The 71164-nt window shown below is 45.1% G+C and overlaps 5 protein-coding genes across 5 annotated transcripts; all 5 read left to right on the top strand.

Moving 5' to 3' along the window:
* The first annotated feature begins 4692 nt into the window (after window positions 1-4692).
* Window positions 4693-8377, top strand: LOC307227609 (uncharacterized protein). Its single transcript, XM_079996987.1, has 4 exons — window positions 4693-4914; window positions 5079-5277; window positions 5386-5557; window positions 6643-8377. Exons 1-4 carry the CDS (start codon window positions 4707-4709, stop codon window positions 7288-7290), a joined length of 1227 nt encoding a protein of 408 aa, XP_079853113.1. The 5' UTR covers window positions 4693-4706; the 3' UTR covers window positions 7291-8377.
* Window positions 8378-23214: 14837 nt separating this feature from the next.
* On the top strand, window positions 23215-25152 carry LOC307247710 (uncharacterized protein; the record flags this gene model as incomplete). Its single annotated transcript, XM_080023833.1, has 2 exons — window positions 23215-23842; window positions 24451-25152. The coding sequence occupies 2 exons, from the start codon at window positions 23215-23217 to the stop codon at window positions 24798-24800; spliced, it is 978 nt and encodes a 325-aa protein (XP_079879959.1). The 3' UTR covers window positions 24801-25152.
* A 459-nt stretch (window positions 25153-25611) lies between these two features.
* Window positions 25612-30138, top strand: lipt1 (lipoyltransferase 1). The gene is made up of 4 exons (XM_080020612.1): window positions 25612-26286; window positions 27782-28023; window positions 28785-29006; window positions 29475-30138. Exons 1-4 carry the CDS (start codon window positions 25928-25930, stop codon window positions 29885-29887), a joined length of 1236 nt encoding a protein of 411 aa, XP_079876738.1. The 5' UTR covers window positions 25612-25927; the 3' UTR covers window positions 29888-30138.
* A 6133-nt stretch (window positions 30139-36271) lies between these two features.
* eif5b (eukaryotic translation initiation factor 5B) lies at window positions 36272-57552 on the top strand. Its single transcript, XM_080021241.1, has 26 exons — window positions 36272-36348; window positions 38422-38535; window positions 39378-39441; window positions 39558-39719; window positions 41013-41412; window positions 42748-42878; window positions 43885-43962; window positions 44414-44564; window positions 44797-44889; window positions 44991-45071; window positions 45583-45642; window positions 45766-46073; window positions 46159-46266; window positions 46583-46693; window positions 47338-47405; window positions 48190-48331; window positions 48698-48829; window positions 48932-49114; window positions 50024-50185; window positions 50301-50432; window positions 51750-51881; window positions 52066-52142; window positions 54018-54182; window positions 55803-55941; window positions 56095-56256; window positions 56620-57552. Exons 1-26 carry the CDS (start codon window positions 36314-36316, stop codon window positions 56725-56727), a joined length of 3498 nt encoding a protein of 1165 aa, XP_079877367.1. The 5' UTR covers window positions 36272-36313; the 3' UTR covers window positions 56728-57552.
* Window positions 57553-60108: 2556 nt separating this feature from the next.
* Window positions 60109-67432, top strand: LOC307247709 (uncharacterized protein; the record flags this gene model as incomplete). The annotated part of the gene is made up of 2 exons (XM_080023832.1): window positions 60109-60417; window positions 67294-67432. The coding sequence occupies 2 exons, from the start codon at window positions 60109-60111 to the stop codon at window positions 67405-67407; spliced, it is 423 nt and encodes a 140-aa protein (XP_079879958.1). The 3' UTR covers window positions 67408-67432.
* Window positions 67433-71164: the final 3732 nt, after the last annotated feature.

Below are 71164 nucleotides of genomic sequence, written 5' to 3'. Positions count from 1 at the left end.
AATTCAATGATTTAGACACGAGCTGCTCCCTGTGGATGATGCAGTGGAAATTCCAAAACTCTGGAAATGTTTGGTCAGCTTTGCACAGCCCCACAAGCCCGTTCACAGATCCGATCATGGCTGGCGCTCTATCCGTGGCTATTGCAGTTAGTTTCTGTATGGGCAGATTTGCTTTTGTAAATGCAGCCATCATTGTTTCTTTCACATCTATGCCACGGGTTCTGTCTTTTAATGGCACAATATCAAGGAGTTCTTCTTTGATCATACAATCGTTTGACACAGACCGTACAAATATTGCCAACTGAGGCTTGTCTTGTATGTCACATCTAATGCGACACTAAAATACTCACATGCTTGAAGGTCAGAGTGCAACTGTGATTCAATAGCCATGTTAATGTCCGATATTCTGTGTTCAACAGTGCTGTGGGACAGTTGGATGTCTGATACACTTCGTTTTAGTTTGTGGTCTTCAGGAGACAAGATTTCAACAGCGTCACTGAGGCATTTTTTAACGAAGTCCCCTTCATTGTATGGCTTTTTAGCTTGTGCAATGTTCCAAGCCAGTTGATATGATGCAAGCGTTACGGTCTCTGAGTGCTTCGTAAATTTTTGGAAAAACTGTATCCGCTTTTCTGCCTGACTTTTCAAAGTGACCAACTTGTGCTTGCGGGGTTCAGTCCCTTTTGGAAATTCCTGGTCGATGTTAGCATGGAGTGAGCTGAAGTGGCGCTGAAGAGTTGAAGTTTTGAAATGCGCTAATGACGCCTGACATATAAGGCAGAATGGCTTGCCATTACGTTCAACAAAAAAATATAAACTCTCCCACTCTGTCAAAAACGTCCTGTGTTCATCTTCATATTTTCGTTTTGCTGTGCTTTTTCTCCCCGCCATTATGAGAGCGAACTTGACACATTGTTTACTACTGAAATGATCTCGCAGATTTCTACCGCTCGCGACCGTAGAAATCTGCGAGCTGCAGCCAGTGTTGCCAGATTCCAATCTGGCAACACTGGCTGCAGCTCGCGTGTCGCTCGCGAGTCGCGACACACACACACACACACACGCACGCACGCACGCACGCACGCACGCACACACACACACACACACACACACACGCACACACACACACGCACACACACACACACACACACACACACACACACACACACACACACACACACACACACACACAACCCTCCAGCCTTCACAGTTCTCCATCGGGGATGTCGGATACGCATCGCAATTCACCGGCCGATCCATCTTATATGTTGACTACTAACCATGTCAATAGTGTTGAAAATAAACTTCCAAAGCTTTTGGAATCTTATTTGTTGTTTTATCAGTCCTAATGCCGCGTTAGACGCGTTCCAGTCGCGTGGAATGCGTCTATACGTTGACTTTGTATGGAGGCGCGCCGCCCCGGCGCTTTTGATGTAAACGCGGCGTTAGGACTAATAAAACAGGCGTTAATGGGACATGACTGCTGTCCGCTTTGAGGAAATGAGGAAGTGATCGGCGGTGGAAAACGAGTGATACATCATAGCGATTTTATAATCATGATAGGGAATGAATGGCTGCGCTTTTTTTTTTTTTCCTGCGTTTTTGACGCTTGTCATGTGAAAGCCCCTTAAGAGCCGCATGAAACCAGCCAAAGAGCCGCATGAGGCTCGCGAACCGCGGGTTGGCCATGCCTGGTTTAGACCAAAGATCTAAACTAAAAGATGAACGTGAAAACCCGTCAAACTCGATTTAAAGGGGCACGCAGCATAGCGATCTCAAGCCCCCAGCGAAAGTTAGAATGTGATTGTCTGTTGTGTCAACTCTTGCGTTTTGTTTCGTCAGACAGGGCCACGACCCGCCAGCGCCGTTCGGGCGGGAACTCACGCCACACCGAAATGGAGTAGCGACGAGAAGCTATTTCTGAAGATTCGGCTCTTTATGATTCGTTCGGTCAAAGAAAGATTCGTTCCATTTTCAGACTCTTCGCTCGTTTGATTCAGCCGGTGTAACTTGCGCATACGTGTCTCGCGCCTCGGGGGCCCTCGCGTCTTTTGGTCCCGGACTGGAGCCCCCGCTCTGAGACGGGGTTCCGGCTGCAGCTACAGAGTCGACGAACGACTCCCGAGTCACCTCAAATTTGCGTTCGTTACAAACGAATCGTTCGCGAGTCTTCGTCAGTCTGCCTCCACTAATACGGAGAGAGGATCGAAGTGAAAGCAGGAGGCTGATAAACAGGTAAAGAATGGACCGATTAATACACGACCGACGAATAAATAACTGATAAATAACAACTACTACTACTTCTAAACAACAATATGAGCAATCAGCATCGGATTGTGTTAAAAAAAAAAATTAAAAAAAAAAAAAACAGTAAAAAAAGGGACGTGAAACCACTTTGGTAAAACCACGGCACCACTTTCTAACCAGTTTACATACCAAGTTAAATTACTAGATGGCTCAATTATGTCATATGTATAATAATGTTGTCACCGAGAATAACAAGGGATTACGAACAAAAAAGTGCATCGTTCTTGTGATGATGGTCCGACGGGGATCCAGTGTGGACGCATTGTTCAAGATTCAAGATTTTTATTTGTCACATACATATACATACTTCCATACATATATGCAGTGAAATGTAATAAAATGAAATGTGTTCCTTATACTCATGACTGCTGTTAAGAATACTTTCCTCTCATGTAATATCGTCTAATCTCACCCGAGCGGCCATTTGAACCGACACTGATCAGGAAACTCACCTCGCTCCAAGCAGCGGTTCGATCCAAGGTCACCGTGGAAAACGAAAGATGTTTCTAGAACGTAAACGTGCCAAACAGAGATCTGCTGTTTGCTGCCCGTGTGGAGAAGTTTTTTGTTTTTTTTTCCTCTGAGCGCTGGACTGCAGCTGCCACGCCAGGGACTCGTGAAATCTACACGAGAGGATCGTGATGCTTTAATTATTAAAGGAAGGTTTGGTGAACTGGAGTCGCACAGACCGTATTCAACAGCTTCTCAGCGGTGGTAAAAAAAAACAAAACACAGCAAAGTATCTTAACTTGTAAGATTACAGAGAAATCTTTTGGGTATTTTTGTATATTTGGCTATTTCAATTGCAATTTATTTTAATGTGTTTATTTTTCCCATGACAAATTCCTTGTATATGATATGGTGGAAAGTCGCCCTCACTACTTTAATACATGAATTTCTTTACTTTATTGAGCCCGAGGGAAGGCGTCGGACGCACATGGGAGTCAAGCAGACTTATCTGAGCGCGGTGAATGATTGGTCAAATGGTTGGACTGAAAAGACAATGCCCAGCAGGGCTCGTAACGCAAACCCTGGTAATAACACTACCAGTTACCCCCTCTCAACGCACTCCCGTCTCTTTGACCATCTAGTACATCAGCATCAAAACAGCATAATTCAAAAGTTCAAAATAGACATTTGCCTTTAAAGAAAATATTATACTGAATTTGGTTTTATTTTACTGCTTGTTTGTTTTATGGGAGACATTTCTAGTTTTCACACTTTGAGTTATGTACTGTATGTATGTATATGTATATATATATATATATATATATATATATATATATATAAAATATATTAGTTCATGAAAATCGTCGTTGTCATTAGGTTTTTGATAATAATATTGATAATAATGATATGGTTATCTTTTCAGGTTGAAGCGCTCAATAATCTACGGACTAATCATGTTGAAGGGGAAAGCCGGGCCAGCCAATCAGAAGGCAGCGCGGCCTAAACGCAACAAGTCTGAGGAGGCCAAATATTTTGCGTTTGTAAAGAGGAATAAGACTCGGCTGGAAGACATACTTTATGATGGGCTTGAATTGATCCTCTCTAAGATGCTTGAGAAGGATATCATCACATTTAGACAATACACAGAGAAGGTACGTCTGTCTGTCTGTCTGTCTGTCTGTCTGTCTGTCTGTCTGTCTGTCTGTCTGTCTGTCTGTCTGTCTGTCTGTGGGAGTGTTTAGAGGGCAGAGTGAGATTCTGTTGTTATGTATGTTTCTCTCGCAAGTTTTTGAAACCAATACATGGATGGATGAATAGGTTGTCGATGGATAGATAGATGGATGAATGGATAGGTCATAGATGGATGGATTGGTGGAGGGACCTACGGGTGGGTGTGAGGTGTGCGGTGTGGTCGATGGATGGGGAGTGGTTTGGTGGTAGATGGATAGATAGATAGATGGATGGATGGATGGGGGATAGATTGGGGATGATGGATAAGTTATAGATGGATGGATGTATAGGTGCTCCATACATGGGTGGATGGATAGGTTATAGATGAGTAGATGGATGGATGGGGAAGGGATAGGGGACTGATGGGTGGGTATATGGATGGATGGAGTTATGAGCTAGATAGATAGACAGATAGAGAGATAGATAGATAGATACAGTAGATAGATAGATAGATAGGTAGATAGATATATAGATAGATAGATAGATAGATTGATACATAGATAGATAGATAGATAGATAGATAGATAGATAGATAGATAGATAGATAGATAGATAGATAGATAGATAGATAGATAGATGGATAGGTGGGTGGATAGGTTAAGATGGTGGATAGAATGATGTTTGGGGAAGGGATAGGTAACAGATGGGTGGATTTATGATGGATGGTTGTATGTACTGGTGTTGTCTTCCAGAAAAGGGGAGGCCGCGTTGTGGACCTGATGGACCTCCTGCTGACCAAAGGAGCGCAGACGTGTCAGGACTTTGTCAATCTGGTCTACCAGGATCCTGAAATTGTCAATACCTTTCCCCAACTGAGCCAACTCCAGGACCAGCTGAACGCACAATCCCCTCTGCCGCCTAGAGCCCAGAACTGCTCAGATGGGCATGGCGGGCTACGCAACACTCCAAATAGCTCACCTGCATCTGGTAAGAAGCATAACAATGACATATTATCTGAGATGAGAAAGATCATGCTATTTTACAAGTAATTATTTATGTTTTCATTTTATTATCATATATGATTGATGATTGATATAGGGAAAATTGTGATAATAAGTTTTTAATTTATGCCCCCTCGCCTCCCCCTATAGGTGTTGGTGGTTTCACGCCTGGTTCTGAGCCTCCACAGCAGCCACTGTGTGGGTACGTGCACAAAGTAACAAAGCAGAAAGAAAGCAAGGGAAGAAGACAGTACTTTAGTGCTCAACTCCAGTGCAGAGAGCAGACCTGGACTGTGATGGTCTTTGATCTCGCAAAGAGAGAAGTCTTCATTTCCGCTGAACAAGACAAGTATGTACACATACACGTACATGTGCACAATCACACACACACACACACACACACACACACACACACACACACAAGAAAAATACAAACTGTGTATGTGTCTGGTACCAGGCGTGCGGTGCAGTTGGACAGAGTCAAGTTTGTCGATGGCCAAAATATCTGGTTTAAAGACCTCTCCAGTATCAGCTTCGTGCAGGAAGGAAGCCTCCCGTTCAGCTACGATGTCAGTCTTGACGTCCAGACGCTCCCCCTGGAACAGCTGCTGAACTCTCACCCTGACGAGGCAAGTGTCAGCCAGCCAGCCTCTACCCAGAATGCAACAGTGCCAGTAAACTGGTTATACTGAGTAGCTAGCCGGCCTAGTCAGTAAACCAGTTATTGTATGTTAACTGCATATCACTCTCGTTATATTGCGTATCAGTGCTGTTATATTGTATATCAGTGCTGTAATATTGCACATCAGTGCTGTTATACTTCATATCAGTGCTGTTATACTGTATATCACTCCAGTTATATTGCATATAAGTGCTGTTATATTGTATATCAGTGCCATTATATTGCATATCAGTGCTGTTATACTTCATATCAGTGCTGTTATACTTCATATCAGTGCTGTTATACTGTATATCAGTGCTGTTATATTGTATATCAGTGCTGTTATACTGTATATCAGTTCTGTTAAACTGTATATCAGTGCTGTTATACTTCATATCAGTGCTGTTATACTTCATATCAGTGCTGTTATACTGTATATCAGTTCTGTTAAACTGTATATCAGTGCTGTTATACTTCATATCAGTGCTGTTATACTGTTTATCAATGCTGTTATATTTCATATCAGTGCTGTTATTCTGTATGTCAGTGCTGTTATATTGCATATCAGTTCTCTTATACTGTATATTAGTGCTGTTATACCTCATATCAGTGCTGTTATATTGCAAATCAGTTCTGTTATACTGTATATTAGTGCTGTCATACTTCATATCAGTGCTGTTATACTGTATACTGAAGGTATTTTGTTGGACCTTGATTCCCATATTGCTCAATCGCCCTTAAGTGGCATTGGACCATCATGAAATACAAACTGGCTATATCATGTGAGGATGATGACAAGGTATGAGCTAATTTTTTGATATATTTTAGGTTGTTTTGTTGTTGTGAAATCACACTTTACGTGACAATGTTAAATCTGGTAAACCTCAACTAGTTAAACTACTCAATTTCTAAGTGAGCACGGTTCTATCAATTTGAGGTTTGTGTGTATGTGTGTGTGTGTGTGTGTGTGTGTGTGTGTGTGTGTGTGTGTGTGTGTGTGTGTGTGTGTGTGTGTGTGTGTGTGTGTGTGTGTGTTTGTGCGTGCTTCTTCAGGTCAATGTGCACATTGCGGCCATGCAGATGATCCAGGTGGGTCACCTCCCGACCAAAGCAGGTGAGTATCTGCAGCGGGTGGAGTGGAAGGTGGCCGACCGCACCGCAGCAGCCCTCCTGACACTCTGGGAGAAACCTCTGCTGTCTGGTGGGGAGTGGTATGACGTCACCAATGTTAAGGTGGACTTCTACATGGGCAAGCTGAGATTGCAGACCACCAGGGAGACCGAGGTCACTGTGGTGAAGAGCACACACATTCCCTATGCCCTGCCCTCCGACTCTGCAATCCCTGAAAACGTGGTCCTGAAGATAAGCTGTGTGCAGCTGGACGTGAAACACTGCTGTCCGAGGCGCCACCTGCAAGACGGAGCATGCCGCGGGAAATTCATTACATGTAAGAAGCAAAATTGCAAAATGAAATTTTCCTGTATGGATTTGAAAAGAGTTGTGAGTGGAAGGCTGCACGTCCGCGATTCAGAGCGGGTCCTGGACCTCCAGGACTATCACATCAGAGAGCTGCTGGGAAACAAGATTGTGGATGATAGCCAGAGCACCAAGAACGCTCTGGAAACAGCGTTGCTCAAAATCCAGACTGTTAGTGTCTGTTTCTACAAAGAGAACATCCTGTCTATGACTGCGAGTACATAAAGTCACCTCTGGCTTTGAAAAGCTCAAAGGAAAGGGCGTTTAAGTCGGAATTTCAGGGCAGAGTTGTTATCATTAGGTTTAGTGTATATTGGCAGGTCATTTTTCATTGGGTGTAGCACTGGGTATAGCTTAACTGTTTGGTTTATTTTGTATATTTTGTCTTACATCATTTCAGTACGTAGGTATATGCATGCTCATATGTACTGTGTGACAAAAGAAAGTCTTGAATCTTGCACGATGCCAGCGACGGGGTGCCCACGATTGGCGCGCCACAACCGTGTGTTTTTATTTCACGTCTCCTTATGGAACGACACAAGTGTGTATGGGATGAAACGGTGCGTAATGGGGACCCTTTCTCCATGACTCTCTCCCCGAACATCCCCTCTCCATGGGCTAAGCGCAGAAAATAATCTTAACGAGTCTACGGGTCCCACCCTGTTCCTCCTTGCCCCGTCCCCAATCTGTTTTTAGTTGTTTTATTTGGAGGAACAGGGCACTGCTCTCCGTGTTGCTCTCCGCAACGGGGGGCTCGGAGAGCCGTGTTTGCATCGGTGTCTGGATGCGGACGATTCTCACATATAAAACATATTTATGATTCCCCTTACTTATAATTCCTCATTTAAATGTTATCCCTGTGCATTAGGTAGTCTTCTATCTGTTTTATTGTGTTATTGTAATGCACACCGACTGATGCAAAAAAACCCTTGATGAATCTTAAGTCGACTGACTGGTTTTCCACTGATGATTTGACTCGTCCATTTCCAGGGTGCTTCCCTATTATTTTTTGTTCACGTTTTCTAATTGAACAAAACAAAAAAAGGCTTGTGCACCCTGTGCCACATCACACATGACAACCCCCCCCACCCCTTCATATACCCGCCGGATCGGCAACGTCTCTGTGTTCTGGAATCTCCTGATTTACAAATGAAGCACTGTGTACAAATGTATAAACATTTTAACTCAAAGCCATTCAAAGACTTTCTTTTTGAATTTGTGTCTTGGTTGTCCCATTGTTTCTTTTTTAAATGCAAAATAAGGTTTGGTTCAGACGAAGGGATGAATCTGATTTCTATGTAAGAAATGTATTTACTCTGGTGACTTTTTTTTTGCTTAATTTTCTTTCTTCCTTACTGTTAACTGTATTATGTGCAGGACGTTAAATAAACATTCACCCCTGAGAACCAAAAATGCCTTTTGAGACTGCCTTCCAACTACCTTCATTGACCCTTTGTCACACTACGTGATAGACTTGTCAACAGGCCTTCACCCAAGTGGTACCCAAGACACCATACTTCCCTCTGTCCGACTACACACTTCTTACGTTTGTTTGGGCAATTGATACAACGGAGAGTGCTCCTTCACCCCCGAGGTCGTCTCCACATGGCGGTGTATGAGGGACGGGAGGCCTGGCAGGGAGGATTAAATGTCAAACGTCAGCAGGAGTTCCCGGAGTGCCGCCCAGTCAAGCTTGCAGTCTCTCGCCATCTCCCAGAACTGCTGTGCCTGCTCATCCTGCTTCTGGATGTCCCCAGCAGGGACAGGATCCGATGTTCTGCCTCGCGCTACTCCTTAGTCCCTGTTCAGGGGCCAGTTGGGGCTGGGGGGCCACTTCTCAGGGTGGTGAGGAGGAGCCAGAGAGCGAACCGTGTGGCGTGCGTTTATTTATTTAGCTTCTTTAATCCTGAACACAGGGCTCGCCTGCCCAACAATAAAATGTAGTGGTAAAAGTATTTAATCGGGCACAGGAGGAATGTTACAATCTCGCGCTCCTGATGCTGCAGCAGGGCTCCTGGTCGGCTCTCGAGCCCTGTACGCCTATCCCCTACTGCAGGACAGAAACAGTTAAGCAACCTTCCTGCCCCAAATCGGAACAATCAGCGCCGCTTGGGTGGTATTTCGGCCGATTCGGGACAACTGTGCTGCCACCTGCAGCCGCGGCTTGACCACGCCATCACTTTTTCTTTCATTTTCATAAATGACCCTACATTTCCACGCAATTTCTGGAACAGTAACACATATTATTAAAACCTTAAAATGTACTTAGTAGTTTGTTCATTACTTTGATCAAATGTAATGATTTTAAATGATCTGTGATTTAAACCAGAGAGGCCAATTTAAGGTACTGGTGCCTTAAGTGTTTAGACACACGCATATAAATATTGTGTGTGTGTGTGTGTGTGTGTGTGTGTGTGTGTGTGTGTGTGTGTGTGTGTGTGTGTGTGTGTGTGTGTGTGTGTAAGTGTGAGTGGTGAAGCCTTGAGGTCTTTCATTTAAATGTTTGTTATTCGGTTGTTGGTTAAAAAGTATTGTAGTTCAAGAGTTACTGTATTTTAAAAACTGCGTGCGGCTCTCCACTGCTAATGCTACTTATTCCTATAGAAGGTTTAGCAGGTTGTGACTGATATAGAGTGGTTTGGTACTACTGACAATATGTACATTTTAAAAAGTGAAGATATTTGCTTTGAAATGGAATGGAGTTAAAGTCGAAAGTCTCCAAAACCGAATATAGAGTACTTACCACCAACATATAATTTTCACCTCTGCACAGGTAAATACTGCACCTCCTCTATCTGACGCAGGGACACGGAGGAACTAAAATCCAACAGCCTAAAGCCAGGGAAGAGTTGTTCAGTGGATGTGGCCTGCAAGGTGCGCAGGTATCTCAGTTTGTCAGAGGAAAGTAGAAGGACAGAGTGGCAGCAGACAAGTCCATATACACTTCTACTCTGTTAGAACCAGGGGACTGACCGACATCTAAGGCCGTTCTACTGGTACTGTAGAAACTAGTGTAATGATCACCAGAAAATTCCAGACTCCAGATTCCAAATTCAGTAAATGTTATTCCCTCCAAGGCAACACTCATCACTCTCTTTCCTTTCCTTTTGAATTCTCTGTATGGCGCTCACATAGAATCCCCTGCCTCACAGTCGCAGCGCCCAGTCAGAACTTCTCTACACAACACCTGTCTCCAGTCATCAAATCTCTCTGGGTGATCAGGATATGGCTGCTACTCTTCAACCATCATTTCTTTCCTGTTGTTCTCAGACAGACAGAGATTTCGATGTGCTGTGTTTGGGTCCAGTGTGAGTTTACAGGCATCTGATGGGAGAACACAATACAGCAAGTTTGTTTAATTTATTGCAGATTTATCAACAGACAGCGTGATGAAGACACATAATGTCCACTATCATCTTCACTACAGCTGTGTAGCTGGACTTTCTATCTAAATAGATGAATCATACTAAACAGAGACTTACACTTCCTCCGATCTGGTTTCAGCCTCCACACTCCACCGTGCTCCACACTTGCTGTGACTGGCTGTGAACCGTTCCCAATCCTGGACATTGGTAATAACCGCGCTGAATGCAGCAAAGAACACTGGAGGGGGAGCTGAATGATCTGAGTATTCAATGATTGGTTTCTCCTCACACACAGTGACGTTACATCCAGTTTGTGTTTTCATGTCTACATCCACCATTGTTCAAAGACTCACTTTGTGTGAGACAAGCTTAAATGAACAGAATTAACTTGGATGAACAGAGCAGCAAGAAACAATCGGAGAAATGCAAACAAATCAAAATCACCCATTGGGGAAGAATGCATGGACATGAGCACAGGTCCTTACATCTAAGGAAATTATAACTGTTGCAAATGCATCACATAGACTTGGGATTCCCAACCATTTGAAGTAAAAAAAAAAACAAATGCCGCCTACCCCCTTATTCGCTTGTTAATGGGGGGACTATAGCCCTGTTTATAAATCTGCTGGCTCCCGGTTTAGCCCCCCAACCATTTTACAATTTTATTTTAATAATAGAGAAATATATGAAGGCAATGGCTTGTTCGCTCTTCACCCTGGCTGCTGCAGTGTGTGCAGGCTGTGACGTACAGTATATATACAGTGTGTTTGTGGAACAGTGGAACAGCTATGCTATTCTGATTCCATTGAAGTCAGAACTCTGAAAAATTCTACCTCATGCCTGAAAAAGTGTGAAGGAATGGCCATTTAAATTGGAATTTCAGAGATGATTGCTCGCGCCTGAGTTTACCAAGGTGACAGACCTTTGCATAGATGATTTTTATTTCAAAACATTGTGGTGAACCAAGAGGGTGTGGTCAAGCAGCCACTGCAGACAGGTGGTGCATGCTCCCATCACGGGGCCGCCCAGCTGCTGGGCATCATCGAATCAAGGGAGGAGCTTCCCTGATTCGTCCGGTCCCAGATCAGGAAGTTCCTCAGGCTCTGTTTTCCCCGCAGTAGAGAGATGAGTGTGTGACGGAGGTGCTGCTCTGAGTGAAACCCGCACCGACAGGACTATGCACTGGGTTTATGTATATATATGTATTAATCAGGGATGTGCGGTCAGGGGAGGCAGGGCCTCACCTGTCATCGTGAAAAGAAAAAACAAATGATGTAATGTCACCAATGTCACCAATCACCAATGTAATGTTTGTAGACACTTTTATTATATGTCCTCACTTTCCATAAAATAGTTTATGTATTTCATGTATGTGTATAACATATTTAGTCTGGCTTATCTGACATAAAACCGCACTGAAAAAGCATGGGGTGAGGCAGCCAGTACCTCTGCCTCACTGAAGAGTCCTGAGCAGTACAGTTCCCAAATTAGGCAGTGATGTTGCCTGTCAGGGTGCTCTCCACTACTCCAGAGTAGAGGCCTTGAGGATCCTCACCGAGACCCTGAATTTCTTCAGCTGCCTGAGGTGGTAAAGAAGCTGCCTCGCCTTTCTCACCAGAGTGTCTGTATGTATAGTGGATGTTAAGTCCTCTGTGATGTGGACTCCTAGGTACTTCAAACTGCTCACCCTGTCGACAGAAGTCCCATTAATCATCAACGGCCCGTGCGTCTTCAGTTGTATTCTCTCGTTAAGTCCACAATCAGCTCCTTAGTTTTGCTGATGTTCAGGTGGAGGCTTTTGTCCTGGCACCAGAGTTACAGGTCAGCCACCTCCTCACGGTAGGCTTTCTCGTCGTCGTCGGTGATCAGGCCCACGACCACGGTGTCGTCAGCAAACTTGATGATGGTGTTGGAGCTTTACCTGGCCACCCAGTCGTGTGTACAGGGAGTACAGTAGGGGGCTGAGGAGGCAGTCCTGGGGGATCTTGTGTTCAGGGTGAGGGTGCGGGTGAGGTGTCCTGGAATGTGTGGCGTCCCAAGACAGTACCCATTGTATAAGATAATTATTAACAGACGGTGCCAGGGGTCTCGAGAGAGAGAGAGAGCCCATTGACAGGGGTCCCGGTGATAAGGGAAGTGAAAATGTGAACGGTGACCTATGTAGGGGAATCAGATGGTCAACGTTGTCTCTGGTTAAGCATAAAAGCACCTGCCCGAGTTTCATTCGACAGAGAATCCATCCGGCTCGGTTCTCTCCTGGACGTCCTAGACAAGTCTGGTCTGATGCTGTTCTTTTGTAATAAACCTATTATTTTACTCAAGTCAGCGTCAGCGGTCACTCCTTCTTCATCAACACATCAAATTCATCAAGAAACTACATGGGACATGTGTCTCCCAACCCTAACAAACTGGAGCCTGGTTGTGGGATCTAGGCACACAGTGGAGGGTCCAGTCCTAGCTCCCGCAGCTTGAGAGCCAGTACGGTGGCAACTATTGTGTTGAAAGCTGAACTGTAGTCAATGAACAGCAATCTCACATAGCCCCTCTTCCGGCCATCCAGGTGTGTAAGCGTGGTGTGCAATACCTGGGAGACCGTGTCGTTTGTGGATCCGTCTGGTAAGCGAACTGCAGTGGGTCAATGGTGCGGGGGAGGGAGGCACAGATATAGTCCTTAATCAGCCTCTCGAAGCACGTCATTACCACCAGGGCCATCGGACGGTAGTCATTCAAGCAGGCTGGAGAAGTGTTCTTCGGCACAGGGATGATGGTGGGAGGCGTTGAATATCAAAGTGAGCACAGGGGCTAGCAGGTAAGCACAGGTCTTCAGCACGCGCCGTGATATGCCATCTGGGCCTGCAACTTTCCTGGTGTTCACACACATCAGAGCCCTTCTGACATCATCCTCAGACACTGAGAGTGCACGCTCCTCTCCAGCGGTGTAACTCAAATTAGCTGGCGAGCTAGCGGTGTTGTTGCCAGCCTCAAACCACACATAAAGAAGTTCAGTTAGTTGGCTAGGGAGGCGTCCACACCTGGAATGGATGGCATAAGATGGTTAACTGTTCCAGGTTTGGCGAGCAGGAGCTGGTGAGAGTCTTGATGTTGTTGGGGTTACACTAGCTGCTGTTGATCATGAGTTAGACACCTCCACCCTTGGATTCCCTAACTCCCCCGATCTGTCAGCACAGAACACGGAGAAGGCCTTGGCTGGATGTATAGCGTGGTGTGGCACCAGCGGGGTCAGTCAGTCTCCGTCAGGCAGAGGACGCAAGAGTTTCTTGTATCCCGTTGGAATGTAAATCCTTGCCCGAAGGTCATCCATCTTATTTTCCAGGACCTGGACATTGGCACGAAGGATGCTGGGCAGAGGTGGACAGTAAGGTTGCCTCGCTTACCGCGGTACTTCCTCCATCGGCGCACCCATAGAACAGCAACTGCATTGTTGTTGCTATTATCTTTGTTGAAAGGGTTGGCGTGTAGAATCTCCGGCGGCCCCTCTGTATCAGCGGATAAAATGCCCCAAAGTTGTTCTTTCAGGGATTTTTTTTATATCCACGAGTGCATCGCGGTTGTAGGAAATCAATGCTGAAGAGTTTTTGATGGACTTGGCGTAGTAAAATGAAAAAAAACCCCAATAACTAAAATGTGCGTAATCTCCACAGAGCTTTTGCACAGGCGACCATAGGGGGCAGCGCCAAGCAGCTAATGACAGAACCTCCCTCCCTCGGGATGAAGCAGTGTCTCCTTATGTGGCTTGAGTCGAGAGACGTGGAAGGTGGGATGGGTGCGGAGAGACTGCGGAAGACGCAGGCGAACAGGTGCTGGGTTGATGATCTTGGCTATGGGGAATGTTCTACAAAGCGTGGGGTGAGCTTTCTGGACTCGGAGGGGTACGTTCCCTATAGAGAGCCAGACCTTCTGTTCCATAGTGTAGGGGACAGCCGAGAAAACAGAGGGGGCTGATTGCCCCGGGGACACTGGAATGGAGAGAGGCCGGTAGCAGAGCTGGGCAATGTGTTATGGGCATATACTGCCCATAACAGTTGTCTGGACCATGAGGTAGGATTCCATAAACCCAAGCAGCCCATCTCCTGGTTCATCCTCTCGATCTGGCCATTAGACTGGGAATGGAAACCCGACAAGGCTGACTGTGGCCCCCAGAATGCTGATAAACCCAGTCTAGAAATGAGAAGTGTATTGAGGCCCCCTATCAGATACAATGTTTCTGGGGAGGCCGTGGACTCTGGCCGTGAATCTCTCTGGCTGTGGGCAGTTTAGGCTGGGGAATAAAGTGAGCAGCCTTGGAGAACCTACCTACCACAGTGAGGATAGTAGTGTTACCTTCCGATGCGGCGAGCAGTGAAGTCCAGAGAGACGTGGGACCACGGCTGTTGGGGAATGGGCAGAGGCTGGAGGAGACCAGCTGGGGCTTGATGGGAGTTCTTGTTCTGTGAGCATGTGGGACATGTGGCCACAAACTCCCGGGTGTCCCCGACATCAATATTTATCACTGCTTAACAGATATGGAGAAATCTCCTTGTCATTGGCTAACCAGGGACCTTACTATTTTTGGTAGTTATTTTATCTAAAGCACAAGGTATCTCCAAATTAATTTATCCATGTCACCACCTATGTCTCTTCAAATAATATTAAAAAAGATAACTTAGTTATTTTCCAATTCTTACGGAAATATAAAACCAATTAAATAAAAAGATTGCAGCAAAGAGTATAATAGACCGTATGTGACAAATAATCTCTTGAACTTGAACTTGAACTTTAATAAGGGTGGTTTCAAAGCTTTAGAATTAAAATCAATGCTTGATACTTTTAAAGTTAAATAGTATAAAGCATATTTGCCACAGCCAAATTCTGTGGTTTCATATACTGGGGTCCTTGTTGAAAAAGGTCGGAGGGCTTGAGTTTCTTTTAAAATGCGATTTTGAGGAAAGCAAGAGCAACAGACAGATTCTCCAGTATTGGAAAACGATGTCTAATATTTAGGAAAATAAATATTTCAGAGTGATTGGTATGAGAATCATTTTTTATGACTTAAGTCCTTGTTTATTTAAATATTTCTATGTATAGTTTTGTATAAATCCCCAATATTTATTTGTTTCATTTATTTTGACAACATTGATATTGTATTATGTTATATGTAGATATTTTTTGCGAGTTTTTGTATGTTCCCTAACGTGTGTTCCCAAAAAAATTACGACAAAGATAAAAAAATAAACGTGTAGACATATACACATTTGTATTCTAATGATTGTATATTTATGTGCAATCGAATCTGCGTAGTTGCAAATGATGTCGTTTGTGGATGCCCCCCTTTTCCAACTGTACATAGTATCACAAATTGCACGCATTCATACACACACGTTTTACATATTTTTGTGATTTATTATTACTTTTCTTTCACTTTTATTCTTCCGAGTTTTGCACAGCCCTTGGATTTTGCCCTTTCGTCATTGCACTACACTGCACTTGTGTGATGAGTACAAATCTTGAATCATAACAACCTTTTAAACATATATCATACCATCAAACCAGCATCAAAATATCACGGAAGGAATGTTATGCCTGTATGTCTGTATGTCCTTCAGTTATCTCGACGACCCTTCACCCGATCTACTTCACACTTGGTGGGTGTATCGCTGGGGACGCGAGGACGTGCAGTGTCGAATTCGGTGGAATTTGGGCCCGCGACGCGTGTTACATTAATAACCTTTGAATAAAGAGCGAGCAGCGGGGGGCGGGGCTTCAGGGCTCCGCGGGCACCGAGACGCTTACGTCCGCAGCGCATCCAAAAGCGCGAATCGCCGCGATTTGGGCTGTGAGTCTTTTCACCCCCCCCCGTGAGAATACGGTGCGTTTCCCCGGTGCGCGGCTTGGATCGGCGCGCCCCCCGTTGCAACCGGCAGTTTCGTTTTCCGTCGCGGAAAGAAGCGGACGCTCGGGTGCTGTGACGTCATGCCCAAGCACAGCCGCGCCAGGCGGGAGCGGATGCGCGAGGCAAAGCGCCGTGCGCGCGCAGCCGAGTCGGAGGAGGCGCGGGGCGCACGGCTGGCCAGCAACGCGGCGCGCATCGCCACCCGGAGGGCGGCGGGGACCCCTGCGCAGCGAGCGGGGAACCGGCCCCTTCCGAACAGGCATGTTTTCAGCGGGCACCGCACTAGGTGTAAATGGGGGGGAAGAATCCACGTGACGCTTACTTAGTCCTCCATGCCTGTAGGGGGCCAGGAGAGGTCCACGCTTGCTCTATTTTGGTGGGAATTGAGCGGTAGAGGAGGAAGCTGCGACGCGCGGAGAATCCTCTGTGACGCTTTTTTGATTTAGTGCAGTTGATTTCGGATTGCAACCATTTCCCCCGGGAAATCAAAAAAAAACAAAAAACACTTGCAACGCTTGACGGCGTTGGAGTTGTGTACGGTGGGAAGGGTGCAAAGGGGTTCCGCGCGTGCGCGGGATATAGAGGATTTATTCATCACAGTTCCTGTCAACGGGAGACATTTACAGATTGTTTCAGCAGATTTGTTTGGCCTGGTGAATAATAAACCTTTTTGTTCACATACTGGTCAACTATCATATTTCTATATTTGCATAGGTTGTTGTAGTACCTACAGATAACACAAGGGAGCGCACTTTTAGGATTCGGCATTAGAGATATTTTTATTTATTGACAGTCATTAATTATGTTACATGCATAATGCAAGAACAAATGATAAAATGGCGAACGCCAAAGGCTGCAAAAACGTGAATAATGCAACCTTAGTCAGCAAAAAATATATAAGCAAAATACATATTTCTGAATGTGTGCACAACATAGTGTGCAATGTTTGTGGGGGGGGGGGGGGGGGGTAAATGCTTTTTTTTGTACACTGATGTATATGTGCAATATGTGCACAGGTTGTATATTGAATATGCCGATGTTATTATAAGTGTTTATATTTATTAAGTAACCCGTTGGATTATTATTCCTGAGTGACATGAGGTCACAGTTTGTAATCTTTACCGTTGTCAGTGTAGTCACTACCCTTCCATGACACAAGGGGGCGCAGAGGGATTCAGTGGCACCTATTTCCAGAGCGAGTTGCCGGAAACGAACAAAACAAAAACAAAGCACAACAACAATGGCGGCAGTGAAGAACGCACGAATGCGACAGCGAGAGGAGTTGGCGGTGTCTTTACTGTATTTAAAAATGAAAAAAAGGAAAAACAAAAAGAGATGGACGTGGTATGTTCGTCCTCTAAATCAGTCAATCGACGAGTCTCCGTGTGGAAGCGTTGGAAGTGTCCGCGGTTGGAGTGAAACGGGTCCTTAAAGAGCAGCTACCGTTTTTTTTTTTGTTTTTTTTATTATGAATTTACAATCTCTGACTTATTGAGGAGCTGGTTTTGGGGGGGGGGGACAGGCAGAAATACAGGAATGAATGTGGGTGATTTAGGTGCATATGGGCCGGTGGACGGGGGCGGGAGGAGGGTACGTGACTGCCCCAGCGCAGTAGCAGGGTGGTGTTGGTCGGAGTCGCCAGGTCAGTCACCCCTTTCCCACTTGCACTGAAAGCGGTAAATCTACCGGACATGTTCCGTATTGGCGTCATATACTACCTCGCGTCATTTCACTCGTCTGAAATGGAAAATGTGGGCCTATTTAAAAACAAAACATAATTTTGGACAATCATTACACACTAATCGCGAAACTCTTTTTTTATTGTGGTCTTATCGTCTTATCTTGGTCGTATCTTTGATATTACAATCCAAATCATATTCATAATGTTAATTATTATTGTAAGATATATCATTTTATCTGCTAGATTTGTCACTTGCCCCATCTATTCCAAGATTCAAGATGTTTATTTGTCACATACATATACAGTACATACCTGCATACATATATGTAGTGAAATGACATTGCAACGCACCCGGAAATTATGCACAATAAGTACTAACTAGAACAATAGCTAAGTAATTAACTAACTAAACTAACTGATTCCTTAAACGTAATTCAATACGTAAATAGAATAAAATAAGAGTAAAAATGGGTGAAATACAAAGTAGGATTACAAAATAGAAATAATGGGAATAGAGTATTGTAGTATATTTAGATATGTGTAGTAAAGTGGCATGTGAATAATGTGTGGTTTCCCTGTCCCAGCTTTGGAGACGTAAAATTCACGTGTGTCCTTCAGCTGCACACATGGCTGTAGAGATACTGCTGCTCCCTCAACGTACCATTTGTGGACAACTTTGCCACCTTCTTAAACCGTCCAAATGTCTTCAGACATGATGGAGTACATCCAAACTTTCACGAATGACGTCGCCTCGCCATGAACATGGATCTTACGTTAAAATCCTCTGTTCAGTACAGATGTTAGGTGAGTCCGATCCACTCCACTGACATTAATGACTGTCACTCTGCTTTACAGATTCCTCTAATTATAAACCATAGACCCAAATCACGTAACTTCCCTGTAACATACAGGGATCTAAACAATTTACCAGTTCAGACTCCAACTATCAGTCCCCCGCAAAGCCACGCACCTATAACAATAAAAATGGCTTTAGGTCAGGTCAGGTCACTAACTAATAAGTAATTTTTAGTTAATGACATAAGTAACCATAACCTGGATTTTACTCTACTGAGTGAGACCTCGTTTTGTATATGACCTCGTCATTGAGACAGCACCTCCTAATTTCAAATTCATCCAAACCACTAGAGCTGACAAGAAAGGCGGTGGAATAGCTGCTGTCTTCTCTGATATCTATAGCAGCAAGGAAATCCCCCTCGGAGATTCACGTCTTTTGAACACCTTGATATATCTATAAACTGCAGCGCTCCGATTTTAATCATCACTGTCTGTCAGCCACCAAAATCCAAATGTGGCTTTCTTGATGAATTCTCTGAGCTACTGTCCAAGGTCTCCACTGATTATGATGGTATAATTATCTCAGGTGATTTTAATATCCATGTTGAAAATCAAAGAGACCCAGATGCTCAACACTTCATTAGCCTATTAGCGGCATTTCACCTCACTCAGCACGTTTCTGGACCCACCTACAATAAGGGGCATACTCTGGACTTGTTCATATCAAAAATACTTCACTGTACCCTGTGTCATGGATGTTGCCATATCAGATCACTGTTGCATATTCTTTGACGTGTCTGCTCTTCTTGTACGATAGAGGGCTACCTGAACAATGTATCATGAACAATAATACCATTGAAACCTTTGAGAGAATTGTAAATTAGTTACCGCTGTTCATGGCATCATCAACTGAGGTTCCTGTGAACAACTTCAAATCAAAAATACCAAATATCATTGATAACATTGAACCTGTTAAAACTAAAATCATAGAAAAAAAAATGCACTCTGGAGAAATTGAGTGGTTGTTAGGCATCTTAAGAGAGAGTGTCGCCAGACAGAACGAAAATGGAAAAGCACAAAACTTCAGGTTCATCATGAAATTCACAAGGATAGACTCAATCAGTACAACATATAAATGAAACAGTTCAGACAGTCTTCTCAAAAATCTTCATTAATGAATCATTAATGAAAATATCAACAATAACAAAGTGCTCTAAAGTGCTCCACTGTTGATCGACTTATTAATCCACCACCTACAACCCCGTCAGAGATGCTCTCCACTGAAAGATGTGAAGAATTTGCCACATTCTTCAGTAACAAAATTATAACTGTCAGAAAGAATACTAGTGCCTCAATATTCAGGAATGAACCTATCCTACAGTTCTTCAGTAATATTACTGCTGCCATGTCTCACTTTGTCCCTTTAAACATAAAAACTGGACGATATTGTTGGTATATTATTGTTGGTCAGCTCAGGTCCTTCACCTGCTGCCTGGACCCCCTCCCTACCACATTTTTTAAAACAGTTTTTAACTGCCTAGCACATGAGGTATTAGAAGTTCTAAACGGCTCTCCTTAATCAGGTATATTTCCTGCAGCATTTAAAACAGCTGTCATTACACTACTCCTGAAGAAGAACAATCTTAATGCAACAGTTATTGCCAACTATAGGCCCATTTCCAACCTGCGATTCCTCAGAAAAATATTTGAAAAAACAGTTAACCTTCAGCTTAATAACTATCTAACATCAAACAGCCTTTTAGACGCTTATCAATCTGGATTTTGACCTCACCATAGTAAAGAAACAGCACTTATTAAAGTTGTGAACGATCTGCATATAAAGACTGATTCTAAAAAAAGCAATCTGTTCTTCTGCACCTGGATCTCAGTGCAGCCTTTGACACTGTTGACATATATTTTTTTAAAGAAATGACAAAAATGTGTCGAACAAAGTGGATATTATTTGTGGAGTGCCCCAAGGTTCGATTCTTAGCCAATTATTGTTTAACCTCTGTACTCCCACCGGAACATATTATAAAGAAACACAAAATAAATCACCATAATTATGCAGATGATTCACAGCTGTACATACAGTATCCCTATCTCCTGATGACCTACTCCCTCACTCAGTGTATTAATGATGTTAATGCATGGATGTCATAGAACTTTTTACAACTGAACAGAGACAGAAAATTGCAGCTCATCTCAGCTCTGTCTCTGGAAAGCAAGAATAAAGCCAGAAATCTGGGTGTAATCATAGACGGCGATCAAAATTTTAAGAGCCATATCAATCAGACAAATAAATCCATACAAATTATTCCATGCATTCATAACGAGTAGATTGGACTACTGTAATGGCCTATTCACCAGCCTCCCGAAATCAGCTGTGCAGCGGCTACAGTTAATCCAAAATGCGGCTGCACGCGTTCACTGGGACAAAAAAGTTTCAACATATCACACCTGTTCTTAGATCACTACATTGGCTCCTTGTCAAAACTAGAAATGATTTTAAGATTCTGTTACTTGTACATAAAGCTGTAAATGACCTTGCGCCTCAAGTTCAAGTGTACAGAAAGTAAATGCTCCTTATACACGAACCAGCGTGTATTTTATTTTATTTTATTGCTAAATCATTTTCCCACACATTAATTGACTGGGGAAGCCAACCTGCAAGTTGCTCTTTTACAATCCTCTGGTCCTGGTCCTGAACCACCTGTTGTCCAGGTCCTGCAGGGAGACCTCAGAGGAGCAGCTTCCTCGTCTTTTTCACCAGGGTGTTTGTGTGTAACATCCATGTCACCTCAGTGTTTTTCGGGCACAGACACCCATTGTAGAACCCTCCAAGCGTGTAGGCGGTACGGACTGGGCCAGGAAGAGGTCCAACGTTGAGGTGAACACTGGGGCTAGCCAGTTGGCATTGGTCTTAAGTACACATCCGGGATGCTGTGTATACCGGCCTTTCTGGTGTTCATCCGCCCCTCCTTGCCTAGGGAGCGTCTGTGCCCCCTACTCAGGGGGAGCCTTTACACCCTACCTAGTAAGCGTTACTTTATTAGCAAGGATTTTCACCAAGTAGTAAGATATAAAACTTGGTGAGAGTCCTTGCTCTATACCCAGGCACCATCCTTGCTCCCTACTTATTGAGTGCTGTTTAGCCCTATCTACTGAGCGTCTTTGCTTCCCACTTAATAAGCATCCTTGCACCCTACCTAGTGTGACCTAAAAAACAGTTCTTCCCTCAGGTTCAATGATTGGTTAGATGATTGTATTTTATTAAGAAACAAAGAATTGTTTAAAACAAGAGTACATCCATAAAACAGCTCATATATTCCCACAGCCTAGTGGGAATCAGACATGAGTAAACCTCCCGTCCTGTGTCCTGCGAGACCTGTTTACAGCTCTGGTAGTTAGCGATAGCTCTTGGCCCTTGTAGCCCGGACAAGCAGTACAGAGAGCTTATATCTGGACTATATATATCATCATTAGAAATACTAGGGTATAAGTTATAGAAATATATAATGTTGCTTATACACAAGAGAGCATCTTTGCCACCCACCAAGTAAGCATCCTTGCACCCTACCACCTAAGGAGCATCCTAGCTGTAGAGTGTCTGTAGTAAGTGTCCTTGCTCCTAGCTCAGAGTTTTTCGTTGCTACGCACCTAGTGAGTCTCCTCCCGCCCTCCCTAGAGAGCTTTCTGTCTTTCTTCCTCCCTACCTTATGATTTCCTGTCTCCCTCCCTCCTCCCTATCTTCCTTCCTTCCTTACTAATGAGACCTTCTTGTTGTCCTGCCTTTCAGTCTGCCTGCCGTCCTCTCTTCTCCGATGTCGTTGTGTGGAGAAGATGGCGGAGTGGCTGCCCTCCACCTGCAGTGTCCCACCTGCCGTCAGTTCTCAAACAGCCACGCCCACCTGCTGGAGCACACCGCCAACGACCATCCCACCCGCCTGGACAACATGTCTGTTGGTCGCCTGGGAAATGCCATCATTTACCAGAGCACCGCCAAATTATTCCACTGCTCTGAATGCTTCCTCACTTGCAGGGAGTTCACCAAGTTGTATGAACACCTGGTTACCTTCCACTGCATGGAGAGTGGAGGAGAGACTGGAGGAGTAGGGGGAGGAAGAGAGGGGGCTAAGAGAGGAAGAGTAGAGGAGGCCGGGGTAGGAGGGGAGGAGGCTGGAAAAGGAGGAGGAGAGGAGACTGGGGGAGAAGGAGGAGAGGGGGCTGGGGGAGGAGAGGAGACTGGGGTAGAAGGAGGAGGAGGAGATGGGGCTGGGGGAGGAGGAGATGGGGCTGGGGGAGGAGGAGGAGAGGACGCTAGGGGTGGGGGAGGAGTAGAAGAAGAAGAGGATACAAGGGTAGGAGATGAGCAAATGAGGGAAGAAAAGGAGCAGACAAGGGGAGGGGATGAGGAAATGGGGAACGCAAAGGAAGAGACAAGGAGAGATGTGGAAATGAGGGGAGGAGATGAGGAAATGAAGGGAGAAAAAGAGGAGACAGGAGTAGGAGATGAGGAAAGGAGAAGAGGAGAGGAGGACATGAGGGAAGGGGATGTGGAAATGAGGGAAAGAAAGGAGACAAGGGGAGGAGAGGGTGAGACAAAGCTAGGACATGAGGGGAGGACAGAACGGGAGCAGCTGGTCCCCGGCCTCCCGTCCCTGCGACAGAAGCAGGCGTGGCGGCATCGGAGGGCGGGGTGTGAGGGCGAGGGAGGAAGGACTGAGGAGAGGGGTGTGGTGGAGGAGAAGAAGGCGGGGAGTGGCCTTCTGCACTTCACCGGCAAGGCGTTCCGGTGCATGTGCGGCTGGAGCGGCCGACTGAAGCACGTAGCCGCCGGTCACCTGACCAAGAAGCACGACATCCCCAAGACCTACGCTCTACAGGCCGTGAGGGAGCAGGTCACTACAGCGCCCCCCGGAGGCCAGCGCCGGCAGAGCAGCAGTGCCCTCCTGAGGGAGGAGATGGAAATCACGGCCAAGGTCATCTGCTTCAAGGCCAACCGCTTTGAATGCCTCATCTGCGGCTGGAAGACCAAACTGAAGGGTGAGAATAGCGGATTTGGGTCATTGTCAACTGTCAATTTTATGTGGTCTGTGGCGTTGCCACATTATGAATATGTAGTAAGGCACACTATAAACACATAGCGTAACGGGCATTACATTAAATGGTTTTGCTCTGGCCCGGGGCCTGTAATTTGTCACCGCTGTTTTAACAAGTTTCCTGGTATCATGAGTGTGATGTGGGGATCGTGTGGTTAGAGCAGCCTCACCTGGCCTGGATCTAGGTAACTGGGGACCAGGATCAGAGTGGCTTCATACCAGTTGCTTGTTGGTTGGTCTAACAAGCAACAGGTAAAATCCTCACACACACACTCAGGATAGAGGAGCCCTTGTCATGACACATGTCCATCTGCTCCTGGGCTTATTTCAACTAGCCCAGTCTCTATAATAAACTATGTGTCTGAAATCCTGTTGTCTGTGCGGGAGGTCCCTGAAAACGGCACTTGGGTGGCGGGTGGTACGCGAAATGGCCACAGTGAGTTCTCAAACTCTGGTCTTTTCAGCTTAGTCGTCCGAGCAGTTTGTCGGAGGAAATAGTTGGATTTCTACATCAACCACTCTTTTGCAACTGGTATCCGTGTCTCTTTGCAGGTTTTGCCATCAACCACGTCAACAGCCTCCACCAGGTGGAGCGCTCCTATGCCTGCTCGCTGTGCCCGCGCAGCTTCTTCCTGCCCAGCCACCTGCAGTGCCACATGGCCTCACAGCACCCGGCCGGCCGCTACGCCTGCCCCTTCTGCTGCTTCCGTTCCGACTGCCTGTCAGGCTTCAGGAGGCACTGCAATCGCTGCAATGCCCGTGATGAGCGCGGAGTCCAGGAGGTGGAAGAGGCAGGAGGAGAGGTGGAAGAGGTGGAGGAGGAGGTGGAGGTGGTGGAGGAGAGTCACGACAGGGCTGAAGGATGGGGGGAAGAGAATGGAGAAGTAAAAACACTAAAGTGAAAAATCTTTGCACAATCGTCACTGCTGCTCCAGCCGAAATTTAAATCACAATGCTGCTTCAGTTCACCCACTTTCAATGGCTATAATGTTCCATTTGACCCTTAACAGAATGACTGCTTCACTCTTCTGTAATGGAGGAAACAGTTGGAATTCAGACAAAACCAACAGGCAGTTTTTCTTCCCGTTGAACTGCAACGCCTCCTGCCCTCTAGCAGCAGCAGCAGGCGGCAACTGCACATCTGAACAACAAACTACAATGTACACTGTATGTAAATAATGTATTAAATATGGCTTTTTGGTATTTTTTAATATGACCATGTATCTTTTACACACAGGCCTGTTTTGGCTCCCTTTGGCCCCCAAGGATGTTGAGGATTGTGATATCAATCATATATATATATATATATATATATATATATATATATATATATATATAATATATATATGTTTATCAGTTTATGAGATCTCGGATCCTTGCGCTTGCCCATTTTGTTTTAACGTTGTGGCTAATTCGATATAAACACAATTTCTACTTTTGCCAGAATGTGAATTGTGAGACAGATGTTTATTCTTTACCATTTTTTCATTTTCAGATAACCAAGGTTTATCGCATCTTACCATTTCGATCTATCCATAACAAGTGATATTAATTGTACCGTAATTACACTAATATCCATGAATCAAAAAAATAAAGGGGTGGTTGGTGGTACTTAGATTGGGGAATTTTTATAATAATTTCTGTAATGTCAATATTTAATCACAATTATTTAAGCACATTAATAATTTCATTTTGGATTGAGAATATTTTCTATTTCTGATGACCGTAATATCGTTGACATCGTGACCGGTGGGTTCGATGCGATGGTTCCAGTTTCGTGTTAAACGCAGTGAACGCCAGAGATCCTAAAGATTCCGCCACTAGGGGGAGTACATAGAAAGCAGCAGGAAGGAGCTTATGAAGACGAAGAAGAAACCCCGGAAGTGCAATCACCTTGAAAACCCAACACAAACTACCTCGTGTTTCAGTGTTTGTATATATTTATGCATCTGTTTTCACCACAGATCACACCGGTCCAGCAAGAGATGATGAGAATACAATAAAAAAAAAAAAAAAAAGAAAATTAAAAATGATTTCGCGGACGGTTCTATGTGTTTTCCGCGGCTGGAGCGCGTTATCGGCTGCGCGGCGGCGCCTCAGTGACGCGGCAACAGAGCGGCTGGGAGGCGGCGTGTCAGTGGGAGCGGAACGGCTGGGAGGCGGCGGGTCGGCGGCAACAGAGCGGCCGCGAATGAGCGTGTCCGCGGCAGCGGAGCGGCTGGGAGGCGGCGAGCTGCTGCTGAGCTCCTGTTCCACTGACATCTTCCAGAACCTTGCCCTGGAGGACTGGATCCACCAGAATCTGGACCTGGAGAAGCGCAGGGTCCTGCTACTGTGGAGGAGCCGCTCCGCTGTGGTGATAGGAAGGCACCAGAACCCCTGGCAGGAAGGTTTTATTATTTTATTATACTAATCATAATAAGCCCAAACCCAGAACCCCTGGCAGGAAGGTTTTATTATTTTCTTATACTTATTATAATAAAACCCAAACCCAGAACCCGGGGCAGGAAGGTTTTATTATTTTCTTATACTTATTATAGTGAAACCCAAATCCAGAACCCCTGGCAGGAAGGTTTTATTATTTTCTTATAGTTATTTTAATAAAACCCAGAACCCCTGCCAGGAAATGTTATTATTCTATTATACTTATTATAATAAAACCCAAACCCAGAACCCCGTGCAGGAAGGTTTTATGATCTTATTATACTTTTTTTTAATAAAACCCAGAACCCCTGGCAGGACGCTTTTATTATTTACTTGTACTTATTATAATAAAACCCAAACCCAGAACCCCTGGCAGGAAGGTTTCATTATTTTATTATTCTTATTATAATAAAACCCAAACCAAAAACCCCTGACAGGAAGGTTTTTATTATGTTATTATCATCAAACCAAACTGGTAATACAGTACACTGAATTTCAAACCCTCTTATTATTTTTAATTTTTGGAACTTTGTTTTGTTTATGTATAATATTCTATGTAACACAAAACGGTTTCCTAAATCAAGGGAAAGAGGCTCCATTAAAGTGCATCACATTAGGCCAGTGATACTAAAGGCCAGGATACTAAAATAAGATCAGATAACACTGTTTTAACACAGAAGACTGGGTTTGGGCAGATTTACCATTAAATCGTCTATCGGCTAATGACTCCATTGATCGTACCTGACTGGTGTCATGACGGACGATTTTTTTTTTTAAGGAAGGAATCTTCAAGGAGTTCAGCAGTGGAGCGCTGTAAGAGCAGTTTGCCGCGTTCTGAACCTGGAGCGGAGAGGGAGAAAGGGGACGGAGCCCTCCCCTGCTTAGAGCTGATGAGTAACCGCTTGTGTTCGGATCTCATTTCCCCCTTTTTAGGCCCTACGTGTTGAGACGTTAAGAGGGGCAGGCGCTCAAAAAATAAAAAAATAAAATAAAGGGCACATGGAGCCTCAGCTTCGGATCTCGGCCGCTCTGTCAAACATTTGCCGTTTTCAGTTTTCGGTCAAACGGAGCAGCGCAGCGGAGCTCACATCGCTGGGAGGAGAGGCCCCATTATAATATAGCAATATATAATATAATCTCACAGAGAAAGATTTAGATTTATTTTGTTTCCTGAGTTTCTCACTTGTATGGAAAATGAAAAACGTAACCCTTACTCATAGAACTGGAGCAGAGTTGTATTTGTTTCTCCTCCAGACAGCGGTGCGCGCCGCCTCCCGTGCCTGTCTTTTTTCATTCAGATCTATTTATTTTGGTTTGTTTCCTACATGTATTAAACAAAATGTTAAAACACAGCCGAGTTGAGGGACTGTTCCCTTCCGTTCTGTTTAAAAAAAAAAAAACAACCTGTGCGTCCCCACTGTGCGTCATTCTGATTCACCTATCCATTTTGGATCCAGGAGTGTGACCTGCGGCTGATGGCGCGGCGCGGCGTCCCGCTGGCCCGGCGGCGGAGTGGCGGCGGCACGGTGTTCCACGACCTGGGGAACGTCAACCTGACCTTCTTCACCTCCAGGAGGAACTACGACCGCCAGCGCAACCTCCGCGTGGTCACGGCGGCACTGAGCGCGCTCAGACCGCAGCTGGACGTGCGCGCCACCGAGAGGTTTGACGTCCTGCTGGACGGCCGCTATAAGATCTCAGGTGTGTGTGTGTGTGTGTGTGTGTGTGTGTGTGTGTCTGTGTCTGTGTGTCTGTGTGTGCGCGCGTGTGCGTGTGTGTGTCCAAAGATTCAAAGTCTCAATTATGTTTGTTTAGTACCCGGCTCTGAGGAGAATAACAATTCTTATAGATCAATATTGGGGCGTCCAACCAGTTATCTCGGAATGACATCCGTTGCCAAGGGAAACCACTTCTCCACCCGGTTTCACGTGCCCCACGTCACTCCGCTGACATGCCAGGCCAGCTATTGACACCATCTGTTGATGCTACATAGAAACTACACTGGAGGACTTCCAGGCATGCATGGAGATGTGTCCAGTTTCAGCAGTAAATCATTTAGTTATATGCGGGGCAAACTTTTTTTGTTTTATATTGTTAGCCACGTTGATGTGACTATTTCTCTCAGTGGAAGCTCCAGTCATAAAATCATTTAAAATCAATATTCCGTCTCAGTTTGTTTGTTTATTTATTTATGTATTTATGTATTTGTTATGTATTTGTTTGTTTGTGTATGTATGTATGCATGTATGCATGTATGTATGTATGTATGTATGTATGTATGTATGTATGTATGTATGTATGTATGTATGTATGTATGCATGTATGCATGTAGGTATGTATGTATTTATTTATTTATCAATAATAACTGAATTTCAGGATGATGCACTAACACATTGAATAGTGATAGTGATAGTATAATGGTGTTTCGTGTTGTTTCCAACTGTACCACTCTCTGTCTTCAGGCACGGCGGCTAAACTAGGGCGGACCGCCGCCTACCACCACTGTACCCTGCTCTGTTCCGCCGACCGCAGCTTACTCTCCGCCGTGCTGCAGCCCTCAGTGCCGGGCATCAGCAGCAACGCTACGCCCAGCGTCCCCGCTACCGTCATCAACCTGCAGGAGCGCGACGCCACGCTGGAGCCCCAGGGACTCATGCGGGCGCTGGCCGCACAGTACAACACAGGTCAGCAGGGGGTGGTAGAGGGGCAGGAGTAGAGGAGTAGAGCTGGAGCTAAAACTTTCAGAACAGGGGCTACTTGAGGACTGGGTTAGGAAACACTGTGTTGGAAGAGCAGCAAGGGGTGTTAACAGAAGCGACAAAATGTCATGCATTTTAGTCCAGGATATCAGTTCACATCCTTCTATGATATAAAAAACATCAGTTAAAAACTTGATCACGTGGTTCTTTGATGCAGATTGAATCTACAACAAACCAAAGTTGCTGAATCACTTGGTTGAGAGGATGCTTCAATCAGCTGAGCACTTGAGGCTTTACTTTATAAAAGTTACATTTATGTTTCAACAATAACAAGTGTTTAAAGTATTATTCTGAAACTCTGTGGGAACAATCGACAACAACAGCCATTTTGGGAGGGAGGGCCCGGATGGCCTGACTTCCTGTTCCACTGACACGTTGTCTTGTTCCGCTCAGAGTTTGGTTTGCGGTGCGGCGTGACTCCCGTGGATCCTGCTGACGAGTCAGAGTTCCCAGGAATCATGGGTGCGGCGGCGGAGCTGCAGAGCTGGGATTGGACCTTTGCACGGACGCCCAAGTTCAGCGTCCGGACGGAGCTGCGGCTGACGGAGCCGGGCGGCAGTGTTGCCACGGCAACCGTGGGCATGGAGGTGAAGGGCGGGAGGATCGAGCGCTGCCAGCTGGGGGTCCCGGGGACGTGGCTTCCCGCCACCCTCTGCGCGGACCTGGGGTCCGTGCTGGAGGGGTCACGGTTCTGTCGCTCCGATGCTGGCTCCCTTGCAGCGACCTTTTTGAGGTCCGTGAGCCCCGGGAGTCGAGATGCAGAGAAGGTCCAGGACCTCTGCGAGAAGCTGGTTTCCCTGATGTGACGAAATAATGACTCTGTGGAAGAAGAACTGTGGATTATTTCAGTTTCACACTGTCGAGCTTAGACGGTTTATTGGATTTATTGTGAAGCAGCAAAGGAAAATAAATTAAAATAAAGAGTGATTAAAAAAAATTAAAAAAAGTATTTTCCAAAGATTAATCTACCAAACATTGTAATGGTATAGAAGGTTATAATACTTTCCTTGATATATCACTTACAACCACAATTTTGCAATCAGGTAAGATAAGAATAAAGTCTTTTAATGAAATGAAATCCCTTTAAATAATTTCATCTTTTATTTGATTTCTGACATTAGATATAAAGACACGATAGTGTGAAATGCGTTAAGAAGAAGAAATGTCACATATGTACACATAAATATACAAGTTAACTTGATGTGGCACATACTAAAAATGCTGTTGTGATGTGGGGATGGTGTGGTTTGAGCAGCGACACCTGACCTTGATCTAGGTGATTGGGATCAGGGTGGCTGCATACCTGTTGCTCGTTGGTTGGTCTAACGAGCAACAGGTAAAACCCCCATCCCCACACACACTGAGGAGAGGAGCCCCTTGTCACAACATGTCTATCTGCTCCTGGGCTTATTCCAACGAGCCCTCTCTGCAATATACTGGAGTCTACAACCTCGTCTTCTGTGTCTCTGTGCCAGAGGTCCCCGAACACGCCTCTTAGGTGGCGCGTGGTAGGTGAAACTGCCACATTGGCACCTGAACAGGGACTCTCCGGCACAGGAAAAGGACACAGAAGGGTCGTCCAAAGACACCCTGGAGCCACCAGCGGGTTAACGGGTGGCCCCAGCACAAACCCTCTCCCGACTGGCAGCAGCAGCACCCAGGGGGTCGGGCGGAGGACCGGGGGAGAAGCAGGTGCAGCAACCACCGCAGATAACTACTGGCAGCTAGCTTCTCCGCCCAGCAGCCACCACCAGGACCATCCAGCAGCCAAGCAGCCCCCGCAACAGCCTAGCCCGGCCACGCCTTCACCAGCCAGCACAGCAGCCCGAGGTCACACGCTCCAGAAGGGAAGCAGTCTGTCTTCGCCCTAGGGGGGGAAGCCGGTGTACCATGGTGTTCCGGGGAACCAGGTCCACTGGAAGGGGACCAGTTAATTTTTTTGGGACATTTATTGGTTTAAGGTATGGGAACCCTGTTTCAGAGTCTGTTTTAGGCTTTTTTTTTTAATTTTCATTTTTTGTTCTCTGCTTGGTGGGGGACTCAGCCAGATATTCTCCCTGGCCTCAGTTTGGTGTCAGGGGTATGTGGTGTGGGGATGGTGTGGTTTGAGCAGCCACAACTGATCTGGACCTTGTCATGAAACACGTTTATCTGCTCCTGGGCTTATTCCAACTGGCCCACTCTCTACAATTAACTGGTGTCTACAACCCCATCTTCTGTGTTTCTGTGGCGGAGGTCCCTGAACACGCCACTTGGGTGGCATGTGGTACACGAAACTGCCACAGCCGTGAACACGAACATGTGTCAGGAAATGTTGCTGAAGGTGATGTTTGTTCATCTCACAGCTGCTACCGATGCCATGCGACGCCTCCTTTCACATAGGACACGGTGCATGCTGCGCTCTAAACTTCATTGGTGTGTATTGGTTTCTCTCTTAACCAACACTCAAAGTTTGTATCCGGTTGAGATAGGAGACATCAGGAAGTGATGCTGCGTTCCATGGGACGCCCTCCCCCCTTCAAGTTGGCGTTGTGTGGTTGTATGTTAATTATCGTTTATTTATGTATTTTGGCTTGCTTTCAAATTGTTCCAATTGCTGCGACTAGCTTGACCTGTGTATTGCTGCCTGCAGCTATATCTATTAGGGGTCCAGCCCGAAGGGTGGTTGTCCGACTGAGCACACGCTTTCTAGCGAACTCTGCAAATTTAAGTTCCTTTTGAAAACAGTAAAGACTTTTAATCACCACACTTTTTTAACCCCAAATAAATATAAAAAAGAAAAGGTTAACTGCCAAACCAGTGTAAAAGAAAAAGGGTTTCTGAAGGTGCCAGAAGATGCTAATGTTGCTTCGGCTGAATATAATTTCTTTATTGTCATTGTACAAGTACAAGTTTGCAGCTTCCGTACTTGATATATAAAAAAGAAAATCAGTAAATAGACAAACATAGAACAATAAATAAGACAATAGCAATAAATTAGAAGTAAGGTCAGGATGTGCAAAGCAGCAACAAACCCAGTATAGTACATGAATGTAGCTGTGCAGTATATATTACTCGGTGCATAGTGCAACATGTGTGTGCATGTGAAGTCAGTTGTGACAGACATGTATGGGGGCAGTCGGACAGTTTGGATACTTGGTGGACTGATTCAGAGCAGTTATGGCTCTAGGGAGGAAGCTATTTCTCAGTCTGGAGGTGCGGGCGTAGAAGGCCAGATGGAAAGAGTTCAAACAGATGTGGCATGGGTGTGTGGAGTCCTTACCGATTCTGGCAGCTTTCCTGGCGCAGCGTGAGCTGTAGATGTCCTCCAGAGCTGGGAGCTGCATCCCAATGACCTTCGGTGCACTGGAGACAACCTGCAGAAGAGCTTTCTTGTCAGCTGCGGTGAGATACCAAGCAGAGATACAGTATGAAAGGTTGCTCTCTGTGGTGCAGCGGTAGAAGGTCAAGCTTTCTTCAGCGTCCTCAGGCTGAACAACTGTGCTTGCTGTGCTTTCTTAACCAGTGGTGTTAGTGGGCCATGTGAGGTCCTCTGAGATGTGAATGTCCAGCAACCTGAAGCTGGACACTCGCTCCACTTTGTCTCTGTTGATGAAGACTGGGGCGTACTAGTCATTCCTGTCCTTCCAAAGTTGATGATTATCTCCTTGGTCCTTGCGGTATTGAGGTACAGGTTGTTCTCTGAGCACCAGCTCCATGGGTTCAGTACCTCAGCTCTGTAGGCTGATAAATCGCTGTTGGGGATCACCCCAATCACTGTTGCTTCATCTGTAAACTGAACGATGGTGTTAGTGGCGAATGCAGGAACACATTTGTGTGTGTAGAGAGAGTAGAGGATGGGGCTCAGTACACATCCTTGTGGTGTGCCAGCACTCAAGAGTTATAGTGGACGACAGGTGGGGGCCCAGTCTCACAGCCTGAGGATGCTCTGACAGGGAGTTCAGGATCCAGTTGCATAGTGATGAGCTGAGGCCTAGCAGCTGGAGTTTAGAGGTAAGTTTGCCAGGGATCACAGTATTGAAAGCAGAGATGTAGTCTATGAATAGCATCCTCACATACAGTATGTGCCTTGTCTCTCCAGGTGAGTCAGGACGGTGTGAAGGGCTAGAAAATGGAATCCTCTGTGGATCTGTTAGTTATATAAGCGAACCGGTGTGGGACCAGAGAGGTGGGGATGGTGGCTTTGATATGGGAGAGGACCAGTCTTTCAAAGCACTTCATTATTGTTGGTATAAGGGCAACCAAAGGATAGTCATTTAGATTGCAGATGTTTGTTTTCTTCGGCACTGGCACTATGATGGCTGACTTCAGACACAGGGACCGTTGCCAGAGATAGAGACAGATTAAAGATGCTTGTAAATACCTCGGCTAGCTGTTCGACACAGTCCTTAAGTACCCGCCCTGGAACTTTGTCAGGGCCTTAAGTTTGGCGTGGATTGAACCTCCGCAGCATGCGCTGTTCATCATGTGTGCTCAGTGTGAAAACCAGTTCGACCTTGACGGCCAGGAAGCTTGAATTGTTCACGTTGTTGCCGTTTTCAGACTAAATGAAGAAGGCGTTGAGCTCATTGGACAGCGTGACATCACCATGTGGGCAGAGACGGTTGCTCTTGTAATCCGTGATAGACCTGATGGCTTGCCCCATGCTCCGAGTGTCAGTACTGTTGAAGTGGTCTTCTACACGTTTTCTGTGGATGTCTTTAGCCTTTTTTTATATACCTTTTTTCAGGTTTGACCTGGCGACACCATATGCTGTGGTGTCACCGTATTTAAAAGCATTACTGCATGCTTTTAAAATATTTTGTACCTCTGAATTCACGGTTTCTGGTTTGGAAACATCTTTATATTCTTGTCCACTGTGAAGTTATCCACACAGCTGCTGATGTAGAAAAGCACAGTGGCTGTGTATTCCTCCAAGTCCACCTCTATGCCGTGAGTAGCCTGGTGTGCAAAGAGGTCCCAGTGGCTACGATCAAAACAGCCCTGGAGTTGAAAGGTGGCTTCCTCTGGCCATATTTTGACTTTCATTATTGCAAGTTTGGTATGTATGAGTCTTTGACGTTTGTGTACACTTCATACAGAGTGTTTAAGACCCTGGTAGGGCACTGCACTTGCTGATGGAACTTATGGAGCACAGGTCGTAAACTGACCTAGTCCCTGCAACAATAAAGGCACCGTCAGGGTGAGTATCCTGCGGTTTACTGATAGACGAATCAAGCTCCGCTAGCACTAGCTTAGCATTAGCTTATGGACTTAATGTACTTTATACAGCCATGATAAAAACAATAGAAAACTCTCGACGCGGATAAAATGGCCTACATTAAAGCAGTAGATATTCCAGATCTGGACAACAATAGCTCTCTACTGCAGTGTGGTTGGTGCACCAGTCATTGTTGATGTCTGGAACCAGCGCTGAGCCATGTCTCATGTTCCTCAGTGATCTCTGTATATAATGAAGAGGCCACAACTTTGTTCTAAATTTGTAAGAATTTGAAATCTATTGATATAATTGATAAAAAAAAAAAAAAAAGAATCACTGTCAAGTCCTTGAAGCTGCTGTTGGCCTCTGACCAACTCTGATGAAAGCAATGGTTTTCTTTACTGGGCGGATGCGCTGGCAATGGTTAGTTCCACTGCAGATGGTGTCGGCGATAACCTTGGACTTGGTCATGACGCCAATGGTAGCGCCCCTCACTTAGGACTTTCGAGCAGCAGCTGGGAATGTGCTCGAGTCCCTCTCCTCTGGTACTGAGGGCATGCTGGTGACTCGGTGTTGTTATGAATAATTATGAATCTGTAGGTCTTAATTTCCTGGGTTTTACCACCCGAAACAATACCTTTAAAATAAACTGGGTAAAGCATTTTCTAAGAAGAATTTCTATTTCATTCTGGAATTGTATTTCCCCACTACGTTTTCTCTCGTTTTGGTGGCCTGAGCTTTATTTTAAGTTGTAATTCTAATGTAGACAGACTCCCTGTAAAATTATCTGTATTGCATAAGCAGGTAAGTCCTTCCAGCCTGGTCTTTGATATACTGTATAAGCACAACTTCTCACCACACAGGTATCTTATTTGGAATAATAGAGACACTTTGTTTCAGAATAAATCCCTTTTCTTTGAGAGATGGGTTCAGAATCAGATTCTGCTGGTGGGTCAGCTGTTACTGTTCACTTACAGATAATTCTTATCTACATATCATTTCCCAGTAGCCCTGAGGATATTTGCTGTAGTTTTTGATGCTATTCCAACAGGCACCCCAATGCTTTTTAGGAATGTAGTTAGGCCTGCATCAAGATACATATCCCTCCCTAACCCAGCTGATTGACCAGCAGGGAAAATCTGTTTCTCACCACATCCCCAAAATAATAACAGAGCCACACGTGCCCTATTTCAAAGGGATGTCCCTATTCCATAAGTCACAGCATATTGGAATCGGTTTGTAAATTGTATACAGTGGAATAAAATCTGGACGCGTCATCATAAATACCTGATCGTGAATAAGATTAAGGAGGCATCCTTCATAATGGTCCATAAATACTACTCCGCCATTCACTGCATGCAGAAATTTAAAAGAGACATCAACACGAACCGCTCTTTCTGTGATGGATATCCAGAAACAGCTTTACACCTGTTCATTGTTTTTGTCAAGACTTTTGCAGAGTTGTCATTAATCATATTTAAATATTTCACATTATTATGGGAGAATGTAGTGTTTGGTTTCTCCAGTAACCCAAGAAAAAAAGAATTGTGTTAAAATAATAATTTGAAAATGTTCGTTCATAAATATAAATTTATCAATAAAAATAAGTGTTTTTTGTTGTTTTCCTGCAAGATGCTGTTATTATTCTTTTTGTATCCTATCCTCTGTATACTGATTATATTGTGTTCTTCTGTTATTATTGCCATCGCTGCGACTAACCTGGACACCGTGCGTTGCTGCCCGCAGCTATATTTCAAAAAGGTTTTGATTTCGTTGAAGCCTTTGTCGTGTTAATTTCGATTTATTTAATCTGAAATGCGGGTATAGTTGAGGTTCAATTCCGGTGGATTCGAGTTGAATCCATTTTGATTTCGTCACTTAAAGTTACAATTCATTCATGGGTTTTATTTTCTGCGTCTCTGCGCAGCGGGACTGTCTTGAACACCCTGGCGAGCGGCGCGCATGCGCAGTATCCGCCAGCCCTGTGCAGTGTGCCGACGTGCGGAGCGTCAGCGCAGCGGAGTTCAAAAGCATGGGGAAGAAGCAGAAGAAGTCCGGGGACGACAGGTAGACACCCCGACTCACCGCCGCACAACGCGGGGAAGGCAGCGTTTATCCGGCCAGAGCTGCCACGCTGGCGCTAGAATCCCGACAAGCGCGCCGGCTAGGCGCTCAGCTAGCCTCATGTGGCGCCGCTGGTCGGCTAGCAGGTTAGCCAGCCGGCTAGCGAGGCCCCCAGGTTGCGTTGAACTGATTCTAATCGGCACAATATCCGGACTCTCTGTCAGTGCCGAGCTGGTGTCGTGGCGGCGAAATAAGGATGACGGCAGCAGGAGTTTAAATGACCCGTCCGTGGGTGGATCGGTAGGCGGTCCATCCCGGGCTGCTGTCATGGCTGATCCATCTCCATGGGTGAACCAGCCCGGGAGAAGTGCAGATTAGGAGACCGTTAGAAGTAGCACTGTTGAGATGGGGCAGACAGTAGACTGACTGTAGGCGGACTATGGACTTACTTTAGACTTACTATGACTGACTATAGACTATAATTTAGGAATAACCACCCTAAGGTCATAGGGTGGTCATCGGATAATCACAGGTTATAGTTTTCCAACCCAGTTTCTGCCAGAGCACACTTAAAACACACACACACACACACACACACACACACACACACACACACACACACACACACACACTGTGACACCATTATCCTGTCAATCAAAAAAATCAAACATGTAGAACTCTTCCCCTTAGCAGCAGCAGTACTAGTAGTAGTAGTAGTAGTAGTCAATGATGCAAGACTCGTGGACGGATCCCTCGTGTAGCAGGATTCCCCCTCGCTCACGAAAGAGGAGTCTGACAAACATAACTACTCTTCTTTTTCTTTCTTTTTTTTTTTTTTACTGAGTGATTCGTCAATAACTGAATCTCAAAAAAGAGTGACCTTAAATCACTACCGATAGTTGTCCCTTTCAGGTTGAAACAGAACCCAGAGCTGCTATTCTATCTGGAACTGATCAATTTGATGAATTAGTGCAGCCTTGTAATTTTGATCTTGAAAGGTTATCTGGGAAAAAAAAGTTAGTGGAATTTGAAAAGATTTCACAGCACCTTCTGGCAAGCTCTCACGGTGGTTGCAAATAAACCAAACTGAATTACATCACCGTCCTGCTTCTAAATGTCCTGTCCAGCTGAGCTTTATCACATTGGAAGTGATGCGATGTATAAATGATGATATCCCACCTAAACACCTGTTTTTTTTTTTATATATAAAAATGAAATTTGCTCTGTGATGGCGGTGATCTGGTGCTGAGATGGGCAGGATTGTCACGGAAACGTGTCAAACACAATCAGATATGAATAAATATTGTCAAATTATTATATATTTTTTATATTCTCTTAAACAGGAGCAGTCCAAACGTACTAAATTATGATCATATACTGATATTGTGAGAAAGTTATCTTCAGCCATATCTTCTCATATATCAATAATTTAGACCAGAACATCTGTATTACAATATGTCTCCAAATGGCGACGATGTGAAAACCGAAACAAAAATCCAAAATGGCAGGTCACTGTCAGGTTGGGACTGCAGCCTCATGCTTTTCATTGTTTGGGATGACAGAAGAGATGGAACCTCAACATCCACAGGCTTTGTATCAGTGGAGTCAGAGAGGTCAGCGGAGAGGGGAGAGGGAGAGAGCACTTCATTCATCCAGGCCACGGGCATGTTTCTCTGTGATAAAAGAGAGGTTATTTTTGTTAAACTAGAGAATAGAGAAGTAATTATTGGACGGTTTAAAATGCACTGAAATGACCTATCCCACTATTTACTCCTGATTTACAGGCCTAAACGTACATTATCATCAAATAACGTGTACTGATCCAAGCCAGTACTGTTACTAAACAGTATGGACTGTGTGTACGGAGTTTGTGCTCATTAGAATGATAGAATGAATGAATTAGATAATACACAGTGAGTCCTATTGTAATTGAGGAAACTGAGAAGCAGCAATGTCACCAAAAATATAATAAATACTTGTAGGACTCACGTGGAAACTAATAAAGTATCACTTCAGATTAAAAAGAATAGAGTCCCACACTAAACGACTGTACTTGGCCCTTACTTCCTGTGTCAGAGATGACGGGGTTGATATCGACGCCCTGGCAGCGGAGATCGAGGGCGCCGGAGCCACCAAGGAGCCGGCCAAGGGCAAGAAGAAGAAGAAAGCAGTCAAAAAAGACGACTTTGAGTAAGTCCTCCCAGCTTCCTCTTCCTCATCAGAGTAGATCACCATGGTAGCCAATGCTGTAGGTTACAGAGGTTGCCGATGCTGTAGTTCACTGTAGTGACTGATGCTGCAGGTCACCACGGTAACTGATGCTGTAGGTCGTCGCAGCAACTGATGCCGTAGATTGCGACGGTGACTGATGCTGAAGAATGCAACGGTTACCGATGCTGTAGTTCCCCACGGCAACTGATTCTGTAGGTCGCTGTGGTTAATGATGCTGTATTGCCCCGCCCTAACTGTTTCTGTAGGTCACAGTGGTAATTTATGTATTGGCCGCAGCTGTAACCGATGCAGTAGGTCACCGTGGTAACTGATGCTGTAGGTCACCACAGTAACTCATGCTGCAGTGAGGTCACCAGTGTAACTGATGCCGTAGGTCGCAGTGATAACTGATGCTGTAGGTTGCCATTGTAACTGATGCTGTACCCTGGTGACCAGGGTAACAATGCAATCTGCTCCAGGATAGTTCAGGTTAACTGATCCAAACGTAGGAAAACATCTTCCAGCTCTATGACCAATCAGCTCCCTGCAGGAAATGACACTGCCTAATTTTTCCTAAAGAATTTGAAGTAGAAGCCAAGTCAGCACGATGATTTCCTGCATGTTTCCAAACACACTGTGACATTTTGACTTTACCAAATGGTCCCAAGTTTGTGGAATTGTTCTGAAGTACACCTTATGGTCAAATTCCGATTGGACGCACGTTTTCTGAACGAGGCTGTGAGTTTTTGTGTGTAAACGTTGGAATGTTTATGTGGGTGTGAAGAGTATTTCCTGAGCAGATGTTTTGGTTTGGTCCTCAGTGAAGAAGACATTCTGAAGGAGCTGGAGGAGCTTTCCCTGGAAACACTAGGAGGCAAAGACAAGGTGAGCCATAGTTGTCGTTTTTTTAAATTTTATTTTATTTTTTAATTTTACCAGCCGAAACTATATGGTTAGATCCGGATGATGGCCGGTCACCTGTTGTCTCTTGCTCACAACAGAAAACCGACGCCACAAAAGAAGAGGAGAGCGTTGAGCCTCCCAAAGCGGAGAAGAAGAAGACCAGGAAGGGGAAGAAGGGCAGCCTGGAGGACGAGGAGGGCGACGAAGATGAAGCCCCGACGGCAGAGGTGGAGAAGAACAGAGAACAGAAAGAAAAGAAGGTGTGGAGATGGCTCTTTCTGGCCAGAAATATCGGAAACACTTCTGCGGCATTGCTGTTTCGACATTACGTAAAAACAAAGACGCCAATAGGACCACCAACAGTCGTCACACACGGCCTAGCATTGCCATGACAACAATAATAAGATAGCCATTCAGCATAGCGATAAGTTGGCTATTTCTGCATGGTTATCAGAAAAGGAAAAGTGGTTGTGCTATCTCTAATAAGGATGGATGGATGTTTAATAGGGGTGTCACTATTCTCCAATTGCATGACTCAATTTGACTTTTTTTTTTTCCAGCACTAATTGCTATGGCCATTGTTAAGCCCCTTTTTTAACACATAGTTCCCGGTAAATTTCAGGTAACCTTTCTGTCACCGCTAGAGAGTGTCACTATTCACACATGCAGCTACGTTCAGGAAAATTTCGGTCTTGCACCTTTTCACACATGCCATGATAATGCCTGAATAGATAGGGCAAGGGTCCGTCCAGCAGAAGTCACCCGGTGCGGCCCCAGCCCCCCCCACCCCCCTCGCACCGGAAAGTGACATATAGCTCATACACTTGCGTCAACAAAGAGGATGTATGTGGATGTAGTTCGCAAATAAATAAGCATACGAAATAAATGAACAAAGCAGTAAATATATAAATAAATGTAAATATGAATATATATAGATGAGTAAATTTACGTCCGATGGACCGGGTGGAGGCAGTGGTGCCCCCACATGCGCCGGGCCGAGTTGCGGGAGGGGGATCTCTCATCGCGTCTCCCACACTTTTGTGAGACTCCAGAATCTTATGCGAAGTTGCCATTTTCAAGCACGCAAAGTGAGAAAGCGGAACTCCTGCAGCACACACAGCGGGGGCACGGCAGGTGCACACTCGCTCCCGCTCCCATTTGGAAAACAGTACCGTGACGTTTTATTTTTTTATTTTATTTTGAACGTATTAAATAGGCTACTTTGTAAAACAGCAAAGTGTTTTAGAACGTTTTGAATAGGCCGTTGCAAAAGAAGGTTTTTTCGATTTTACTGTTGAAACTGAGACAGTCGGTCCTTTCATTGGCACATTTTAACATTGGATTCTAACACTTGTCCCCCGTTTTCGCCTCCTTCCTCTCCTCTCTTCCCCCTCTCTTCCCCTCTTCTCCTTTCTTCCTCTCCTCCTCTCATCGCCTCCTTCTATCTTGCCTCCCCTCTCATCCACTTCTCCCCCTCTCCTTATTCTCCCCTCCTCTCATTTTCCGCTTCTCTGCCTCTTTTTCTCTCCGCTGTCCTCCTGCTTCTCCCTCAGCCTCCTGTTGCCCTAGCATCCGAAGACGAGGAAGATGGGGATGGAGACACCCGAAAGGGAGGAGGTGGAGGCGGTAAAGAGGAGGACTCCGAGGACGGAGAGTTTCCCTCCAAGAAGCAGAAGAAGCAGAAAGGAAAGGCAGCGAAAGCGGAGAGCGAGGAAGAGGAGGAGGCCGAGGAGGAGGAGGCCGAGGACGAAGAGGGGGGTGGCTTCAAGATGAAGACGGCGGCACAGAAGAAAGCTGAGAAGAAAGAGAGGGAGAAGAAGAAGAAGGAGGAGGAGAGGCTGAAGCAGAAGAAGCTGAAGGAGAAAGAGAAGGAACTGCCCAAGGCAGAGGTCACGCCCACTCCGGCAGCTGCCGTGGCTGAGGAAGTGGAAGGGCCAGACCTCCTGGGAGAGGGTAAGGTGTTGCCTTCTGTTCAATGGGTATTTCATCACTTAGTTACTTGGTTTAATGGTTGGTTAGTTCATTGGTTGGTGTGTTAATTAGCTGGTGGTTTTGTAAGCGTAGTTACTGTACTTTGTCTAGTTATTTAGTTGGTGCGTTTGCAAGGTTAGTTTGTTTTATAGGGTTTGTTGGTTTTGGCTCGTAAGTTTGTAACTGTAGTTGTTAGTTGGGTTTGTAACTTTAGTTAGTTAATTGTTCTGGGTTTTGTAGGGGTCTTTCTGTCTATTTAACTGTTTAAGTAGGAACGTTAGTTGGCAGGTTAGTAAAGTTGGCTAATCAGAATCTGTATTTATTCACAACTTATTTTCATGTACAAGGGATTTTTTGCCGTAAGAGTTGGCGCATTGTACTGTGGACAGTTGAATAGCATCAAATAAGTCAATACAAGCAGAATATACAATGAGCTCTTTGCACCACAAAGATACATTTAATATAATATAGTTTTGATATTTCTGTATATGGTGAATATGATCCATAGTACGTACACGGCTGACGGATGGGATAAGTAGTTTGTTAGATATGGGTTTTTTTGGGTAATTTATCCAGGGCTGTCCCCGACTCCAGATTTCCCTGCTCAAATGGGTCGCCGAAAAGCGAGTTTTTTGCATCCCTGACTTTGGCTGACAGCGCTGTCAGCAGCCCGACAGGAGAGATGCTCCGAGGGGCACTGGGATTTTATAACTCAACTATGAGCAGGACGCACACTCACTTTCTCTGACTGTGTGTTAATATGATGTTTTCACATCACGGATGAGGAAGGAAGGCATTAAAACAGGTGCCAGTGCGCGCCAGTGCGCACGTGAGTAAACGCACCGACGCACATGCAGCGCTCTGGTTCCAACTGCAACAGCAATATTCAAATATCACTAATGCAACAAATTTATTTATTTTGGGGTGTATAGTTTGTTGTTTGTGGTCCCTATTTTTTATCTTAAAGTGGTTGCTAAAGGGGGCAACCAGAGGCCACAAAATGGTTGCCAATTGACTCAATCCCGTTGCCAAAGACAATTGGACGACCATTACTGGCGTGCCTGTACTAATTTCCCTGACCCTTAAACAGAGAACTCAAACTAGTTGAATTGTCTGAAATATTGTTTTTTTATAAGAGCCATTTGAAACCGTTAAACACATTCTTCAATAACCAAATCTTGTTTTCAATGCTGCTGCCCAGGCATAGTTCACCATCTTTTGGGTTTTTGGCACGTGCTCAAGCTCCACCTCCCCGATGTACCGGGAGGATGCTTTTCATTTCCATGCTCTGTTTCATTCTTTTATTTGTTCTTTCAGAGGAGGCGGATGGCGACAAGAAGAAAAAGAAGAAGAAGAAGGGCGAAAAGGCAGAGAAAGAAGAGAAGAAGAAAGGCCCCAGCAAGGCTACAGTGAAGGCTATGCAGGAGGCTCTGGCCAAGATGAAGGAGGTAGACTGGAGCATAATGGGAGATCTGACTGGTGCATGCAGGGTTTCTGTTATAAAAAATTGGCGCCGGTCCATGAGTCCCTCCCGGAAGATCTCAATTTCCCCGACAAATAGGAGAAATTCCGGTCAAATCTTATGTGTTTATTGAGCTTAAAAACAATTCATATGCAGGCTATATGAATAATTACATCATCAAGGCATGTAAATGTATAATTTTTTCTTTAATATTCAAAATAAAATAAGTCTCGTCAGTTAAGCTATTTTAAAAATAAATAAATATTATGAATTTTACACAATTTTGATAAAAATCAAAAACAAAATAAATATGGCAAGTAGGTCTAAATAAATAACGTTTGTGGTGCTGTCCGTCTTCGTCGGGACGTCTCGTCGACTTATTAAATATTTACTGTCTGCTTTGGCTCAGAACTTAAATATCCCCAAAAACGGCGAACTATGGCTATACACTCACCGGCCACTTTATTAGGTACACCTTGCTAGTACCGGGTTTGACCCCCTTTTGCTTTCAGAACTGCCTTCATTCTTCGTGGCATAGATTCAACAAGGTGTTGGGAACATTCCTCTGAGATTTTGGTCCATATTGACATGATAGAATCACGCAGTTGCTGCAGATTTGTCGGCTGCACATCCATGATGCAAATCTCCCGTTCCACCACATCCCAAAGGTGCTCTATTGGATTGAGATCTGGTGACTGTGGAGGCCATTGGAGTAGAGTGAACTCACTGTCATGTTCATGAAACCAGTTTGAGATGATTTGAGCTTTGTGACATGGTGCATTATCCTGCTGGAAGTAGCCATCAGAAGATGGGTACACTGTGCTCATAAAGGGATGGACATAGTCAGCAACAATACTCAGGTCTGCTGTGGCGTTTAAACCATGCTCAATTGGTACTAAGGGGCCAAAAGTGTGCCAAGAAAATATCCCCCACACCATTACACCACCACCAGCAGCCTGAATTGTTGATACAAGCTGTTTATTGTGCTTTAGGATGAAGAACGAGCGAAGAGGGAGGAAGAGGAGCAACTACGAAAGCTGGAGGAGCTGGAGCAGCAACGACAGGAGCAGGTGCGACATACACACACTGTCTGCTATCTTTGTGACCTCTGACCCCCTCCCCCCCGTGACCTCCCGGTTGCCTCCTACCTGCCTGACAGTACTTTGACCCCTGACCTCTTTTTCCTCTGGCCCCCCTCTGACTTCTGACCTATTACCTTGACCTCTCTGTGACCTCTGACCTAACTCTGACTTCTGACCTCCAGCCTCTTTCTCTGCCCACCATATGACCTCTAACCTCACTTTATCTGACCTACCTGTAACCTTTCTCCTGGACCTCTCTTTGACCTCACTTTGTCTGACCTCCTTGTGACCTCTGACCTCTTTCTCTGACCTCCCTGGGACCTCTGACCTCTCTCCCCGACCTCTTTGTGACCTCTGACCCCACTCTCTCTAACCCTCTTCTTACCTCCCTGTGACCTCTAACCTTCCTGTGACCCCTCCGTGACTTCCCCCCTACCAGGAGCGCCTCGAGCAGGAGAGGAAGGAGAAGAGGAAGCAGAAGGAGAAGGAGAGAAAGGAGCGTCTGAAGAAGGAGGGTAAACTGCTCACCAAGTCCCAGAGAGAAGCCAGAGCGCGAGCTGAGGCCACGCTCAAGGTGCTGCAGGCCCAGGGTGAGAACCAAGGCCTTACATTAGTTTTATTTATTGAAAATGTTTTTTTCCACTTTGTTATTACCGGAAACTAAAAGTGGCTTTAAATGATGATAGAAATAACAAATATTTCTGGTGCATCTACAATACATTCTGTGGTTTTAAAGTCAGGCAATTTAACATTTTTCCAACCTTTTGGTACTAACATGACACTACTTAACTCTGTCTGTCTGTCTGTGTGCAAACCCACTAGGTGTTGAGGTTCCATCCAAAGACTCACTGCCAAAAAAGAAGCCTGTTTACGGTGACAAGAGGAAGAAGAAACCAACAGCCCAGACGCCTGAAGGTAAAAACCAATGACACCCAAACCACTTACCAATTTGGCCAAGACAGCTATCCTTTTTGCGAATTAACCGGCTGCTACCTCCACCTCTCGTTTTCTTACAGACACCTCAGAGGTGACGTCACCTACATCAGAAACTCCCGAGCCAGTTGCCATGGAGACGGAAACACCTCCTGCAGAGCCAGGTGGGTGACTGGGATGGATGTGTAAGAATACATGATGGAGAGGTGGATGGGTGAATAGATGGATGGAGAGGTGGTTGGGGGGATGTAAGAATAGGTGAATGGATGGATAGAGGAGGGGATGGATGGAGAGCTGGGTGGATGGACGGATGTCAGGATGGATGGAGAGGTAGGTGGAGAGATGTAAGAATTGATGGGTGGATGGAAAGTTGGTTGGATGGATGAATAGATAGATGAAGAGGTGGTTGGATGGGTAGACGGATGAATGGATGGAGAAAATGAAGTATATATGGACGAGGTAGGGTTAGATGGAGAGTTGGGTAGATGGGGGGGTGTAAGAATATACGGATGGATGGAGAGGTGGATGGATAGATGGAGGAAAGGATGATAGAGAGAATGGATGGCTCAGTTTGAACTAGCCTTGCCCCCTTTTCCAATCGCATCCTCATCACTTCTGCCTGTCTGTCTGTCCACCCGCCCACCAACCCGCCCACCCGTCTGTCCGTCTGTCTAGAGGTGAAACCAGAGCTGGCAGTAGACGACTGGGAGGCCATCGCCAGTGATGAGGAGAAAGGTCAGAGCGGAGCATCGATTTAGAAATGCCAACTCGTAAAGATATCTTCCGGTTCTAATAACAACAACAACATTCTGTCATGAAGTGTTGAGTGTTGTTAATAAAAGTGTGAATGTGTGACAGAGATGAAGAAGGTTCACATCGAGGTGAAGGAGACGAAAGCTGCTTCTCGACCCAGAGCAGAGCACAGCGAGGAGGAGGACGACGAGGACGAGGACGACGAGGACGAGGATGATGAGGACGAGGATGAGGAGGAAGACGACGAGGAGAGTGACGAGGAAGAGGAGGCCGTGGAGGAGAGGAAGGAGGCGAGCCAGCAGGGCCGGAGGAAAGGAGCCAAGGAGAGCGAGGATGACAGCAGCGAGAGCGATGAGGACGATGGAAGGACCAAAGAGGAGAGGATCTACGACCGAGCGAAGCGACGAATATTGGTACGAGTGGTTGAATCCGCCGGCGGCTCCTGGAAGATGTTTCCTCTGAACCGTTCTGTGATGGGATTTCTTTCTTTTTCCACAGAAACGGCGAGCAGAGAACCTGAGAAACACAAACCTGGAGAAACTGCGAGCTCCGGTGGTTTGTGTGCTGGGACACGTAGACACCGGCAAGACCAAGATCCTTGACAAGGTACACTGGCTCGTTAGTGGACTAGCTGAATAACTGATTGGCTCGCTGACAATCATTTTGACTAGCGGGCCAGTAGTTTGGCTAGCAGTCCTGCAGTTTACATTGTGGACTGTCAGTTTGACCAGGGTAGCCTCAGTTTGACTAGCAGACGGGCAGTGTGACTAGTGGTCCATCAGTTTGACGAGCAAACTGGCTGTTTGGCTAGCAGACTGTCAGTTTGGCTAGTGGAATGGTGGGATGCCTGGCTGGATCACTGAATAGTGTGTTAGAAGTTGTGTATTTGTGTGCCTGCGTCTTACCATCCGTCTGTGTGTAGCTTCGTCACACCAACGTCCAGGATGGCGAGGCTGGAGGAATCACTCAGCAGATCGGAGCCACGAACGTTCCTCTGGAGACAATCGTAGAACAGACAAAGATGGTCAAAGGCGTACGTACGCGCACAACCACACACACACACACACACACACATACACACACACCTGTAGACTAGAGGTTAGGTGTTGAATCTATAACATATCAAAGAATATGAAAAATTGATCATTTATTATCAAATCGAGATGTCTTCAACACACCCACTCACCGAGAGTGAAGAAGGCTTGGAGCATAGCTGCTTCATACTCCCTTCTGCTTACCTTTATATTCCTTTCCGCCCTTTTGTTTATATTGCGGATACGTCCAAATACATGGAGTATCAACAAAAACAAAAAAAAAAAGTCACTTGTCACGTCCGCCGTCTTGGGTGTGTTGTAAACTCTGCAGCGCCATTGCCTCACGTCCTGGCTCCTGCAGGCTCCAACCAGGCTCCGCCTCTCGTCTAAACCAAACAGAGTATTTCCAGGCGGTGTGAACGTGTCTGACACGGACAATCACCGGCTGCTTGCTACATGTGTGAAAGGGCAACTCCTGATTATCCAAACATTGTCCAGAGTTCATGTGTGAAAGCAGCTTATAGTATGTTATCAGGCCTAAACTACAGTTTTTATAATACAACTCCAACAGACGAGGTAATATGAATTAATAGTGAAACCAGTACTAACAGTGTTACCAGTGCTGTTTTGTTATGTTTACCAGTTTGAGAAAGAGAACCTGAAGATTCCAGGCATGTTGATCATCGACACTCCCGGACACGAGTCCTTCAGGTGAGCAGCTCGGTTTATCACTTTATTCACGTTATAACTGCTCAGACATTATGGCTCGTATCGGTATCTACATGAGTTCCCGAAACGTCAATAAAGGCAGTTTCCAGCTGTTTTGTTTCTAAACCAGCGTGCAGGGGGACTGCGATGTGCAGTGTGGCAAATCTTACTGATACAAGCTTTAAGTGGGTTTAAACTACTAGAGTGTCTGGAGAGTTCAGATAAATACTTGCTGTAAAGTTCTGTATTTTAGGATTCCATGGGGTCTGCAGGAACTTTAAAAAAATATTGAAATGTCTTAAATTAAGTTTTACACAAATATTAAGCCTTAAAAGTCATGAATTTCAGTAAATGGAATAAATGTAACCAGTTGTGTGTGTGTGTGTGTGTGTGTGTGTGTGTGTGTGTGTGTGTGTGTGTGTGTGTGTGTGTGTGTGTGTGTGTGTGTGTGTGTGTGTGTGTGTGTGTGTGTGTGTGTGTGTGTGTGCAGTATATATGTATGTGTGTATATATGTATATAAGTACCAGTTACATTTATATCACGTACCTTGCCTTATGTCCCCTTGTTATGTAACCTAAAGGAACCAGTTCATAGAATCATGTCGTTCATAACCTGCTCTTGACCTCTAACCTCTCTCTGCCAAATATATAGTGCTGGTCTTTATATTTCCCTGCAATACTTGAATTATTGAGTCTGAGCGAGATTCATCCAAAGACCTTGAGCTCCCTGCCGCCTCCAGGACCCCTGACCGTTGACTCTGCTCTGGCTTCCTCTGGTGTCGTGCAGCAACCTGAGGAACCGCGGCAGCTCCCTGTGCGACATCGCCGTCCTGGTGGTGGACATCATGCACGGCCTGGAGCCGCAGACGCTGGAGTCCATCAACCTGCTCAAGGAGAAGAAGTGTCCCTTCGTCGTGGCCCTGAACAAGGTGCAGAGGCCGCGTGGGTTCTGACGTTGCGCCGACCATTTTTCCCAGATCAGACAGAAGCGCCGTCACAACCGCATTGAAATATTTGGTTTCCATATGTTTTGGAATTTGTTCTGCCCATGCTCCTGCCCAAATATGTTATCATGATGCAGAAGTAAATGCTGCAACTATGTTTCCATGCGTTTGTTTTACTGTTGAGAGTTAGCGAGCTAGTATGCATGTTAGCCGTCTGTACAGCGTCAGCACCGCTGCCACGTCATTCACAAGGATCCAGACTGAACTCCAAATTTGAAGATAATGTTCTGTGTGCATCCTTTCACATCGCTCGCTCATGTCTCTCACTCACTTCCTTGTCGGTGTTTTCAGATCGACCGTCTGTACGACTGGAAGAAGAGTCCGGACACAGACGTCGTGACCACGCTCAAGAAGCAGAAGAAGAACACGAAGGACGAGTTCGACGAGAGGTCAAAGGCCGTCATCTTGGAGTTCGCTCAGCAGGTCCGGGAATGCCCCCCCCCCTCAAAAAAACACTGGCAACCACGCCCCAGAGTTACCCCAGGGAATAGAACCCCCTAACACCCTGTCGGTTCTGCTTGTCAGGGTCTGAACGCCGCCTTGTTCCACGAGAACAAAGACCCCAGGACGTTCCTGTCGCTGATCCCTACCTCGGCCCACAGTGGCGACGGGATGGGAAACCTCATCGCCCTGCTGGTGGAGCTGACGCAGACCATGCTAGCACGACGGCTAGCGCACTGTGACGAGCTGCGTGCTCAGGTTATGGAGGTATGCTAGCAGGGCTAATGCTACAGTAATATGTATGATGTCATGTCTATGGTAGTCCATGCTAGCAGGACTAATGCAAGTATGAATAATTGTATTTCCATGATGATCTTGTCTAATGTGTCATATATTGAAACTGTGCACTAAATCAGCTGTTTTTTTCCTTTCAGTAATCAGCGATCGGTGACACCCCTATGTGTCGCATCCTATTGTTCGGACGTATACTGAGACTTGCGCGGGGGGGGGGGCTCTGCAGGGCTTGAAATAGTGTCTGAGAAAGTCTCCCTGTCGAAGAAGTGCGGTGTTTTTTTATTTAAAAGTATAGTGTGTTTTCACCAAAAAAAAAAAAAAAAAAAAATTTCCGCTAAATGAATCAAATTAAGACCCATAGCAACGGAAAGCAATGGCGTGACATGAACGTGCCATTCACTCATTATCAGATGATATTATATATTACTATGTTATAATCACAATATGTTAGACATTATTGTCATTAACATAAATATTATTACGTGATCTAAATGATAAAAATAATATCACTTGGGATGATCGGGTTCTCCGGCCGTCGTCTGCCACTATGCAGTTGTATGGAGGCAGACGCCCCCTGCTGGCACTAATATGTATGACATCGTGGCTTCAGCCGTTTCCAGTGGCGGTGGCCGTGTCAAAACCTCATAAGAATGTAAAGGGTCTGCATTTCTCAGTGCACTATTCAAATTTGAACAACCCAGCCATTTGCAGGACGGAAACGCGGCTCGCATACTTTGGAAAATATCTCAACTCGAAATTTCCAAACACACGCATGTGGGGGCCATAGCAGCGGGAAAAGCCATTTTCAGCTCATGCGATGTGTTGGTGGATGCTGTTTGGGAGCGGATGTGACCCGGCGCTGTGCCACGTTGTGCCTCGCAGGTCAAAGCGCTGCCCGGCATGGGAACCACCATCGACGTGATCCTGATCAACGGGCGGCTCAGGGAGGGCGAAACCATTATCGTTCCGGGGGTGGAAGGTCCCATTATCACCCAAATCAGGGGGTTGCTGCTGCCTCCCCCACTCAAGGAGCTCAGGGTCAAGGTACGTACGGACGTTTTTTTTTTTTCTACCGTCCCGTCGTACCGTCAAGTACTCCCTTCTTGTACTGTGTTTTTTTGTTTTTTTTGTGTGTGTTTTAATGACGATGTATCCACAGAACCAGTATGAGAAGCACAAGGAGGTCTGCACCGCCCAGGGAGTGAAGATTCTGGGTAAGGATCTGGAGAAGACGCTGGCGGGGCTCCCCCTGCTGGTGGCGCACCAGGAGGACGAGATCCCGGTGCTCAGGGTGAGAGACGCCGCAAGCTCACAGCACTAACCTGCCTGTTGAGTCCCAACCAGGAATGCGTCGAGGGTTAGCGTGTTGCTGCGAGTTATTATATTCCACCGGAATTATTTTGTTGCGGCTCGGAACGATTTGCAGCGTAGAAGAGTTGTTGTAAATAGGTTATCGATCCATGCAACTGTTATTAACGGCTTGCTAGGCTGTTTTCTTTACAGGTTACGGTGCTATTCTTGTAGCATTAACATTATTGAGGAGATATAAACACGTTAAGGAGTTATTTGGTTGCTAGGTGATGTAGTAGGCGAAGCTTGAGTAGTCGTTAGACTTGCTAGCTGCTAGGCTTGCTTAGTAGTGTTAGTATTAATAGTCTACCAAGACATTATTGAAAGTTAAGGCGCTATAACTGTGTTGTTATTTGCGTGTTGTTGACTTTGAAAGTGACACATGTATTTAAACATGTTATTTAGGTGTTAAACATTCAGTTATTAACAGGTTAACAGGGTGTTATTCAGAGATTAAGGCGTTATTAATGTTAAGGTGTCATTGACACAGTTATGGTGTTATTAGTCTTTTAAGTGTCTTTAACATGTAATGAATGTGATACAAACTTGTAATTAGGAGTCTATTAACATGTTATACAGGTGTCTTTAAAGTTAATTTACGTGCCATGAACTTGTTATTAAGGTGAGAACAGCATGTTATTTAGGTGTTCAGTTCAGAATGTTGTCAAGGTGTCACAAGCGTTCTATCAAAGGGGAGCTGTTATGAAGAAACTCACTTTTTCCAGTGCGTGTGCGCATACATTTTGGTCTCTGATGGGTCTGCTAACACCCACATTGTAAAATAAGACAACACAGTCAGTCTTTTGAGCTGTCCGTCGGAAAACATGTCTTGAAAAGAGCCGTTCAGATTTTTCAATGCCTTCGTACGTCACAGGGCCCACAGTAGAATTAGAACTGCCCTCCATCTGAGTCACTCAACAAACAAATATTTTAAAGAAAGAGGAGTTATTACCAACTGTCTGTGAAAAAACAGCAGACGATGGGAATGAAAGTATTTAAGAAATAATTCAGTTTGTTTAAAAAAAATAATTAAAAAAAAGGATGCGGTAGATAAGACCAGGCTGCGGCACACGATCCGCTGTGCGTTTCCTCCCACAGAAAAACAGCCGCTTTGGAACACTATGGTCTTGAGGCATGTTACAATGGCTGGAAGGTATAGTCTAAGAGGTATTTTCAGCAATAACTTGAAAAGCATGTTTTTGGGGGTCCCCACAGACAGTACATGACCTTGACGATAGGGTGTGGTTCCTGTGTCCAGGACGAGCTGGTGCGGGAGCTGAAGCAGACGCTGAGCTCCATCAAACTGGAGGAAAAAGGAGTTTACGTCCAGGCCTCCACGCTGGGATCCCTGGAAGCTCTGCTGGAGTTCCTACGCACATCCAAAGTGCCTGTGAGGCCCCCTTGGCTCTTTGTCTCACTGCTTAGCTCTCTGTCTCGCTGCCTAGCTGTCTGTCTCACTGTCTGTCTTGATTCTGTGCTGTGCGGCTTTGTAAATTGTTTTACATGTTTTTTTACGCATAAATTCAATTTGATTAATTAATTGCATTTGTCTTTAAAATTGTGTGTGGGTGTAGTATGCAGGGATCAACATTGGCCCGGTCCATAAGAAAGACGTCACGAAGGCGTCGGCCATGTTGGAACACGACCCTCAGTGAGTTCTTCTGATGTCACCTTCTGTTTTGGGATGAGAGTGGATTACACTGGATTATATAAGAGTCTAAACCAGAGTTTCCATGAGGAGATATTGGTGCCAGGCAACGTGATGTGGAAGGTTTCAATTTCCCGGAACAATGGGGAAAATTATGGTCAAATATGATTCGTGTTTGAGCTTAAAAACAATTCATAAGCAAGCTATATAGAGAATATCATCATCAAGGCATGTCCATTTATAATATTTTTGATTGAATATTGAAAATAAAATAAGTCCCGTCAATTAACGCCATTTTGAAAATAAATAGATAGATATTATGAATATAACAACTTGAAATCAAATAATTTCCGTTTGGAGAACTAAGTAACAAGTGCAGTCGCTTTAATTCACATTTAACTAAAATATTTTTTTTATCAAATCAAAAGCAAAATAAATATGGCAAGTAGGTTGAAATAAATAATTAAAGTGCTGTCCGTCTTTGCCGGGACGTCCCGTCAACATATTTTACACAATGAATATTTACCGTCTGCTTTGAGTCTAAACTTAATTATCCTCAAAAAACTCCTAACTATGGATGTACTGTATGTGTCCCAACGACACATCATCCTTGTTTCTCCTCAGTTGTAGACACTGCGGCTCCACTCCGTGTGTGTTTTTACTGTGTTTACAATCACAGCCTGTCCACGGCTTAGTTCTATATCGTCAAACGTGATTGGTCAGAGGTGAAACTTTCAGATCAGCTTTAGATCGTCCAAACTGATTGGCTTCCTGTTGCAACTTGCTGAGTGCAGAAATGAACAGATCTGCAAACTTTTTTTTATCTAAATGATCTACCCAGCACTAGTTCAATTTGTGGTTGGAGGGAATTATTTATTTAAAAATGTCGGACTTCACCATATTTTCTCGGTCAAAAACCGGCAATTACCGGATATCAGAAACGCTGGTCTAAACCCTGGAATATATTAGAGTCTAAACCCTGGAATATATTAGAGTCTAAACCCTGGAATATATTAAGAGTCTAAACCCTGGAATATATTAAGAGTCCAAACCCTGGAATATATTAGAGTCTAAACCCTGGAATATATTAGAGTCTAAACCCTGGAATATATTAGAGTCTAAACCCTGGAATATATTAAGAGTCTAAACCCTGGAATATATTAAGAGTCTAAACCCTGGAATATATTAAGAGTCTAAACCCTGGAATATATTAGAGTCTAAACCCTGGAATATATTAGAGTCTAAACCCTGGAATATATTAGAGTCTAAACCCTGGAATATATTAGAGTCTAAACCCTGGAATATATTAGAGTCTAAAACCTGGAATATATTAGAGTCTAAAACCTGGAATATATTAGTCTAAACCCTGGATTATATGAGACTGGATTACACTAGATTATATTAGACTGGATTACACTGGATTATATTAGAGTGGATTTATCAGAGTGGATTACACTGTATTATATTAGAGTGGGTTACACTGGATTATATGAGACTGGATTACACTGGATTATATTAGAGTGGATTTATCAGAATGGATTACACTGGATTCAATTACCGTGGATTACACTGGATTATATTAGAGTGGGTTACACTGGATTATATTTGAGTGGGTTACACTGGATTATATTTGAGTGGATTACACTGGATTCGACTAATGTTGATCAAACTAGATTCCCTTGGATTACAGTACATCAAATTAGATGGGACTAGATTAAACTAGTTGGATTTGAAATTAAATCAAGTCATTTGATTACAGTATGATTACAACTCTCCCCTCCTCTTTCCTCTCCTCCTGTCGCCCTCCTCTCCCCCCCCCCCCCCCCGCTCTCTCTCTCGCCTCCCCATCCTCCCCCCTTCCTCCCCTCCCCTCCTCAGGTATGCGGTGATCCTGGCCTTTGATGTGAAGGTTGAGAGGGACAGTCAGGAAATGGCCGACAGCCTGGGCGTGCGCATCTTCTCAGCTGAGATCATCTACCACCTGTTTGACTCCTTCACCAAGTACAGGGAGGACTACAAGAAGGCCAAGCAGGACGAGTTCAAGTACTGACACACTGTCACACACACACACACACACACACACACACACACACACACACATACACACACACACACATCCAGTTTAGGTGGTTATTTTTTTTCTTTAGTGGTCAACGACTAACAAGAATTTCAGTTGATTGGGTGACCAGCCGTGCACGGAATGTTATCATCCGTTCGGCAAGCGTCCCACGATTTCATACGCACACATGAACCCTGGGTACTACTTTAATTATCAATTGGCAACACCTCCCCTTATGTTGTCGGCACGGAACGGGGCACCAGCCAACACCAGCTATTACCCCGGTTCAGGGACTTAATTATACCGTAGTATCAATAAGTGAGATCCTGCTCCAAGTGATGACAAAGGCACGGTGAGCGCAGATGGTGCCCTGAGCGCCCCCTCTCCATGCGTAATGCGCAGAAAATAAAGCAGTGTTAATTCTGCTCTTAATTTGTTTTCGTTTTTCTCTTACAGAATAAAAAAAGAACCGACAAGAGTGCGGTTTAATTACCGGATCAATAAGCAGTATTGTAAGCGTAGTGGTACCATTAAAATCGAAACGATACTCATCCCTACTCCTACGCCGTCTCCACACAATTTTTAGTTTTATTCGGAGGAACGAGGCATGGTGATCGGGGCACACCGAGGGCCGTGTTTGCGATTCACACATAAAAATACATTTATGATTTCCCTTATTTAGAATTCCCCATTGAAATGCTATCCCTGTGCATTTTTAAGCTTCTATCTGTTTTATCCTGTTATTGTAGTGGACACTGACTGGAAAATTAACAGAACAACAACTGCTCGACTTGAAGAAACTCAGTCGACTGATTATTGGACTCATGGACTTTCTGGAGGCAGCCCTAGATTTGTTTGAGTCCAGGCTGAAAAGTGTAAAAAAAAAAAAATCAATAGTCGACGTCACTGCCCAATTCAACTAATTGACTAGTCGACTAATCATGCCCATCCCTGATAAGTATGATACAATATTAAATGAATGTAATCTACATTGGCACAAAAAAAAAAGCCAGATTTGTGCGTGGACAAGACAACGCTCCTGATCTCTACGGAAATGAGAACAACCGTTGCATATGCACAACGTAGATGAACGCCGTCGCTATCTGTTTCATCGCTGTAGTTTTCTCGAGGACTTCCTGCTGCTGATCCCACCTCCGCCACCATGGAAGCACAAATTGTACAGTCGGCGGGACTCTGCGGCAGTTCACATTTTTTGGGGGGGGGTTGTCAGTTATGCAACAGGAGGCAGATTTCACGGTCTGTGACGTGATTTTCATGGCCGTGAATTTGGTAGGGCCCTCATTATGGGGAAAACTAAATTGTGAAGACACTGAATTACGAGATAAATTATGAGACCAATTAATTTTGAGATCAGTAGTGAGATTATTATGAGGACACTGAATTATGAGGACATGAAATTAGGAAGGAAGTATTCTTTCTCCTTGGTCAGTACTTGTTTGAAAAAGCCTCTTACTGTTACAAGTTACTCCAGGATATGGCAATTTTTGCAATCGCAATAATCTGTCTGACATGTAGCAGTGTGTGTATGTGTTTGTTTTAATCTTTGTGTGTGTGTGTGTGTGTGTGTGTGTGCGTGCCTCCAGACACATCGCGGTGTTCCCAGTCAAGCTGCGCGTCCTCCCTCAGTTCATCTTCAACTCCAGGGATCCCATCGTCGTGGGCGTCTTGGTGGAGGCCGGCGTCCTGAAGCAGGGCACGCTGCTCTGTGTTCCCAGCAAGGGGGTGTGTGTGTGTGCGCGTGCTTACATGCGTGTGTGAATATAAACTCAAAGAAACCCACAATGTGAAATAATTGAGTATTAAGAATAAGATAATAAGGTTGTGTGTGTGTGTGTGTGTGCGTGTGTGTGTGTGTGTGTGTGTGTGTGTGTGTAGTTTGTGGACATCGGCATCGTCACGAGCATCGAGATCAACCACAAGACGGTGGACACGGCCAAGAAGGGCCAGGAGATCTGCGTGAAGATCGAGCCGATTCCAGGGGAGTCACCCAAGATGTACGGACGCCACTTCGAGGCCACGGACATCATCGTCAGCAAGGTGCGTCTGGCCTACATGCATGCTAATGCTAACACTGGCTAGCGGTGCCGTCTTTTGACGCTACATAGCTGCTTTAAAGAGATGATGTATGGGTGTATGTATGTACGTACACATACATGTGTTTATTTATGCGTGTGTGTATGTGGTGCGCACGTGTGGGGGGGGTGGGGGGATATGTGTGTGGTTTGATTCAAAAATGTGTGTTTTTGTAAATGATGGGGGCCAAACTGAAGATAACACTTTGTGTGTGTGTGTGTGTGTGTGTGTGTGTGTGTGTGTGTGTGTGTGTGTGTGTGTGTGTGTGTGTGTGTGTGTGTGTGTGTGTGTGTGTGTGTGTTTACGCGTGTGCGTGCGTGCGCTCAGATCACACGGGCGTCCATTGACGCACTGAAGAACTGGTTCAGGGATGAGATGCAGAAAACCGACTGGCAGCTGATCATGGAGCTGAAAAAGACCTTTGAGATCATCTGAGACAAACACACTCCACATACATACTTTACACACACACACACACACACACACACACACACACACACACACACACACACACACACACACACAAAATAACAGTATTCCACACATTGTAACATGCACACACACTTAATACACACACATAACACACACTTTACATACACATAGTAACACACACATACAGTTACACACACACACCCTCTAATACACACATTTATATACACAGTATTCCACACACATAGTATCACACACAAGAAAGACGCACACACATAGTAACAGACACTACACTCACTCCAATGTGCCTGTAAGTCTTCTTCTCTGTTCATACTTGTCTGCTGCGTCATATCACACACACACACACACACACACACACACACACACACACACACACACACACACACACACACACACACACACACACACACAGTATACTGTGGAGGAAGCAGCAGATCTGTCGCCCACTAGTGGGCGGAGTTTGCAAACCACCGACGGGAGGATCCTCCTTCAAAGTCACGGAATTTAAAAACAAACTTTTCATATTTTAAACTTTATTTTCCTCGAAAAGGAGACAAGTCGGGTCTTTTCCTTTTTTTCGGACAGTGTGTGTGTCTGTGTGTGTGAGAAAGAGAGTGAGAGTGTGAGAGATTTGGCAGCGGAGAGGGAACTTGAAGGCTGCCATGTTGGGGGTCTGTAGGGTCCAGAGATGTTCCAGAACCCCCGTCGGGCACTGGACAGAGACAGTAGATCCACCTCCGAACACTCTGCTGGGGATTATTTGCAATGCAAATTCAAGAAAAAAAAATTAAAAGTGTATTCTACAAAAGTTACAAACGATATTATGGTCTGTTTCATGTGCTAAACATTTACTTATACTTGTTCTTGACGGCAAAGGCGGACCCCGCCACCAATCAATGGAAACAGCGTAAAGTGCCAGGTTTTTATATCAAATGTGTATCAATTATGGGATATTTTAAGCAAAATAATCGTACAGATTTTCACTTTAAGGCAAATTCTGCCATTTATATTGTGTATACTGAATAACTGCTTCATAATGATCTAACAGCTTTTTAACTGTGTTTCTGACATTTAACCTCCTGGTTGAAGAGACGGGAAGTTGGATGTTGCTTGAATTGGGCAAGTTTCAGACTGTAAAACAGGTGAGTTTGGACTGTAAAGACTGCAAGGTTTGGCTGTAAGGCAACCGGGTTCCAATCGTCGTCGGCGAGTTACGGCTCTTAAATCGTGCGGTTTCTGACTGAAGCAGCTGAGTTCTGACTGTGATGCTGCTGAATTTTTGACTGTAAAGCGGGCTCAGTTCCGATTGTAAAGTATCTAAGTTCCGACTGCAAAACGCATGAGTTGTAACTGTGAACCGCTTGATTTCTGACTAAATCACACGTTCCATCTCCAAAGTGAATGAGTTCTGACTGAAGCAGCTCGGTTCCGCCTAATAACGTGCGCGTTCCGATTGTAGAAATGGTAAAGCGGGTAATTTCTGACTGTAAAGAGGTTGAGTTCCAGCCAAGTGTTTTAACGGCTCATACAAAGAACCATCTAATGTTGTGAAATATACGTCTTTGAAGTACTACTCAGTCGTCAAGAAATTGAGGGGAAATCAATGGGATTTTACATTTGAAAATAGAATTGAGAGCCTTCTCTTTTCTAAGGGTTTTGAATGTGAGTGGAACACAAACGCAACAGACTAATGTTGTATAACTGCTGATATAATCGTAATGATAATTTGAGACAGCGGGTTGATTATTTTGTTTTTTATTCAGCACCGCCCACAAAAAATGTTCCTTCAGGATTCTGTCTACAAAGACCCATTTAATTGTTACTTTTGAACAAGAACTCGTGTGTGTGTGTGTGTGTGTGTGTGTGTGTGTGTGTGTGTGTGTGTGTGTGTGTGTGTGTGTGTGTGTGTGTGTGTGTGTGTGTGTGTGTGTGTGTGTGTGTGTGTGTGTGTGTGTGTGTGTGTATGTGTGTGTGTGTGACCCAGAATGCCATATCCTCTGTCAGGGTTCATTTGGAGGGGTTTGTGCAGCAGTTATTAAAACGTAGATCCAACTGAAATCCTCAAACTTTCTTGTAGGAAATTACTTTCCTGTATGGCCTCGGGCCTGTCTGTGTCTGTGTGTTACTAGGCTACATCACACAACTACCTCCATTTTCAATCACAACATAATTAAAAACGTTTTTTTTTTTAAATATGGATTTTGGGACCAATGCATCATATAAATATCACATTTTTGAAAATGAACTAATTCTGCAACACTAAACCACTATTCTGTTCACCACTAAAAGCACCAGAAACATGTAGAACTGGAGTCTGGAGCCACTCCCACCAAAAGAGTGAATCTTTCGCTCACAAACTGAAAACACTGAACTAAAGTCCAAGGCGTTTACACAATTCGTGTTGAATGTGACTGCCCATTCCACCAAAAGAAATGAAGTCCTCCGTTGCTCACCGTGCTTTACACCAGCTGAACCAAACTAACAGAGGCTCTTTTTTTTCCCCTGAGTGATTTGTGTAGAATGGCGTCTCAAAAAGAGTCAAACATTTCATCACAGCTGATAGTCCCTCACTCGGAGTGGACTTTGCTCTGAAGAATGCAGGGCTGCTGTCCTGCTGGAGCCGATCAAATACTGCACATCAATTAGAGCAGCCTTGTTTTGGATCTTGCAACACAAGAGCTGATTTTGTGTTTTTATTTTTTCATGTGGAATGTGAAAATGACTCTAAATGTAGAAGGTTTGTCGTGTGTGTTCATGGTGTAAAAACCAGTTGCGCTGTTTGTTGAGGAACATTCTTGTTTAATCAAACAGAGCCAGACCTCAGGCCTGGGGCACCTTAAGAAAAAAAAAAGAAAACATGTTTTTTTTTCCCCTCTTTCCCTTTGACTGATGAAAAAAACGTGAGACGAGTTGCTGGAGTTAGTTATGCTGACATAAAATACAGATTACAGTATTACAGCATTTCTAAAAAATGTGGCCTTGGCCTTAGTCCCAACAGTAACAAGTAATAAGTATAAATGTGCTGATGGTGATAATAGCAGTAGTATTAATGGTAGAACCACTAATATGTAATAATAATAATAATATTGAAAACCAATGTTCAAAAAAAATATATATATATATAAATGCCTAAATAAAGTATAAAATCAGTTTATTCTTAAAATAATCTCACGGATTACCATTTAAATGACCACTTTAGTGCAGCGGACAGGAACTGGGGTCAGAAATCGGTAGGTCACACATTTCGACACAACCCCACTCCGCCCCCCATGTCGCGGTCACGGCTCACGACGCGCGTTCACGCCGCTCCTGTCCAAAGGTCCGAGACAGCGCCGCCACCACAGAGAAGACCCCACACCTCCAGCCATGTCCCGCAAGAAGCGACCAAGCGTAGAGCACAAATCCCCAAATGTCCGTGGAGATGTGCGCGGGGGAGAGCTGCGGGGGACCGGGGGGAGGGAAGCCGGGCCAGGCGCTCCCCCGGCGGGCAGCCCGAGCCGCGGCGCGCCGCCGAGGAGCGGAGGCTCCAAGGAAGTTTACTTCTCAGTCCTGCCCGACAAGTATGAACCCCTGATGGAGGAAGAGGAGGAGGAGGAGGAGGAGGAGGAGAGGAGGAGAAGAAGAAAGCAGGAGAAGGCCAGGAAGAAAAAGGAGAGATACAAGAAATACAGAAAGGTACAAAGTACGCACACTACAGCGGTGTGTGTGTGCGTGCGTGTGTGTGTGTGTGTGACAGAGCGAGAGGAAGGAAGACAAAAGGACAGACAGATGTGATAGAAATGTAGAAGGACAGGATAGACAGACTGAGGGACAGGAGAGAAAGATTTGACGAAGACACAAATGGGTGGTGTTGTGTATGTGGCCTATTTACACAACTATGGTATTAATAAAAACACTGGAGAAGGGAACTAAGTTTTATGGTTCTTTGCTGGTTGAATCCAAACGCGCCTAATAGCGCATGCAACGACGTGTTATAAAAACATTAAGAAGTCCCTTATTATGATGTAGGCTGTACTGTACACTCCTCCCTTTTTATTTTAATAGTGCAACAACCCTTTTTTTTTTACCGGGGCACTATACTAAACAAATATGTTTACTTAGTAGCGTAATAACATCAAATTATAACAAGCCTTTTGTTTTACTTTTGGTCTAAGAGCCATTTAGAGCTCAAGTCTCTGGGGAGGTCTCCTCTGCCTCTCTGGGTAACTTCTGTCCTGAAACATTTGCCTTGGGGCATGAGTCAGGAGTGTTTGTTTCTATGTCAGGTGAGTCGGGGCAATGTGGTGTTGTGTTTTTCACCTGAGCATCCAGGATTTGGTCCACATGACATCCCCATACGTTCTCTCCCACCTCCACTGTATACATCAGTGGCCCGTCTACGGTGGAAATCGTACCTGGCTGCCACTTTTCAGTTCGGTAATCGCATGCAAGAACTGACTTTCCCACACTGAAGCTCTGTGTTGACTTAGCATTCAAGTGTTTGATCCGTCTGTGCTCCACATTACGCCGTACATTTGGTTTGAGAAGATCCATGCGGGACCTCAGGTTCCTGTTCAGAAGCATCATCGCTGGACTCTGATTAGTGGCTGCATGGACTGCATTCCGATAGGCAAGGAGGAAGTTGTCTATCTTGTGTTGCAGTGGTCGATGTTCGCTGTCCATTGCTTTAATGACTTTCTTAAATGTCGGCACAAATCTTTCTGCCAAGCCATTTGTGGATGGATGGTAATGGGCAGATGTGCTTCATTCCATGTTCTTCACAAAACTTTGGAATTCTTCAGAGACAAATTGTCGTCCATTGTCTGTGCAGATTTGTTCTGGCATGCCCTTCCTGGCGAACATAATCCTCAGAACCGTAATGGTCATTTCCGGTGTGGTTGTCTCCATTTTCGTGACCTCTGGCCTTTTGAAATGTGCATCGATGGCAATTACAAAGATAGAGTCCATCAATGGCCCAGCCGATGTGCACTCATTGCCATGGTGATGAGGGCCACTCCCACGGATGGAGAGGGGCTTGTGGTGGTGTGTTCTGGATCTTTTGACATCCAGAGCAGTTCTTGGTCAAGTCCTCAATCTGTTTATCGATTCCTGGCCACCACACATAGTCACAGGCAAGACTTTTCATCTTCACGTTACCTAGGTGGCCTTTGTGCAGTTCCTTCAGCACTCTGGTGCGTAGCTTGGGAGGAATCACAACTCGTGAACCACACATTAGTGTTCCCCGACACACTGACAACCGCTCCTTCCTCGCTGAGAAAACTGGAAACAGTGTGTTACCGTACGCTGGCCATCCCTTTACCATGATGTCATACACTTTTGACAACATAGGATCATTGCGTGTTTCTCTTTTAATGAGGCTGTTTGTCACTGGTAATTGTTCTGTGTTATTGTGTTATTGTTGTGTGAAATACCTCTGCTGAATCCATTTTTGTAGTTATCTCTGAAGTCGGTAGTGGTAAACAAGACAAACCATCTGCATTGCTATGTTGCTTTGTGCCCTTGTGTTCAATGTCATACATGTGACCTCCTAAGAAAAAAGACCACCACTGCAGCCTTTGTGCTATCAACACTGGAACGCCCTTTCTTGGGTTGAAGATTGATACGAGATGCTGATGGTCAGTCCAACAGAGTATACTTTTGACCATACTGGTAGTCATTGAATTTCTTGACTCCCCACACAAGGCTTAGGGCCTCTCTGTCAATCTGTGCATAGTTGCATTCAGCTGAAGTTAGCGTTCTTGAGGCAAAGGCTATTGGTCTTTCTGGGCCATCTGGAAATGTGTGCGATAACACAGCTCCAATCCCGTGGGGTGAGGCATCACTGCCAGTCAGATTGGGAAGGATGGGTCAAAGTGCGTAAGCACCTCTTCCGAAGTTATGAGTCTTTCAGTGTCTTGAAACGCTTTCTCACAGCTCTCGGTCCACTTCCATTGTGTCCCTGTCTGTAACAGTACATTTAGGGGGTGGAGGACTGTGGATAGGTTAGGCAAGAACTTGTGGGAATAGTTCACCAGTCCAAGATATGCTCTCAGCTGAGACACACTTTCAGGTGGTGGTGCCTTAAGCACCGCTTGTATCTTGTCTTGAGACATGTGTAAGGCATCCTTGTTGATCACATTTCCACAGTATGAGATTTCCTTGTTGAATAACTCACATTTCTGTTGATTAGGTCTGAGCCCATTTTTCTCGTAACCTGGTGAGCACTTGTTCAAGGTTAGAAAGATGTTCGTCGTCACCTTTGCCGGTGACAATGATGTCATCCAGGTAACACTGAGTCCCTGGAATACCCTGCAGGACCTGGTTCATTGCCCTTAGCCAGATTGCAAGGGCTGATGCTACCCCAAACACCAACCTGTTGTACTGGTAAAGTCCTTTGTGTGTATTTATTGTCAGGTATTTCTTGGATGCATCATCGATTTCCATTTGGAGATAATCCTGGGCCAAATCGATTTTTTGTGAAACGGTCCCCTCCTGACAGGGAAGCAAGGATGTCCATATTACAAGGTAGAGGATACTGTACTCTGGGTTAACAGTCACTTTAAAGTCTCCACATATGTACACCTTGCTTGATTTTCCTGGTTTTGGGCTGGCGGTCTTTTTTATCACTGGAACAATATGCCTGCCCCATTCACTCTAATCCACCTCTGACAGGACCCCAGTCTGCTCCAGATTTTTCAGCTCTGCTTCTACTGTAGGACGGATTGCATATGGCACTGGTCTGGCTTTGTGACATTTTAGACATGCATTTTCCTCAATCCAATCGTTGCCTTCATACCCTGAAGTGTTCCTATTCCTTTCATGAACACTTCCTCAGAGTCAGCGAGTATTTGTGACCGTCTCTCCGTTGTGGCCTCGCTGCCCTCCTTCGCTGACTCAAATAGTGCCTTGATGGTGTGCCAATCCAGCTGGATTTTCCTGAGCCATTCACGTCCCAGCAACGATGGTCCTGCATTTTTCAGTACATAGAGGTTCGGCTGCTGCGTTTTGTCTGTTTTGTTTTGTCACCGTCACTTTAATTTTTATCTTTCGGGCGCACTCTTTGTCCTGTGTAAGTCTTTAGCAGTAGTTTAGTTCATTTCAGACGTATATGTGAAAACAGTCGTTTGTAGTACAGAGATCACTGTTAAAGCTGAGCCGGTGTCCAACTCCATTTTCAGTCTCACGCCTGCCAATTGTGGAGTGATCCATATTACTCTTCGATCATCTGTGTCTTTTATGCAAGACACAGATCGATCGACAGACTGAAGTTGCAGACAAGATAATTCACCTTTGTCTGAGTGGTTTTTCATCAGAACTACTTTCTGTCATTGTGTGTACATTGTTGTAGTTTCCTTTCTGGGGTTTCATGTTTCTCCTGTGTTTTGTCCTTTTTCTGCTGTTTGCTAGCTTTGCATACTCTTCCAATGTGGCCCTGTTTGCCACAGTTTCTGCAATCTTTGTCTTTAAACCAACAGTCATCAGGGTCATGTGACATGTTCCCACAACTGTAAGATTTCTTCTCTAATTTCTGTTCAGTGACATTTTATCCATAGCATATTCCAGAGATTTTTGTTGTATCTCTGAAGCACCCCGTGTTGCTGTTTCCATTGATATTGCAATGTTCAGAGCCTTCGCTAATGCAACGTCTTTTTCACACAAGAGTTTCTTCTGTGTGGTCTCACAGTGCATGCCACACACTATCCTTTCTCTCACTGGTTTCATAGACAAGCTCCAAATTGGTAATGTCCGGATAATTTGCGCAATTTAGCATAATATTCAGAAAGGCTTTCACTTTTGCGCTGATTCCGTTTGTGAAATTTAAATCCTTCAGCAATGACCAATGGGTTGAGGTTTAAATGCTGTTGGAGAGTGTCTGCTCTTTAGCTTGCTTTTCAGGGGTTAACAAGCTCCCTAGCAGCCCCTATGTTTTTGCCCCCATAACACGCCCACTCCCAACACACTGGCTTTCTTTTCATCCTTAACACCGCTAGCAATATAATATAACTCCACTCTTTAAAACAATAGAACGCCACTCTTTCAATGTAAGTGGCCCAGTCTTCAATGCCGCTATCAAATGTTGTAATGGTTCCAATCGTCGCAGTCTTTGTTATGTTATTGTGGTCCCGTTTTCCCTTGTTTTCTTTTTAGCTAGCTCCCTGCAAGTTACTGCACATTCCACTTGACTCACATATCCTTTTGCAAGCCCAACGAGCACACTTGGTCTAGATGTGGGTGTCATTCCTTTTCATCTCCCTTCTCTCTTCTTTCCTCTGAGTGTCATTATCCCCTGAAACACAGCGTTCCGATAAGATGTAGTTTCATAATTCTCATCGCCAATTTGTTGTGTATGTGGCCTATTTACACAACTATGTTAATATTAATAAAAACACTGGAGAAGGGAACCACGTTTTATGGTTCTTTACATAAACTAGTCCCCCCTTAATGCAGCCTATAAGGTACAGATGGAAAGACAGATAGAAGGATAGAAGAACAGAAAGATAGGGCATAAATATGGGATGGACAGAATGGCGGAAAGATAAAATCATAAAGACAGGGCAAAATGTAGACAAACAGAATAGGATAGAAAGATAGAAGGCCGTGAAGGTAGAAAGATGGAAAGACAGAAGGACAGAGAGCTAGAAGGAAGGACAGGAAGAAAGGATAGAAAGAATCAGAGATATGGAGGAATCAGAGTAAGAAAGATAGAGAGAAAGAGAGAGAGAATAGTCATTGTGAACAGGTTTGAAGGTCTTGAGTTATCTAGAACAGCATTTGATCTCATAGTTCCTGTTCTTTATCCACACTTCAGCTTCAAAACACAATCTATTCACGTTTTCATTGTTAATCATTAAATCAAATTACAGAGCACATTAAGAAAAAAAGTGAATAGGAATGAGGGAATAAATCAGAAGATAAAACAAAAATATAAAACATGCACACACACATACACACACTACATACAAATACTACGATGTTCCACCGGATGTAGTTTGTAAATCCTGGAACATTTCACATATTACCTTATTCATACGAGGGTTTCAGACGGACTAAAAACATAATAGAATACTATGCGTACTAGATAGTATGCAGGATTTCAGACGCAACAGGTCAGAAAGACAGTAGGGAAGAAAGACAGGAGGACAGAAAGATTGGATAGAAGCGCAGAAAGAGAAGGGCAGGAAGATTCAAAGACCGACATAGATTAACGTCCGTCACAGTGAGGACACATAGGACATTCAAGTGACATCAGAGGAGCCGCAACTCCATGTGCTCAAAGGGTTAAAACAAGTGGAAATAGTCCCCTGTGACATTTTGAGGATCCGGGTTCCAACCCTGACTCCCTGGTTTATTTTACTCAATCTCCTCCTGAGAACGGCTGGAGGCTCAGAGGGCTTCCGGGAAATGCTGCTCGAGCAAGTACAAAACTTCACCCTGCAGATGGATGAGCGGTATTAGAACTTCTCAACCTGGTTGAGAAGTTCTCAACCAAGGAGGCTCCACTGAAGATCATCTCAGAGAAGGTTGACTCAGCAGGACTCTGTGGAGTGATGGCTTCGAGAGACTGGTTCTGAGTGTTGCCGTCTGCAAATTCCCTGTTCTTCAGGAGCTTTTAAAGACATCTGTGGACTGTTGGTGTTCAAAAGCTGACTCAGATATGAACCTAGAACCATCCTGACTGAATTCTCCTTTCAGTGGTTCATGTCTCGGAGCCACTGGGTCATCTCAGCTGAGGTGCTGGCTTCTAGTCATCTGGTTAAAGGAACCTCAGAAGAAGAATCTTTATTTGTCCCACGCACCACAGCACATGCACTCATGGCGACCAACACACACGCTTCAAATGGTGGCCGATGAAATGAGATCTCTGCTTTTGACCCATCCTGGCTTGTCCTTCCTCCAGGGGGCAGCCGGGAGCAGTGGGCAGCATACAGTGATGAGTTAAAGTCTGAACTTGAACTCAAAATTTAAGGTTCAGTTCAGTCTCTGAACCCATCACACCACAGAGTCAGAGCTTCTCTGAAATGGCTCTCTGGACATGAAATGTTCTAATACTTGTCATTTGTCTGCAGGGGGATGTTCTGTACTTGCTCTAGAGTTTTCTGGAAGCCACTTACGCGTTCTGCTCGGGCTACTTTTTTTTTGTACTCCACTGATGAAATCAATACATTAACATATCTTACTATACTGTGGTTCGGTCGAAAACTAGATTCTGATTGGTTAATAGCAGCAACCAGTAGTCAGTTATTTCTGAATTATGATGACTGCTGGTCTGTTAATTTCCGTTAAACGACCTCTTAAACTACACATACTAGTTATACAATAATTTCAAATCAATATTCCGTCTCTATGTATTATTTTATTTACTAATTGGCCGTGTAGTAAGCAGGAGAACTTACAGCCATTATTACGTTAGTCATTTCGGTCATTATCACTAAATAACCCCCTTCAGAGTGATACAAAACCTGATCTCCTTATTTTGCTGTTAACGACCGCCTGGCTGTATGTTATTCCTTACATATCGATCTCTGTGCTCGGTGTGTGACTGCTTTTGTCTGCTTGTATGTGTTCCGTCAGAATGTTGCTGTGGCGATGCGTTTCGCCTGGCGCTGCCTGCTGGCCGGACTGCAGAACTATGCCGCGCCGTTCTCCACCACCGCTACTGTGGTCACGGGCCCACGGCGAGCGTGATGGGAAGTTGACTGGACACACACACACACACACACACACACTGTGGGTGAAGATGGAAATCATGAGTTGGGAACTCCTCTGAAGAATACATTTTCCTCAATGTTTAAAGGGTTCTCACTGCTGTGAAGATTGTTTTCCATCAAGAGCCAAGAAATAATCTGATATAAAGTTATTTTACTCATGTTGTTTATTAGTTTATTAATATTCCTTTTAGCTGCTGGTGCTGGGTCCAGTTAATGAAGACATTTCCTCTTTTAAAATTCTGTTTTTTTAGTTGTCATTAAAATCTTGTTTACATATAGATAAGGTGTATGTGGTTAATTCACTATTAAGCTTCACTGTTCTTTAAGGTAAACGGATATACAGTATGTTACTATAATACATATAGTACACTATAATAAATACTGAAAATATAAAATATTCAATTTAAAACATAAAGCTGTCATTTGACTGTTAATTTAGTTTGGAAAACAAATGCGTTCTCTCTATCTCAATCAATTGATTTATAAAGAAATGAGTTTTCTTCGTGTTTTTAGGAGTGGGCCTGGGGTCAGAGGATACCCTGAGCCGATGGGTCAAACTGCTGGTATGAGGCAAGGGTGCAGAGCTGGCTCCTAAAAACAGGAGCGACGTGCAGACTGGTTGCATGCGCCCCTTATGACAATCGAGATGTCTTTGGATTAGTCATACTCCATGAGTCCCTTCTACGAGTCAGCGATTTGGGACCATTCCTACAAGAGGCCATGAAGGCCAACACCATTGGGCTCCACGGCTTGATGGTTGCCTCGTGTGTTTGCACCCTCTGCACATTTCAGGCTGATGTGTGTGATGGCAACACTTAGTCCTCAAAATCCTCGCCCCGGCACTCCTTGATGACACGTCATTGTTTCGGACACAACTTTGGACATACACCTGGTTTGCATGAGCAAACCAGGTGTGGTTTTCTGATCCAGTGGCTACTTTGATGGCTCATCGGAATGCTGTGACCCAGACAACAAATGCTTGGGTTACTGGTGCCACCTTTGACAACAAGTGGGAGGTTTTTTTCACGCTTGTTGCAAACTCTCTCGAAGAGCGTGCTCACGGGAAGGTGTTGTATGCGGTCCTCCGATGTCTCATATGGTTCTCCGTGCACGGTGAGATTCAGGCATCAACCCTATCCAGGCTCCAACAGGATCTTATGTCAGCGACGCCCTGTTGGCGGAGCAGCGAAGTAAAGGGAACATCGCTCTCATGTGGAGGAACTTTGGCCATCTTGGGCAAAGTTATTGATGACACTTATATCAGAGAGGTATTAGTACCTGCATCGGCTATCAGATTAAGAGTGTGCTTGGCCCAGGTAGCACCTACTTAGAATGTTCTGATGGCTCTGCTGTTAACCGCTTGACCAATTAAAATGTTTGGGTTGTTCTACAACCCTGGTTTTATGAATGAAAAACCAGAGTTCTTAATATGCCTTAAGCTGTCTCCAGAGAGCTCCACTGAATAACGCTGGAATCCTGTTTAAAGCAACCAAGGCTCAACTTGGCTCTGACAGGCTCTGATTGGGCCACTCCAACATCCATCATATGGCCCACCCTCTAGTATATATACTGGGTCACCACCTGTCATACAGCCTCTGACATAATATTCATTCGTAAAACCAGAGTTGTAGCACAACCCAAACGTTTTACTTCATTTCAAACTCTAGTTCTTACTATGCCATATTGTATGCCCACCACCCTCACTAACCATGAGGTCAGAACTGATATGCCCTATGCAAGCCCCCAAAGGCCGAGACATAGACCCCCGGGTCCGTGGTAGTCTTTGCCGAGGACCAACTGGCAGATGTGATCTCAAACCCCACTTTCAGCATATAAGAACCCATTCATAGGGTGTGGAGGTAAATTACATTCCCACCCCCCACCTCCCCAGACTCACCGCCATACTTGTGGGTGGGGATTCCGCATAAAGCTGAGTTTGTATCACCTGACCGTAACCGCCCTCACCCACATAGTGTAACTCTGTACGCAGGCTAACACCTGGCTGCTGTCAAAACAGCCTGCACCATTGTTGACGCCGTTATATCGAGACTGTAGAATCTGGTGAACGTGTGTGGGGTAGTCCAAGAGGCTGCATCACACATCTCCTCGACCGAAACCCCTCGTAACAATGCCCACAAGGTAGCCACACCCCTAGTCCAATGCGCTAGTCGAAAGACCTTCTGGGTGTTTCTGCCCCACAGAGGAGTAGGCTAATAAGATCACTTTCACTATCCAACGAGAGGGACTGATCTTTGGACAGGGGTTTCCCAATTGTCTGAGATCGATTACTGGCAAAAAGCTGGTCTGACTGGCATACAGAGCGTGTGCGCTCCACATAGACCAATAGCATTCGGACAGGATGTGGAGTATGCAGCCTCTCGTCCTCCTCTGACCCAAAGGAAGACGGAGAAAATGAAGAGAGATCAATCGTGGGTTGAAAAGCTGGATCGGGTTTCAACATAAGCCTTCGATTATCCGTGGAGAACACCAAACAGTACTGGTGGACAGACAGTACGGGCAGGTTTCCCACACGTTTTTCCGAGACAAGTGCCAGAAGCAGTGCTGACTTTGACGACAACAACTTTAATCCCACCTCCTGGAGGGGTTCGAATGGAGGTTTCGTTAAAGCATTTAACACCAAAACCAAATCCCATTTCAGAGTCAGCGTCCGCACCTGTGGGAGTAGCCGGCGCGTGGCCTGCATGAACCTGGATGCCAAAGTGAGACTGCCCGGTGGCTTGCCATCCACTCCATTATGACAGGCCGATATTACGGCCAGGTATACCTTAAGGGTGGACAGTGCAAAGCCTTTTACATGCAGGCCTTGGAGGAAACTGTATGACCTCAATATTACAGTATAATGGGTCATCTCCATGCACCACACACCAACTCTCAAAGGCTAGCCATTTGGATGTGTAAAGCGCCCTCGCTGACGGGGCTCTAGCACACTGAATTATTTCCACCACCTCCATGGCTTAAACCTTCATCTAATAGCCGTCCCACTCAGGGGCCAGGCGACCAGTTTAGACTGATGGGGGGCGGGATGGAATATTTTCCCCGCTGCCTGGGTGAGGAAGTCCGGCCGAAGCAGGAGCACCCACGGCATACCCACAATGAGGGACCTCAGGTCCGAGACCCAAGTCTCTGTCAGCCACCAAGGTGCCACCAGAACCAGTTCCAACCTGTACTCTCTCACCTTGTCCAGCACCTGCTGCAACAGTGGGAGAGCATACAAACGAGCCCGGGGCCACCGGTGAGCCATGGCATCATGACCTAATGGAGGGTCGGACTGAATGGAGTACCATAGAGGACAATGAACCATGTCTTGTGAAGCGAACAGATCTACCTTGGCTCGGCCGAATTTACGTCAGCGGATGGATGCGCAAATCCGATGCTTGCGGCCGTCCCCTTGATAATAAGTCCGCTCCTAGGTTCTGCCTGCCCTGAATGTGATATGCCGACAGGGAACAGAGCTGGGAATGGGCCCACAGCAACAGCAATAGCTGGCTCCACACAAATAGTGAATATTTTGTTGGCGAGAGAGAGAACGAACGGGAGAATTCAATACTCGTTAACACTGTCCTGAAAGGCAAACCTCATATATTTCCTGTGTCTTTCCAAAATTGCAATTTGAAAGTTAGCATCTTAAAAATCCACCGACGTGAACCACTCTCCCCCTCGTTGGATCGATTTGAACAGGTGACGGTGTGTAAACACTCGAACCGGGAGATTTC

The sequence above is a fragment of the Zeus faber genome (genome assembly GCF_960531495.2).
Source record: "Zeus faber genome assembly, chromosome: 2".
Lineage (NCBI taxonomy): Eukaryota > Metazoa > Chordata > Actinopteri > Zeiformes > Zeidae > Zeus > Zeus faber.
The sequence above is the reverse complement of the archived record's forward strand: the minus strand, read 5'-3'. Positions and strand labels throughout refer to the sequence as shown.

Excerpts from the sequence above, each read along its gene's own strand:
- LOC307227609 (XM_079996987.1), top strand. The coding sequence starts at position 4,707 with ATGGACCTCCTGCTGACCAAAGGAGCGCAGACGTGTCAGGACTTTGTC. Across the intron at positions 5,278-5,385 it reads ATTTCCGCTGAACAAGACAA|GCGTGCGGTGCAGTTGGACA; the intron begins GTATGTACACAT and ends GTCTGGTACCAG. Across the intron at positions 5,558-6,642 it reads TGAACTCTCACCCTGACGAG|GTCAATGTGCACATTGCGGC; the intron begins GCAAGTGTCAGC and ends GTGCTTCTTCAG.
- eif5b (XM_080021241.1), top strand. The coding sequence starts at position 36,314 with ATGGGGAAGAAGCAGAAGAAGTCCGGGGACGACAG. Across the intron at positions 45,643-45,765 it reads CGCCAGTGATGAGGAGAAAG|AGATGAAGAAGGTTCACATC; the intron begins GTCAGAGCGGAG and ends AATGTGTGACAG. Across the intron at positions 55,942-56,094 it reads TCTGTGTTCCCAGCAAGGGG|TTTGTGGACATCGGCATCGT; the intron begins GTGTGTGTGTGT and ends GTGTGTGTGTAG.
- lipt1 (XM_080020612.1), top strand. The coding sequence starts at position 25,928 with ATGATTTCGCGGACGGTTCTATGTGTTTTCCGCGGCTGGAGCGCGTTA. Across the intron at positions 28,024-28,784 it reads CGGCCGCTATAAGATCTCAG|GCACGGCGGCTAAACTAGGG; the intron begins GTGTGTGTGTGT and ends CTCTGTCTTCAG. Across the intron at positions 29,007-29,474 it reads GGCCGCACAGTACAACACAG|AGTTTGGTTTGCGGTGCGGC; the intron begins GTCAGCAGGGGG and ends TGTTCCGCTCAG.